The sequence below is a fragment of the Culicoides brevitarsis genome, chromosome 3 (assembly GCF_036172545.1).
Source record: "Culicoides brevitarsis isolate CSIRO-B50_1 chromosome 3, AGI_CSIRO_Cbre_v1, whole genome shotgun sequence".
Classification (NCBI taxonomy): Eukaryota; Metazoa; Arthropoda; class Insecta; order Diptera; family Ceratopogonidae; genus Culicoides; species Culicoides brevitarsis.
This window is the reverse complement of record NC_087087.1, coordinates 33,756,535-33,828,623: the sequence shown is the minus strand read 5'-3', so window position 1 is coordinate 33,828,623 and position 72,089 is coordinate 33,756,535. Positions and strand designations below refer to the sequence as shown.

Sequence of the window (72,089 nt, the reverse complement as noted above, 5' to 3'; positions counted from 1 at the left end):
TTAAGTTGTGCGAAATTAGTTACCTATTGCGAGAAGGCGCACATCACGGTTTTCCACTTAAAACAAACAATTGTGCTTTTCCCATCGTCTATTGCTTCGTCTTCGTTTCGTTCTCTTGCGATGTGATTGTGTGCGGCAAAACAAAAGAATTGCCACAATTCTCATTTTATCCTTTGTCTGTGGATTGAAAAGGGGTTGAATTAATCCTTTTGGAGGTTAATATAAGACCTTGAGATGTTAATTTAGACCCCAAAGGAGTTAATTTAATACCTTGAGATGTTCATTTAGACCCCAAAGGAGTTAATTTAATACCTTGAGATGTTCATTTAGACCCCAAAGGAGTTAATTTAATACCTTGAGATGTTTTTTAGACCCCAAAGGAGTTAATTTAATACCTTGAGATGTTCATTTAGACCCCAAAGGAGTTAATTTAATACCTTGAGATGTTCATTTAGACCCCAAAGGAGTTAATTTAATACCTTGAGATGTTCATTTAGACCCCAAAGATATTAATTTAATACCTTGAGATGTTCATTAAGACCCCAAAGGAGTTAATTTAGACCCCGAAGTGAGTTAATTTAATACCTTGAGATATTGATTTAGACCCCAAAGGAGTTAATTTAATACCTTGAGATGTTAATTTAATACTTTTTCAATCCATAGAGTTCGAAATATAAAAAATACGCTTTTACGGGAGCAAAAACGCAAAAATAATAGCGAGCTAAAAAGAAAGCAGCAAAGAAGGTGCGGTTTAGAAGATCACAAGATTAATCTATCTCCATATAAAACTAACTGCCTCGCATTCGTCCCTCTAATGGTCAACGAACCGGCAATTCAATTCAATACATTAAATGAAAACACTTGAGCATTGAACCGAATTCACATCGAATTTAATATATAAATTCTGTTTCCGATCCATTAAATGCCAAAAATATCCAAACATATTATTATTATTAATATGCAATGAATATGTGAAAGGTGCTAAATTAGTTATGTTGAAAAATAATTTTTTAATTGTTTTGCAAAACAAATTAAATATGATAAAATAATAATAATAAAATTGTCGAGCAGCACCTTCCAAAAATTTAAAAAAAAAGTTGAAATGGTAATTTGTAAATTAAATAAAGCAATCTACATAATTGTTATTTATTGATTGTTGCCAATTATTGCCAACTCCCAATGGGTAAACCAAATTTTCCGAAATTAAATAACTTTAAGTGTCTTTTAATTTACGGTTCGTGTGTATGTCACATCATCAAATATGTGACCAAATTATGATTTAATTAGAAAGAAAGTTGATGTCCTTAAATAAAATTATTTTCAAAGTGCTTTTAATGCGAATCAAAACAAAATTTTGTTCAATGCTAATGATGTTATTTTCATAAAATTTAAATTTTTGATGCGTTTCAGAGAGAGATAATTCTTATTTTTGGGAATGAAATGTTCAACGTACCGTGTAGCAAAATATTATGCAAGGTCATAAAATTTAAGAAAAATTTCATGAAGCGCATTTTTTGATTTTTATTTTAATTTTTAATTAATTAAATTATTTTTTTTTAAATTTTTTTTTTTTTAATTATTTTTAAAAATTTTTTTTTAATTTTAAAATTTTGTTTTAATTTTTATTTAATAAAAAAATAAATAATTTACAATAATAAAATAAATAATTTAAAAAAAAAATTTTACAAAATTTATTTTAATTAAAACTTTATTTAAGTTTATCAATTTTTTTTAGCAAAATTGAGTAAAATTTATTTTTATTTTAATTTTAATTTAAAAATTTTAAATGTTAAATAATGTTGTAATTTAAAAAAAAAATATTTAATTATAATTTTTAAAATTTTTAATTTTTTTTAAAATTTAAAAATTTTTTTTAAATTATTTAATTAATTTTTTTTAAAAAAATAAAATTAAATTTAAAAAAATAATAATTTAATTTTATTATTATTTAATTTTAATTAATTTTATTTATTATTTTTTTCTTAAATTTAATTATAAAAATCGAATTATTATTATTTTATTTTTTTTGTCGATGAAACTCAATAAATTTTATTTATTTTTTGTTAAAATTGACCATTTTCTTGAGTAAACAAAGAAAGTCAAGTGAAACTTAAACTTCGACCTTTATCTTTGGCAACTCTTGACCTTTAAATCTTATAAAAACAGACAGACACTCAATAAATTCAAAAAATATTTCCTTTTTCTCAAAAAAAAAAAAAAAAAAAATGCTGAACAAATAGATAAAAAGACCGATTATCATATCATCCCCTGTAAATATTTTATGCTAATGTGTGTGATCCCCAAAAGTTGTCTACAAAAGTCGAAACAAAGTTGAAAAATATGATACGATGACACAAAACGCACACACACACGCTTCTTGAATAATCAACAACAAAAAAAGGAAAAAAAAAGAAAAAGAGTAAAAATTCAATTAGATAAAAATGTTAAGTGAGCCACTCACTACTATTTTCGGTCATTCTCTCGTTTTAGTTTTTTGGACACATTGTGATGTTTATTATTTTAACACATCACGTGCGTACTAAAAACCAGAGAAATTCATCCAAAAGAAAATTTTGAACACTTGTCTTCTGCATGAAAGCACAAAGTTGACAAACTCTGCTTTAGAAAATTTTACAAAGGTTCTCCGCTTGACGTTCGTCTTTCCTCATACATGAATGATATGAGTGCAAAACACTTTGACTACGGTCGAGGAATAGTAATGAGGAGTCGAAAAAGGTTCTTGTTGTTGTTACAGCTTAAAAGGGATAAACGTTGAATTATGTCGTTCTTGAGCGAACGTCTGGTAGTTTTTGAAACTTCAACCAACAAAAAATTCATAAAACGTAAACAAATAATTCATATTTTTAAAAAATAAATAACTAACACTTTTTTAAATTTACTTGCGTTGGCATGACGTCAGAAGTTTATAAATTCATTTCCTTTATATCAAACAATGATTGATTTTGAAAACTGAAACGACTTTGAAAGAGTATCAAAAATATTTTAACGTTCAGTCGATTAATAAATATATCAAGCGTCCTTCGGATTTTATTTTTGCCCTAACTCACATACGTCATATCAACGAAAAAATGAGATTTAATAGTTTTTGTACTGAAGTAAGCCTCTAACTTTAGCGCATTTTCGAAGTTTTTCATACTCCTCATTTCCAAATTTTTACAAATTCTTACTCCTCATTTCCAAATTTTTACAATTTCTTACTCCTCATTTCCAAATTCTTACTCCTCATATCCAAATTTTTACAATTTCTTACTCCTCATTTACAAATTTTTACAATTTCTTACTCCTCATTTTCAAATTTTTACAATTTCTTACTCCTCATTTCCAAATTTTTACAATTTCTTACTCCTCATTTCCAAATTTTCACAATTTCTTACTCCTCATTTCCGAATTTTGACAAATTCTTACTCCTCATGAAAAATTTAAAGAACAACATCGTAAATAAATGTTCAACAAAGTTATTTTTCTCATTTTTCCTTCGAAATGCAGTACAAAAACGGCATTTTCATGAAAATATCGAAAGAGAGAGAGAGCAAAAAAAAAACTTTGTAATAAATTAAGTTTTGGCAGGCGCCTTTCATAATCCTTTGTTCTCATTTTTGTCAGTTCATGATAAAAGGAGAGAGACTCCATAGAGCAACAATAATAAATGTGATCGTTCTAAACTGCCTTCGGGGACGAGAATAAATAAACGACGAGTATTATGTGTCATCTAAGTATTCTTTCGTTATTTTTTTTTTCTCGTTCGCTCAAAATCTGTAATGCATCCTACGATGTCCAACATAAATTCTTTCAACACAAAGTCAGATATAATAACGTCGTCGTACATCATCATGCAAAAAAAAAAGTACAAGCGGGCGGCAAAAAAAATGTTAAACCATATGTTTTCTTCATAAAAAGTCATTATATTGTAGCATTAAAAAGGAAATACTTTCTGAAAAGACATAAAAGGGAGAAGAGACGTTAAGTTAGTTTTTTTTGTTGTTCTTCAAACACACACACATACGACTAAAAATGTACAAAGAATTTTTCCTCAAGATTATTTTTTCTTTTCTTCTTCTGAACGTACAAAAAAAACACTTTGAGGTATCTTCTATTGTATTCGGCAAGAAGAGGGGTAAGACACAATACACAGGATGTACTTCATGTGTACAAAACCAAAATATTAGGTGTCATGCGATTGGCTGTCATCGCGAGTGAGTGTCTCCTCCGCACAAAAATTCAAACAATTGAGTTAAGTTCATTCAAGGAACAAATTTCGATTAAAAGGTTTTTTTATAGTTTGAAATAAAAAAAAAATTCTGAGAAGCCTAATAAAAAAATTACATCATGAATGAAAAAAAAAATAAATAAAAATCTGAAATATTTTTGTTCATAAAATTTTATATTTTACTACAATTCAGGTTGACCTGAGTTTATTCCGAGAAAATTTAAATCTGAAAGTATTATTTAACAAACAAAGGATAAAAACATCAAATGAAAATGTTTTTAAAGCATTTTAATGAGTTTCATCGGAATTTAGTCAATTAAGTTGCATTTCAATGAACTTGGTTTTCGTGAATTTATATGGATCAAATTTTGTGACAAGTCATAATTAATTTTAAAAAATAAATATTTACAGTGAAAAATTTACGAATATAAAATAAGGTAAATTTTAATATTTTAAATAAAAATAATAAATTAATTTTAAATTAAAAATAATTAATTTTTGCTTTCAAATTTAATTTTTTTTAATTATTAAAAATTATTTATTTAATTTAAAAAAAATAAATTTATTATAAAATTTACTAAAAATAAATAAAAAATTAAAAATATTAAATTTTTTCTAAATAATTTAATTTAAATTACTTATTAAAAATTATATTTTTTCACTTTTTTTTAATTTTATTTTTATTTATTTTTTAAAAAAAAATTAATTAAATTTCATAAAATTAAATAAAATAATATTTGTAACAATTTTAATAATTTAACAGAAAATTAATTAAATAATTATTAAATAAAAAAAATATTTTTTTTTATTTAAAATTTTCATTGAAAAATTAAAAAAAAAATTTTAATTAATAATAATTTATAATTTTAATCAATTTAATTTAATTAATAATTTTATTTTAATTTAAAATCATAAAAAATTAATTTTCATTTTTAAATGAAATTTTATATAAAAAATTAAAATAATTAATAAAATATCTTGAAACCATGCATTCTAAATAAATCTAAAAATATAACTTGTGCAACCAATACCATGCCAATTTATTTATTTATAGCACCGAAAATTACTGTCAAAGTTCATTTATCCTCAATAAACGGATTAACTCGTTGACCGCGATCAGGTGATTCAATTAAACACATTTATAATAATATTATCTCTTTGGCTCGTGTCACAATTTAATTGAGGATCGTAAAGCCGGCACTTGCTTCGACAGGGGAAATTTCCGCACATGCGCTTTTTTGCTATTAACGACCGTTTTTTTTATTTCTCCTTCAAAAATTTAATTCAAAGAAAAAAAGAACTATTTGATCAATTTATGAATGTTGATTTAAATTTTTTTATTAATTTTATTGAATGAAAATTTAATTTAACGAGAAATTCAAATTTAATGAGAAATCCAATACAACCAATTATTAAGAAATTTTCCTTTGTGATATCGAATTTCCTCGATATTCATTTCAGTGCAACGCATATATGACGAACTCTAATCAGCTAATAGCTTTTAAATGGGAAATCTGTGCTCGATACAGCCATGTGTTCAGTGATACGCCAATTAATATTAGATTTGTTATTTCTTTTGCAACATTTTAATTGTTTAATGTCTTTTTGCTTTAATTGAAGATGTGTACAAAGCAAAATTGCCTTGTTGTCGTTTTCAGAGACAAATATATAAATTTAATCTTGTATGATGATTTTTTTCAGGTTTCCGGAGAATGGAACAAGACAATGCGGCGAGCGATGCTCCATGCTGAAAGAGAGGTAAAAACAAATCGAATGAGAAATAATAGAACGAAACGAACAAGCATGCCATATGTTACAACAAAACTATATATGTTAAAAATTCTTTTATAATACTAACTCTCGAGTGTTTGATGATGATGATGATGATTTTCTACTGTTCTAATTTGTGGGAAAATTCAAAACTTGCAAATGAAAAAAATTGCGAGAAATTATCATGATTTTGAAATTTTTGGGTTGGACCCGTAAACTCGTTCTACCAATGAAAGATTTTTTCGGTTCCCAAAAGTATGCAATGAAGCTTACAAATCATTTTCTTAATTTTTTATGAACTTAATTAAAATTTTAATTTAATTTAATTTTAATTTAATTAATTATTTATTAAATTAATTATTAAATTTTATTTATTTTTTTTTATTTAATAAAAATTAAATTTTTTAATAATTTTTTTTTTAATAAAAATCCCAAAAATTGTGCATTATAAAGTACATTATAAAGAATTAATTGAAATTTTATTTAAATTTTAAATTAATAATTAAAAAATTTAATTTAATTAAATTAAATTTTAAATTAATTAATTAATTAAATTTTAATTTAATTTTTTTTTTTAATTAAAAAAAATTTTTATTAAATTTTAATTAATTTTTTTTTATTTGTTTAATTAAATTAAATTGAATTTTTATAAAATTTTAATTTATTTTTTTAATAAGAAAAAAAATTAAATTAATTATTTTTTAATAAAAAAAAATTAAATTTATTTTTCTATTAAAAAATTTTTATTTTTCGTTCAAAAAAAAATTTTAGTTGCGATATTAAAATTTTCACAGTTAACTACTACCTACTGTTGTTTGATGATGAAAAAGATACAAAAATCTGTGTGTATATTTCTAACTTTCGGCTTTAGATTAGTCCTCATGATGATAATAAGCAAAATTTTCCAAACAGTGCCTTGAAAATTTTTACTTTTTTTTTTGGCAAGTATCAAAATTAATACGAAAAGTTGCAAATTTCTGCATACATTCCAAAAAACTAACTGTTCCGTCGTCGCAACATGTGCTTTAAATTGCACAAATAATACGTCATATTTCATTTTTATGGATTTTTCACAAGCTAATTAATTAATGGACAATAAAACATTTGTATTTATGCGGCAATATGAGTCGGCAACATTCGCGCGCGCGACTCTGCATGCATTTTTTTTTTTGCATAAAATGGGAACAAAAGGATTTTTAAAGCTCGACATGGGAGTAGTTAACAGATATATAAAGGGCTTTTGAAAATTTGTAATACAATTTTATTGTTTAATTGCGAGCGATTGTGCTTCATTTGACTCGCACGTGAGATTTTTGCAGCAAGGAATTAGCTCTTATGTGTTAGTAGGTTCAAAAAAATGAAAAAAAAAATTGGTTGACCGAATTTTTTCATTTAAATCATTTTTTGAGGGTTTTCCGGCTTGTAATTTCACATCGTTTGTCCAATTTGCTCATTCATGGCTTCACAGAAACATTTTTAATTAAGAAAACCAAAATCCTTTGTTCCATTGTTTTATTGCTCGTCTGTAGTTGCATCTCCCACACACTCATAAAATAGACGAAAAATTAAAATTTCTGCAAAAAAAAAAAAATTATTATGGACATTCAAGTGCCTTTTCTACTTCAAAAACATCGATACACGTCAAAAATTAACTTTTTCACATCAGACGGAAACACTTAAACACGATAATCATGATCAAGAAGGAGATTTACGGTTTTCTATCAATTGTTTTTTTTATCTCATTAATCGTTCATAGAAAATTTTTCTTTTTTTTTTTTTGCAGCAGAAATTGATACAGCACATTTTCGAGGCAATAAATTTATCAAAGAAAGTATGGAAAATGTAATTTTTTGATGATTAGACTGTTTGTGGCCTATGAAGTTAGAAAGAAAGATTCTATCGCGCGTCGTAAGTCGGTAACATACGAAAGTTACGCGAATATGGAATTGCCTAATGTCTTTTTGATGGCAATATAATATTTTTATTGTGACTGAAAAGAGTGAAATGTGCCAAAAGACAAAAGAAATGTGTGGTTCGCATTCGGAAAAAAAGAAGAAAGATGACTGGTTTCTATTATGTAATTTTGTAGTCTGAATTGAGATTTTTGGTTGATTTTATCGATTTTAGTGAAAAAGTTTAATTTTTTTTTAAAATCAAAAACTTGCAATTTTTATAATTTTGAAAAAAAAAATTAACAAAATAATTTTTAAATTCATTTTATTTATTTTTTTTATTTTAATTAATTTTTAATTAGGTAATCGAAAAAAAATTAAATTAAAAATTTTGAAATTTAAATCGAATTAATTTTTAGTTATTTTTAAAAATTATTAAAAATATAATGAAAAAAAAAATGTTTTTTAGTTTAATGATTAATTTAATTTTTTAAATATTTAAGAATATTTTTAAATTGCTTAATTTAATTTAATTTTAAATTATTTTTATGACCTCAGAATTTTTTTAAAAAATAAAATAATTTATAAATTCTTAAAAATTAAATCTATTAAAATATTTAAAAATTTTAGAAAAATAATGGAAAAAAATTTATTTTGTAATAACTAATTTTTTTTAATTTAAAAAAAAATAAAATAAAATAATTAAAAAATTAATTATTAAATGAATAAAAAAATTAATTTTTTTTTTATTATTTATTAATTCAATATTTTTGATATTTTTCAAAGAATTAAAAAAAATTAAATTTTAATCCAAAATCTTTATTTTTTTTTAGAAATGGAAATTTTCCGTAAAAACATCTCAAATATCAAATCTCCCAAAAAAAAACCATGGCTCATCAATCCTTTAGCAAGCCAAAATTTTTCGGGCGACATATGAGCTAAAAAGAGATAATTTGCTACACTTTGTCGACACAAATCTACAAGACGAAACATAATTGAATCACGTTAAATGATCCGTTAATTATAAGATTCTTTGGGAAAATAATTACTACGAACGAAGACGACGCAGCAACGACGACGACGACACATCGATTGGAGAAATGTAATTACTTAAAAGTTGTTTCACAGACACTGATTTCCGATCCGAAAGACACGCCAGATCAAGATAATTGCTTTTCATACAAAATGAGAATAAAAAAGGAGATATTTAAATTTTCGCTCCAAATTGACGTGCGATTCCAGGTAAGTTCTGACAAAATTTCACATCGTAGTGCCGAGGCATTCACTTTAACTTTATTTCACGGTTTGTGATTATATCTAATAAAATCTCTCTTGGGAAAAAAAGAATACTTTCATTTATTTTTCTCTTTAAATCTGGATGATGTGGATGTGTGTGACGCCAGAATGTTTAACTACAACGAACGACGACGACGACGACGAACAAGGGTGGAAAACACACAAAAAATAAATAACACATGTCTGTCTTGTTTTTGTCTCTCTCCGTTCGTTTGTTTGTCGGTTTGACAGTATGACCCAAAAGAATTTTTTTCTTAATTGATGTATTTTGCACAAATTTTTAATTTGTTTGGCTCGAGTGACTTATCAACTTCCAATCAATCTGAAAAAGTCTCTGAACGACGCGAAGCCCGACAAAATTGCAATAAAAGCTCACGCAGTGGGAGGATTAAAATTTTAATATATTTTCCGTACCGAAAGTTTTTTCTCTCTGATTCGCAACTGAAACCATGCATTTGTGCAAAATTATTCCGGGAGACGATGACGACTGACAAAATATAGTCTGTGATAATCGCTTCAACATTGTAATTGGTTTGTGGGAAGCAATTTTTTTAATATTTTACGACTGCATAGAAAAAAGGACAATTTGCTCATAAATCCTTAAGTCCTTGAGAAGCCGTACCACAAAATTTTGTGCAATTTATTTTCCGATAACAACTTTTTTTTGTGCTGTTCCAATTTTTGGGACTAAAAAGAGGCAAAATTAAACAAACAAACAAAAACTACTGTGTGTCACTTACTGAACACACATTATTGGTTATTATACCGAAACAACAATTTTCGTCGTGTTTTAAATGTTTTACTAATTTGTTTATATAGGTTGATTGTTTGTTGTGTCATCCCCACGTATTATGCTTGTTGTTTCAGCTATAACATGCAAAAAGTGATGAACACGTGTAAATAACTGAAAATTTTATTAATTTCTTGAACTACTCTGGGCAAACAACGCACTAAATAAATATTGATCAACTTTTGCGTGTTCTGAAAAAAAATTTAAATAAATTTTCGATGAAAAAAAAATGTAATTAAATTTTTAAAGGGATTTAAATGTTCAATTAATTTTTTGTATTAAATTTTTTAAAGTAATAAAAAAAGGAATTTTTAAATTTCGTAAAAAAAAATGAATAAAATAATAAAAAAAATTAAAATTAATTTTTAATATTTTGTGCTCATTATAAATTTTTTTATTTTTGATTATTTTCTTATAATTTTATAAAATAATTTAAAAAAAAAGTTAATTTAAATTTTAAAAAAATATTAGTTAATTTAATTTATTTTTAATTTATAATTCATTATTTAATTTAATTTAATTTTTTTTTCAAATTTTTTAAAATTTAGGATTTGAATTTAAATATTTTTATTTTATTTTTTTTATTTTTACTAAAAAAATATTAATTTAAAAAATTTTTTTTTTTTTGTTATTTTTTAAAAAAAATATTAAATTTAAAAAAAAAATTAATGGTTTAGATTTTAATAATTCGTATATTATTTTTAATTTTTTCAATTCAAATTAAAAAATTAATTTTTTCATTATTTTTCTATTTTTTTTTAAAATAATTCAATTTAAAAAAAAAAACAAAAAAAAAATTAATCTTGACTTTTTAATCATTTTTAGGCAAGAAGATAAATTTAAAGCAACTTGTTGACAAAAACACAGCCTTGACCAAGGTTCAAACAAAGTTCAAAAGGTTTCAAGACCAAAAATCAATAAGAAATTCACACAGTCACTCCTCGCCTGAAAAATTCCTGTAAGTATGAATATCTAAATTATTATCATTAATTATATTTGTCAGCATTTGCCTCACATAATTTCCGCAAAAAAAAGCGAAAACCGAACCGAAAGTCTTAATAATTAACGCAACACACAAAAATTAGAAAGGAGACTCTTTCCCGCTGTCCCGCAGTACAAAACTGACGTAACACAATACTTTTTTAATTATTATTAAATTGGCACACCCATAAAAAATATTTTCTTAATGTGTCTACCACTAAATACGAGCAAGGTAGGGAGTCGTCGTCGTCTAAAATTATACAATATTTTCACCACTCCCTGGCTAAAGTAACACTTTTATTTTCCATAATAACACTAAATGATGAACAAACATTGTGTCGAAGCTGAAAAAAAAGAAAAACAAACTCATTATAATTTCTAATAAACAACAAGCGTAAAAAATCGATAAATTTTGCTACAATTTCTCGTCGATGATCGATGTCGCAGGAAAAACTTTGACAAGCTGTTTGTTGGGTTGAACTGACATTTTTGACTTTAAAATAAAATAAGAGCTTGAGTTATTTTGGGTTCGTCATTTATGGGAGTTTGGCAAAAGTTTCGAACGTTTTTAATGGAGCAGTTAATTTGAAAAGTAAATATGATGTAAATTTTAAAATTTGTCAAAATTAAATTAATATCGAAATTTTATTTTTTCTACAATATTTTCATCAAAAAATTAAAAAAAAAATAAAAATTAAATAAAAAAAATTAATATTTAAAAATATCAAAAAATTTTAATTTAATTTTAATATTAAAATTAAGAGAAAAAAAAATTATTTTATTTTAATTTAAATTAAATTTAATTTAATTTCTATTTTAATTAAAATTTATACAAATAAATATTTAAAAATTAAAAAAAAAGAACATTAAAAATTAAATAATTTATTTTTCGTTGAAATTTCTTTTTTTTTAAGAATTTTTTTTTTACAAAAATAAGAATAGAAATTAAAAAAATATAAAATCAATAAATAACTTAAAAATAAATTTTAAAATTAATTGTAGAGATTGTTTAAAAATAAAAAATAATTAATTTTATTAAAATAAAATGTATTTAAATTTACAAAAAATATTAAAACTATAAAATTAAAAAAATTTGATTTAATTAAATTTAAACTTTATTTTATTTTCATTTTTTTATTTTATTTTAAAACTAATACAAATAAGCATTTAAAAATTCAAAAAAATTATAAAAGTTATAATTAAGTAGTCAAAAAAAAAATTTTTTTTTTGAAGTATTTTATGAATAAAAAATTTAAATAATAAATTTAAAATAAATTTAATACAATTTCATAGAAAAAAGAAATATTTAATTATAAAAATTTTATTTAATTTAAAATTTATTTTTTTTAAATTTTGAGAATTGAAATAAATGTAAGAAAAACAATAAGAAAAACAAAAAAAATAATTTAATTAGATAAATTTTAAAAAAATAATTAAATAAAAAAAAGAATAAGTTCAAAAATATTATTTACTTCAATTTAAATTAAATTAGAATTATTTTAATTTTTTAAAATTTAATTTCATATTTTTCTTATGTTTATCTCAACTAAAAATAATAAAAATAATTAAAAAAATTAAAATTGAAGTAAACAATTTTTTTTATTTTTTAATTTATTCTTTTTTTATTTTTTTATAATTTTTTTTTAAATATTTATTTTTTTTTTATTTTTCTAATTATTTCTCATTTTACATTAGAATTTTAAAAAATTTGACCACTTCTCATCAAATAATTATGAAACTTAATACCTACCATCCATAACTGCAAACGTTTGTTATCTTATACTATCCATTAAATATCTGCTAACGAATTTGTTTTTCCTCTTTTCCCTCCATTTTCATCGCTTTCTTTGTGTACTCACCTCTTGCGTTCAATAAAATCATAAAGCACACCTTATCATTTTTTCATCGATAATTTTTTTTTTCGCTATTCAATCATGATTTTTGCCTCGTAATCGCTATTACGCTTATTAAGAGAATTTGTTTGGCGAACGTAATGCTTTGGCAATGATTAAAGTCTAATCGGATGTGAATCGCAAAAAAATAAACCCAACTTTTGTAATAATTCTAATGATTAACTAACAACTTTCTTGGCTTTAATTTCAGATTCAAATCAGTTGACGACGAAAAGTGGAAAAAAACAAAGATGTGCCAACATTACAATAAAAGTAAAGGAGAAAAGATTAAATACAATCGTAAAAAGGGTCAGCTAACATTGTTACAGACAAAAATCGTACCTCAGACAACAACAACAACAACAAAAAAGGCCAAAAAGGGGATGATATAAAAATGAGCATTTACACTTTATTATACATCGAGTCATTGAGAATTGAGGAAAGGCAAAGAAGACGTAATCGCAACGATTTTGCTGAATCGTGTTAAATTGAATTAATGGAATCATGACGCAAAACGCACGGTGACGAAACGAAAAGTCTGCCAAAAATGGCGCTAATTAAATCCTTAACTGTAATTATCAACCGTAATATCATCCATTCATCGAGCAGCGGTTCTTGCATTTTATTAGTTTTCGCCGAAAAGGAAAATTTTTACCTTACTCTTTCACTTTTTGCGAGAAATCTGACCGAAAACGAAGATGAAAAGTGAAAAACAGTGACAACAATCCGGTAATTAATTTAAAGTGAATTAAAAAGAAAGTTTGTTTGCAGATACGCCACGCATTTACCGCAAACATCCTCCTAAAAAAAGATAACTTGATAAGTTATAGAACGGTACAGGGTGACTTTTTTACTCACCTGAAGGTATGCAATGAATTTAATTTAAAAAAATATTTTTTAAAAAACTCCTTTGGTTATGCAATCAACATTAAACCAATTTTTCTTCATTTTTCATGATTTCTCGTGATATTTTTCATTTTTTTTCTTTGCAGAAACCTTCTCAGAGCTGTAACTGATTAATTACACAAAACCGCAAAGAGATTCTCGAAGCAAAGTTTGAGTTATTGCGTTTCAAAGTTTTCAACGAGACACCCTGTTTTACCTGTGTTACGTTACGAAAAGGTGCCAAACACAACACATAACACAGACATCGTTATTACTTTGATCTATTCACTTCTTACAAATTAAATTTGTTTCAAAGAAAATATTTTAAGCAATTAGCTAATTACTCAACTGTAAACTAATTATTGAGAAAAGTTTCATTTATATTATCATTTTCATCATCATCATCAACGTTGCTTGATGGAGTAAAAAATTATTCATTAACTTTTTTTATTTCTCGATTTTATAGCTTGAGAGAGAGAGGCGAGATAGACACCAAAACCAACCAGGTATCGATTCAGAGAGATAAATTAAAGGGATATTTGAATACTCTAATCAATGAGTTTGGATGGTAATGACGATGAAGAGGAACACACGAGATATTGGGTTTCAATGAAATTTGAATTTTGTCTTTAAATGACATTCAATGTGAAGATTTTTAATAAAGATTTTAGGTGAGTTATATAAAAAAAAAATTTCAAATTATTTTTGACTTTGAAAAATTTAAGGATTGAATCATAATTTTATTCTCGATTTTATTATTAAATTAAAAAAATTAATTAAATTAAATTAATTATTGTTAAAAAAATTTATTATTTGTTTTTTTTATAGAGAGTTTTTTTTTTCAAAAAATTTTTAAAATAATAAATATTTTTTTAATTTGGATGGATTGAATAAATTTTGAATAAAAATGACAATTTCTTACACAATTTATATATATTTTTTTTTAATTTGATAATTTATAAAAAAATACACTCAAATATTTTTTTTTTAATAAAAATTAAATAAAAAAATTAAAATTTATTTATTAAAAAAAATAAAATTAATTTTACGAAAAAATATAATTTTTTTAAATTTTCAAACGATAAAATTTTCATTTTTACAAAAGATGTAAAACTATGTCAAAGGAATTTTTTTTTTTCAGTTTCAATTCTTTGGTAGTTTTGAGTTATAAAATGATTTGATAAATTTTAAATTTCTATTGGAGCAAGATTTACAAAAGATGCTCTTGATTTAGTTTTTAAGAAAAACTATGTCAAAGAAAAAAATTTTTTTCAGTTTCAATTTTTTGGCAGTTTTGAGTTATAAAATGATTAAAAATGATAAATTAGAGCCCTCTGACAAATTTTTATCCATTTGGAGCAAGATTTGACAAAAATAGCTTTGACACAGTTTTTTTGCTCTTGATTTAGTTTTTAAGACAAAACTATGTTAAAGAAAAAATTTTTTTTCAGTTTCAATTTTTTGGCAGTTTTGAGTTATAAAATGATTAAAAATGATAAATTAGAGCCCTCTGACAAGTTTCAATCCATTTGGAGCAAGATTTGACAAAAATAGCTTTGACACAGTTTTTGACACAGTTTTTTTGCTCTTGATTTAGTTTTTAAGACAAAACTATGTCAAAGAAAAAATTTTTTTCAGTTTCAATTTTTTGGCAGTTTTGAGTTATAAAATGATTAAAAATGATAAATTAGAGCCCTCTGACAAATTTCAATCCATTTGGAGCAAGATTTGACAAAAATAGCTTTGACACAGTTTTTGACACAGTTTTTTTGCTCTTGATTTAGTTTTTAAAACAAAACTATGTCAAAGAAAAAATTTTTTTTCAGTTTCAATTTTTTGGCAGTTTTGAGTTATAAAATGATTAAAAATGATAAATTAGAGCCCTCTGACAAATTTCAATCCATTTGGAGCAAGATTTGACAAAAATAGCTTTGACACAGTTTTTGACACAGTTTTTTTGCTCTTGATTTAGTTTTTAAAACAAAACTATGTCAAAGAAAAAATTTTTTTCAGTTTCAATTTTTTGGCAGTTTTGAGTTATAAAATGATTAAAAATGATAAATTAGAGCCCTCTGACAAATTTCAATCCATTTGGAGCAAGATTTGACAAAAATAGCTTTGACACAGTTTTTGACACAGTTTTTTTGCTCTTGATTTAGTTTTCAAAACAAAACTATGTCAAAGAAAAAATTTTTTTTTCAGTTTCAATTTTTTGGCAGTTTTGAGTTATAAAATGATTAAAAATGATAAATTAGAGCCCTCTGACAAATTTCAATCCATTTGGAGCAAGATTTGACAAAAATAGCTTTGACACAGTTTTTGACACAGTTTTTTTGCTCTTGATTTAGTTTTTAAAACAAAACTATGTCAAAGAAAAATTTTTTTTCAGTTTCAATTTTTTGGCAGTTTTGAGTTATAAAATGATTAAAAATGATAAATTTTCTGACAAATTTCTAATTTGGAGCAAGATTTTAATTTTTTGAACAGTTTTTGACACAGATAAAATTTTCATTTTTTTACAAAAGCTCTTGATTTAGTTTTTAAAACAAAACTATGTCAAAGAAAAAATTTTTTTTCAGTTTCAATTTTTTGGCAGTTTTGAGTTATAAAATGATTAAAAATGATAAATTAGAGCCCTCTGACAAATTTCTATCCATTTGGAGCAAGATTTGACAAAAATAGCTTTGACACAGTTTTTGACACAGTTTTTTTGCTCTTGATTTAGTTTTTAAAACAAAACTATGTCAAAGAAAAAATTTTTTTTCAGTTTCAATTTTTTGGCAGTTTTGAGTTATAAAATGATTAAAAATGATAAATTAGAGCCCTCTGACAAAAATTTGGAGCAAGATTTGACAATAAATTAGAGCCTTCTGACAAATTTCTATCCATTTGGAGCAAGATTTGTTTTTGACACAGTTTTTTTGCTCTTGATTTAGTTTTTAAAACAAAACTATGTCAAAGAAAAAATTTTTTTTCAGTTTCAATTTTTTGGCAGTTTTGAGTTATAAAATGATTAAAAATGATAAATTAGAGCCCTCTGACAAATTTCAATTCATTTGGAGCAAGATTTGACAAAAATTGCTTTGACACAGTTTTTGACACAGTTTTTTTGCTCTTGATTTAGTTTTTAAAACAAAACTATGTCAAAGAAAAAATTTTTTTTTCAGTTTCAATTTTTTGGCAGTTTTGAGTTATAAAATGATTAAAAATGATAAATTAGAGCCCTCTGACAAATTTCAATCCATTTGGAGCAAGATTTGACAAAAATTGCTTTGACACAGTTTTTTTTCTCTTGATTTAGTTTTTAAAACAAAACTATGTCAAAGAAAAATTTTTTTTTCAGTTTCAATTTTTTGGCAGTTTTGAGTTATAAAATGATTAAAAATGATAAATTAGAGCCCTCTGATAAATTTCTAACAAAGATAGAAAAATATTCAAATTTAGTCAAAAGTTGCTGAAAAACATGTCAAAATATATGAATATTTTTTTTTTTTAAATATTTTTTCTTTAAAAGTTTTTTTATTTATTATTTTTTTTTTAATAATTTTTAATACTGACAAATTTAAAATATTTGAAAAATCCTTCAAACTCTTAAAAAAATCACTCAAACCTCGAAAGTAAAACTTTTCATTCCATACTTTCTGACTTTCTTTCACTTTCTACTGATCTCTCAGTAACTTGTTCAACTTTTTCCTCCGTTTTTTCCTCTTTAACCTTTTCTTCTTTATCATCACTCATCGTCAAATCCGTTACTTCATCATTATTAACTTCCATCGCTTGTTCCTCCTTCTTAACTTCACCCTTTTTTACCGTTTCCATGACTTCCGGTTCAATTTTCGCCGCTGTCGGTTCAGGCGGCAACGATGTATTTTGTTCGATCAGCTCTCGCATCATCGGATTTTCTTCTTTTTTCATTTCAGCATTCACAATTGGCTGAACCGGCGCTTCTGGAACAACTTTTTTCACATTCAGCAACTCCCGAATCCAGTTCCAAAAGTCTTCTTTGTTCTCACTTTGCGGAATTCGAGCCATCATGGAGGTTTTCAACGCATCAAAGTAGGAAATTTTGTCTTTAAAGATCAAATTTAGGTCGAGCAACGCCCGGAATGAACGATAATAATTGACAATTCGTTCAGCTTGTTGTTGAAATTCCGCAGGGAGAGTTTGTTCAACGATCGGGGTGTAATGCATCATCATGGGACGTCCATATTCGAGGGCTTTCTGTTCGGAGGGCGGAACAACCCAAAAGGGCATCATGTTGGAATCGAGTGCAAGTGACTTTTTGTCGTATGGAGAGCTAATAATTGCGAGACAAGGAGAGTATGTTGCTTCACTATTGCCTCTTAAAGCGACCTGATAGTCTAATTGGTTGTCAATGTCACGTAAAGTAGGATGCGCTTCGAATGTTGGATGCGAGTGATACCATCCGACGAGCTTAACGTTGTCTTTTATCATTTGTTTTTGGATATTTATCTCGCAAGCAGTCGCATTTTCCGAATCTTGAGGGACATTCAAGCACGGATAAGTGAATTTAACAGTCATTGTGTTACTTCCAGAGTCCCAATCGCCTCCAAGATACCCGCAAACCTCATTTAAGGACAAGTGACAATGAAAATCGATCATCAAAAGTGCCGAATTATTGATCGAAACCATAAAAGGTTGAATTTTCCCAACTCCCCATGGCACACATTCGATCAAAGTATTCAAATCGTGCTCGATATTCCTGTTCGAGATCACATTATGCTGAAAAACCTTCTTATTGACGTCAACAACGGGCTTTGTATCTTCGTCATCGGTCTCTGTGGAGTCTCGTTTACGCTGACACCGCTTCAGCCAAATCGCCTTGTACGCATCCAACTTCCTTCCTTTGTATTTGACGGTATTCCAACCACATCCGCTTTTTTTGTCGGAAATCATCTTCTTGCACGATAAAGCCCACGCTGAGGGAGTGAAAAAAGTCGAGCCAAAATGCTTGATTTTTCCATCAGGCAAGAGATCGGCGGTGAATTTTTGACCCAAATAATCGATGGAGATCAAATCTTTGCCTGGCTCGAGAATTCCGGCGCTTAATAACATTTGTAGAGTTACTGTTCTTTTTGTGTGGTCTGAAAAAAAATGAAAAAAAAATTAAATTTCGGCGAATTTTTGGGATGTGAAAACTTACATTTGGTTGTTTCGTCAATGAAAGCTTCGTCATCGGCTTCACTGTCGCGTTCAAATTGCTCGCTTGTGACACTTGTCATGATTTTTTGCTTTTTTATGGGGTTAAAATTTGAAAATTTACAAGAAAATTAAAAATTTTTATTTTTTTTGATTAAATTTTTTTTTTGTTTACGTTTTTCCATGGGGTCTTGAGGTTAAGCCATTAAATCACTTTCATTCGTCTCAAAATTAGTTCCAATTTTTGACGCACATCCGTTTTGGTGGCTCCAACCAGGATATTGACAACGTGCCTGTAGCGCCATCTGACGACTTATCACTTTCATTCGTCTCACAAAAAATCAACAAATTGTAAACAAAAACACATGAGCTCCTTCATTTCTCCTTTTAAAAAAATCATTTAAATGCTGAAAAATGTCTCGAATTATCGTAAAAAATCTTCCAAAACGGGTAAGAATTTAAAATTTCCTTAAAATCGCCACAAAATTCAATTAATTCCTTTTAAATCCACAGATTGACGAGCAAAAACTCCGTGAACACTTTAACCAAAAAGGAAATGTGACGGATATCCAGCTGAAATACACAAAAGAAGGCAAATTCCGGCAATTTGGCTTTGTTGGCTTCGAAACTGACGAACAAGCGCAGGAAGCAATTAAATTCTACGACAAAACTTTTATCGCAACGAGTCGAATCGCGGTTGAATTGTGCAAGGAATTGACCCAACCTGTCGATGAAAAGTCAAAAAATGACGAAAACGATGAAAAAAATCAAAAAAACAAAGGAAATGCTTTTGTAAAGGACCTAATTGACCAACACAAGAACGATCCGCTGTTCAAAGAGTTCATCGAAACACACGGAAAAAAAGCTCTTTGGCAAGATGGGGTCGAAACAGAAGCAGAACCAACTTCAGAACACAAGAAAATTGAATCCCCCGAAGAAAAAGAGGACCAAAAATTGGCAAATAAGGAGATAAGTGACAAGGATTACATGAAATCCTTGATGAAAAAAGGCGATTCAAAGGGAAAAAAACCGATGGTTGAGCTTTTTACGGTAAAATTACGAAATTTACCGAAAAACACGAAGCGACAAGACGTACAAAAATTCTTCAAACCCTTGAAACCCGCTTCCGTTCGCATTCCCGGACTAAAATTAAGGTTCGCCTACGCTGGATTCAAAACAAAAACGGAGCTCAATAAGGCCCTTGCCAAGCACAAATCCTTTTTCAACGGAAAACAAATCGAAGTTTACGATTTTACGGCGAAAAGTCAGTTGCCCGAAGAGACGGGAGCAAAAAATAACGCCAAAGCTGCCAAATGGGAAGGACAAAAACTCTCGTTGGAGGGCGAAGAAAGCGTTTGCGAGTCAGGAAAATTATTTTTCCGTAATTTAGCTTATACCGTTGGCGAAAATGATTTACAAAAAGTTTTCGAACCCTTTGGACCAATTGCTGACATAAACGTTCCCATTGACGCGACAACGAGAAAAATTAAGGGATTTGGCACTGTGACGTTTGTGATGCCGGAACATGCAGTTAAGGCCTACAGTAAATTGAATGGCTCGATGTTCCATGGGAGGATGTTTCATTTGTTGCCCGGAAAAATGGATGAAAAAGACAAAGAAGGAGATGAGGATGACACGAATTTTAAGAAGAAGAAGGAGGAAAAGTTGAAAAAGACTGCGGGATCGTCACATAATTGGAATACGCTCTTTTTGGGACCGAATGCTGTGGCGGATGTGCTTGCGAGGGATTATCAAATGACGAAAGAAGGGGTGAGTTGTGAAATTTATGATGAAATTTTATAAAATTTTTTAAAAATTGAGAAAATTTAAAATTTTTGGTATAATTTTGAATTATTTTTTTTTTTTAAAAAATTAAAATTTTGGCTAAAATTATTTAAAAATTTTTAATTTTTTATGATTTTTCATCTAAAAAAATTTAATTAGAATTTATAGCGAAGAAAATTACGAATTTTCATTAAAATTTTTAATTAATTTTTATTAAAACATTAAATTTTGGTTAAATTAATAAAAATTTTTTATTTTTTTTATGATTTTTTATTTAAAAAAAATTAAATTAGAATTTATAGCGAAGAAAATTACGAATTTTCATTAAAATTTTTAATTAATTTTTATTAAAAAATTAAATTTTGGTTAAATTAATTAAAATTTTTTATTTTTTTTATGATTTTTTATTTAAAAAAAAATTAAAATTAATTTTTTAAAAATTAAAAATTAATTTTTTAATTTTTTAAAAATTATTTATTTTATTAAAAATGAAAAATTTTAGGAAAATTTTGTCAAAATTGTTGAATTTTTTTTTGTGAAAAAATATAAATTTTTTTGAATTTTCAAAAATTAATCCACAAAATTAAGCAAAATGAAAAAAAAATTATGAAAAAAATTATTCAATATGAAATTTTTCGACTTTTTAACTTAAATTTTAATTTCTTTAAATATTTTTTTTTAAAAATCATTTTAGATCTTGGATACCCATGCAGGAGGTTCAAGCGCCGCAGTTCGACTCGCCTTAGGAGAAACCGAAATAGTGCAAAAAATGAAAAACTTCCTTGAGGAAAATGGCGTCTCACTAAAAGCCTTCGAAGGAGTACCCAAAGAACGCTCAAAAACTGTTCTTTTAGCGAAAAATTTACCCGCTTCCACGTCAGAAGGAGATCTCAAACCAATGTTTGCCAAATTTGGACCTTTGGGGCGTTTCGTTTTCCCGCCTTCAGGCGTGACTTGTGAGTTTTTTCATCATTTTTCGTTAAATTTTCAATTAAAAATTCATTTTTAGGTCTCATCGAGTACTTGGATCCATCAGAAGCGAAAAAAGCATTTAAAGGCTTGGCTTATAAAATGTTCAAAGGACAACCTTTGTACTTGGAATGGGCTCCTGAACAGACATTTACGGGTGAAAAACCATCAAAACCTGCTTCGGATGAATCTAAAACTGAAAAATCCGAAGAAAAAGAAGAAAAACAAGAAATTGTCAAAGAAGAAGTGAAACAAATTTCAACGAATGACGATCCTCCGGAAGAAGGCACGACACTTTTCATCAAAAATTTGAACTTTAAAACGGTTGAAGCGACAGTTTATCGTCATTTTGAGAAAATTGGAGACATTCACACGGTTCAAGTTGTGATGAAACCCGATCCGAAGAACGTCAAGGCCAAAGTTTCCGCTGGTTATGGATTTATTCAGTTCAAAAAACGAGCTTCACTTGAAAAGGCGTTGAAAAATTTGCAATTTTCTGAGATCGAAGGCAATAAAATTGAGTTGAAACGCAGTGATCGAACCTTGAAGTGAGTTTTTTCTTTTAATTTTGCTTCTTTAACTAAATTTTTTTTATTTTAGGGGTGCGGAAACTGCTCGAAAATCGACATCAACAAGCAATAGTAAACAAACTGGCACGAAATTGCTCATTCGAAATATTCCGTTTCAAGCTAAAGAGTCTGAATTGCAGGATATTTTCAAGTAATTTAATTTTTTTGTCAAAAATTTCTTAAAAAAACTTTAAAAAAATTTTTTTTTTGTAATTTTTAGGGTATTTGGTGAACTAAAAGCCCTTCGTTTGCCGAAGAAAATGAACGCCGACACACATCGAGGTTTCGGATTTGCTGAATATTACACGAAAGAAGAGGCAAAACGTGCTTTTGACGCGTTATCAAGCAGTACCCATCTTTACGGGCGTCGTTTGGTGCTTGAATGGGCGATGGAAGAAGGCGTTGAGGACATTCGGAAACGAACAGCGGATCATTTTGCGGGCGACGATCGAAAACCCAAGAGAAAAGGCAACGCTGTCTTCAATATGGATGAACAGGATGTCGCAGGAGCAGCTGGCGATGATGATGATTAAAAATAAAAATATTTTATTTTATTTACAAAATTTGAGAGGGAATGTTATTCAAGTTCTTTGTACGCTTTTTCGACATCTTTGACGGTAATTAGCTCGTTTGTGATGTTTGGCATGTTGGCGTAAATTAATTCTTCTTTTGTGAGAGCTCCATGAAGTTTTTTGTATTGATGGTTTTCCTTGTTTAAGGCTTCCAGTAAGTATTTGTTCTAAAAAAAATTAAAAAAATTAAATTTTGATAAAAAAAAAATATTTTAAAAATTATTTTTTATTCGAAAAATATTTTTTTAATTGAAAAATAATTTTAAAATTTATTCATTGAAATTTATTTTAATTTTTTCATACAAAAATATTTAAAAAAAAAAATTTTTAATGAAAAAATAAAAAAAAAATTTTTTAAATAAATCAAAATATTTAAAAAAAATTATTTTTTTAATGAAAAAAATTTTTTAAAAATTAAATTTTTATTTAAAAAATATTTTTAAAAAAATTTCTTTAATGAAAAAAAATTAAAATAAATCAAAAAATTTAAAATTCATTAAAAAATATTTTTTAATCGAATATTATTTAAAAACTAATGTTTGTTGGGTTTAAAAAACCCACTATGCAACATTTTTTTAATGAAAATAATATTTTTAAAAAAATATTTTTTAAAAATTATTTTTTTTTAAATCATAAAAAATTATTTTTTCTTTAATAAAAAATTATTAATTTTTTAAAAAATATAAAAATTTAATTTTTTTTAGCAAAAATTGAAGAAAAATTAAACCTTACCCTCATATAAGTCTTCACAAGCTCCTCAAACTGCGCCTGCTGTGTCTCAAGAGTCTCTTTATCGACACTTTGCACTCCAGCAGCATCCAAAAACGGAACTGTATCCGGAATTTCAATCGTTTTATCGAACTTTTCATTCATCGAAGTCACAAAAGGCTCAATTTGTTTAACGACAGTTGGCGAAACTTCTTTAGTAACTTTATCTACATCGATTTCTTTATTCAGTGACTTGCTAATGAACTCTGCGGATTCCCTCAGAACACTTTCAATCTTCATTTTTACAATTTCTTTGTCTAAAAATGATAAAAAATCAAAAAATTTCTCGAAAAACGAAGGAAATTCAGACTTACATTGATTTTGAAAGACATTCGACGAGAATCCAAAGTAGTGAAGTTGAGTTTCTTCCTTTTCTCGATCCATTTTTTTGCTTTTCGAGACTTAAAAATTGAATTTTAAGCAATTTTAAGACAATTTTAGTGATTTTTTGTTGTTTTGGCGGTTCGTTAATGGCTCAAGACACAAACAGGAGTCGTTTCCCATGTCACAAACGAGATTTTTATGACAACAGTACAGAACTCGTACAGCCAACGACACGTACGAGAACACGTGTGATTGTTTTCGTTACATGAAATTCAATTTTCAGTCGGAAAAATCGGAAAAATGGCTGAAGATACGCCCAAACAGTACACAATTCAAGCGAGATTAGTCTCTGACACGGGAGAGCAGACTGGCGATCCATTAGATTTGCCCATTGGCATCACCACGAATCAATTGGAGTTGATTTGTAATGCCTTGTTGAAGAATGTGAGTCGATTTTTGACAAAATTTTTCATAATTTAATTAATTTTTTTTATTTTTTGTAGGAAGAACACACTCCATACCTGTTTTTCGTCAACGAAGAAGAGATAAAAGAGTCTTTGGAACACACTCTCGACTCCAAAAAGATCGATTTCGAGAATATTTTGGACATTGTCTACCAACCGCAAGCTGTTTTCAAAGTTCGTCCCGTTAAACGATGCACGAGCTCCATCCCAGGCCACGCCGAAGCGATTGTTTCTCTGAGTTTCAGTCCCGACGGCAAAAATCTCGCATCCGGATCAGGCGACACAACACTCCGAATGTGGGATTTGCAAACGGAAACGCCTCGCGCGACGTGTACGGGCCACAAACAGTGGGTTTTATGCGTTGCTTGGGCTCCCGATTCCTCAAAAGTCGCAAGTTCCTGTAAAGCGGGCGAAACTCGTATTTGGTCAACGGAAACGGGACAACAAATCGGCAAACCTCTCACAGGGCATAAAAAATGGATCACAGCTTTGAGTTGGGAACCGTATCACGCGAATCCCGAATGTCGGCATTTGGCGAGTTCAGGACACGATGGAGACGTGAGAATTTGGGATACGGTGATTGGAAGATGTAATCTTGTCTTGGCGGGACACACAGGACCTGTTACTTGCGTAAAATGGGGAGGCGCAGGATTAATTTATACTTCGTCACATGATCGCACAGTAAAAATGTGGAGAGCGTCGGATGGCGTGATGTGCAGAACGTTTTCGGGACACGCTCATTGGGTTAATTCGATAGCACTGAATACGGATTATGTGCTGAGAACGGGACCGAATCATCCAATTATTGATAGAAAGGATGCTGGAAAGGAGTTGAGCAGTAAGTGATATGAATTTTAAAAATTTTCTTTGATTTTTTTCATAAATGTTCAAAATTTTTTAAAAAAAATTTTAAAAATTTTCGTAAAAATATTCTTAAAAATTTTAAAATTAATTTTATTTTCTTACAAAATATTTTTTTAATAATTTTTAAAAAAAATTTTATTCTTAAAAATATTCTAAAAATTTTAAAAAATTTTTTTTTTAAAAATTTAATTTTTCGTGAAAATTTATCTGAAAATTTAAAAATTATTTTTTTTTTTACAAAAAATATTTTTTTTAATAATTTTAAAAAACATTTTTAATTAATTTTTGAAAATTTTTCTCAAAATTTTCTTTTTTTATTAAAAAAAAAATTACGGAATATTTTATAAAATTTTTTAAATAATTATTTTTTATAAAAATATTCTTAAAATTCAAAAATTTACTTTTTATGATTTTTTAAAAATGTTTTTGATAATTTTTCGAAAAAATGTTCTTAAAATTAAAAAAAAAATTTTTTTCATTAAAAAAACTTTTACGAAATATTTTTAAAAATTTTTGAATTTTTTAATAACTGTTTGAATTTTTAAAAATTTACTTTTTTTCATAAAAAATTTTTTTTACGAAATTTGTTAAAAATTCTTACCTTTTATTTTTTTTTTCAACAGAAGACGTATTACAAAAACGCGCTCTTGAGCGATACCAAAAGGTCTGCCCCGATAACATTGAAGCCTTTGTCTCGTGCTCCGATGATTTCACCCTCTACTTATGGAAATCCGATCAAAAAGCCTGCGTTAAACGCATGACGGGACATCAAAATGTCGTGAACGACGTCAAATATTCGCCAGATACGAAATTTATTGCATCCGCATCGTTCGACAAGTCGATAAGATTATGGAAATCGCACGATGGAAGTTTTTATTGCGTGTTACGAGGTCATGTTCAAGCCGTTTACACAGTTGCATGGTCAGCGGATTCCAGATTGTTAGTTAGCGGGAGCAAAGATTCAACGTTAAAAGGTAATTTTTTCGGATTTTACTTGAATTTGATCATTTTTAAAAAAAAAATTTTTTTTTTTCAGTTTGGAGTGTGAAGACGAAAAAATTGATGGAAGAACTTCCAGGACATGCTGATGAAGTGTTTGCTGTTGATTGGGCGCCAGATGGATCTCGCGTCGCTTCCGGAGGAAAAGATAAATGTTTGAAATTGTGGAGTTATTAAGATTTTTTTAAGGACATAATTTTATAACAATTTAAAAATAAAGTGAAAAAATCAACAAATTTTTGTATTTGTCTTTTATTAATTTTTTACCTTGAGCCATTTTGAAAGAAAATTCACCAAAATCGTATTTTTTTTTTCGTTTTTTTTATTAATAACTATTTAAATTAATTATAAAAAAAATATTTAGGTAAAGTTAATTTTTCCTTCAAAAATAATTTTTTAAAAATTTATTGGATTTTAAAAAATTATGAAAAATATTTTGAATTTTTTAAAAAAATTTTTAAGTTTCTTTAAAAATTTGTTTAAAAAAAAATTAATAAAATAAAAAAAATTGAATAAATAATAATAATTTTTATATTGCAGAAAAAAAAACTTAATTGATGTAAAAAATCTAAAATTGATTTTAAAATAATTTTTTTTAAACTTTCCAATTAAAAAATTTTTCTTGAAATTATTTTAATTATTTTTTAAAATTTTTTGCACCAAAAATTTTAAACAAAACTAAAACTTTTAAAAATAAAAATTAAAAATTAAATTTCAAAATTAATTTAAAAAAATTTTTTTTGAAGTCATTTTCTTTTCTATAATTTTCTTGCATCTTAATAATAATTTAAAATATTTTTTTTTAAATTTAAAATTAAAAAAAAATATATAAATTAAATATAAATAGAAATTTTTAAAAATTATTTTGAATTAAATAATTTCTAAAAAATATTTTTTTTAAATTTTTTTAAAACCAAATTAATTTTATTTTAAATAAAAAAAATATTTTTTTTTGCCTGATAAAAATAATTTAAAATTTTGTTGTAAAAAATTTAAAAAAAACTTACCTTAAAATAATTTTTAAAAAATCTTTCAATTCAAGAATTTCAGCAAAAAAAAAAAATAAATCACCGCAAAATCTCAAGAAATAAACAAGATATTCAACATTCAGTCATGTTTACGCCTCTTTCACATCAAAATACGCCTTTTTCAAATTTCCCCCACAATTGCAACGGGGAAAATTTTCGTGCGTTTTCGTGTCTGTCACTTCCAATTGTTTCTCCATGCATCCAAAAATCGTAAATAAAACATTCCTGTGCAACATTTAAATTTTTGTTGTGATTAAACGTGCATTTGAGAATTCACTTTTCAACCCGCGACTAATCTTTTGTAACCTTCATGTCAAAGTTCAAATGCATTTGCAGTCAATTCCGTAAAAAAAGATGTTAAAATCTGACATTTTCGATCCCCAACAGAAAAAAAAATGCTGAAACCATAAACTATAATCACACTTCACTTATTCATGCTCTTTTTCCATTTCTACAGCGAGTAGCGATGAATAACAAAAGGAATAGGAAAATAATAATAAACTGGTTGGTTTCAAGCACATAATTGTCAAGAGACCAATTTCATACTTTGAGTACACATTTGAAACGAAACGAAAAAAAAATCCATCCATGCCAACGTAAATACAAAACTAACAGGAAACATGAAGGGAAAAAAGTGAAAATAGACCGAATTGAAAGACATTGTATCGATTGCCTCCCAATAACAATACAATACAATTTACAAACATCTCTTTCGGGACTTTTGTGTGAAAATTTTTTTTTTTTTTTTTCCATTTCATTTTTTTTTCTTTTTCAACTTTTAAAAAAATTCTAAAAAAAATTGGATTTTTCAGTCTCTGAAGGGATAAATTGTTTGTAAGGTTACGATTATCACAGATTTTGTGACAAGGGGAATCTATTTGATTGCAATGTTTGCTCATGATTTTTTTTGCCAGTTTTTGCGATTTTTTATAGACATTTGTTTACAATTCTTGTTGGTCTTTTGCTGTATCGTTATTCCCGAAAAAAAAAACGAAAAAAAAGAGAATTGTGGAATGTTATAAGTGAAAATGATAGGTCACGTGTAACACCTTCTCGTTATGTTCGTTGTACTGTTTAGATACAGGAGATTTTTAGACACTTACTTGTGTGTGAGTTTAAAGTTGAACAATCATGACTTTTATGGATTTTTTTATGAGATGGGAAAAGATTGGGTTTTAAAGAACTGAGAAAAGTTTAATTTTAAGAAAAAAAAAGAAATTTTTTTAAAAATATTTGTTAGAGTTGAGAAAAATTATGAAAATAATTTTTGAAAAATTAAAAAATATTAAATTAAAAAAAAAATAAATAAATAATTAATTTAATTTAAAAATTTAATACTCAATAAAAACTCAATATTTTAAGAAAATTATAAAATAATTATTAATTTTTTTTTAGAAATTAAAAATAATTTAAAAAATTAAATTTAATTTTTAATTTAAAAAAATAAAAAAATTAAATTTAAGAAAAAATTTTTTAAAGTTTTTTTTAAAAATAATTTAATTTTTAAAAATTAAAAAAAAAAAATTAATAAAAATTAATTAAACAATATTTTTAAAAAAAAAATTAAGCAAAATATTAAATTTAAAAAATTAAATAATTAAAAATGATATAAAATAATTAATTTAATTTAAAAATTTAATAAAATTAAATTTTAAGAAAATTATCAAATAATTATTTATTTTTTTATTTTTATTATTAATAATTTTTTAGAAAATTAAATTTACTAAAGTAAAATATTTCTCAGCTCGATTAATTTAAAAAAAAATAAAGTCATACTAAAAATTTTTATTGAAAAATATTTAATTTAAAAACATTATAAATAAATTTTTAAATTTAATTTAAAAAATAAATTTGAGTCTCAAAATATTTTTTTATTAATTTTTTTTATATCATTTTTCAATTAAAAATATAGTTTTACTTTTTTAATATAAATTAAAAAAATTTTTTTTAAGAATTTCACAAAAAATAATTTTCTGCTTTATTTATTTATTATTATTTTTTGACGTGCCCCAGACGAATAAATAATAAAATTCTGACACTTTTTTCTATCAAAATTAGTTTAAATTATTATTTTTTTAAAGAAAATTGACTGAATAAAATTATTGAACAAATGCATTAACATGAAAATTTAATCTAGATGTCAAAATTTTATTTATCAAATTTTTCATGGACAGAAAAATATTTCTTAAAATTGATTAAAAAATGATACAAAAAATAATAAACGACGTCAAATTGTAAAGAGACACAAATTCTCACTTTTTTAATCAATTTCCAGAATTTCTTTAAAAAATTTTTTTTCGTGACATTTCACATAATTCTGTCACATTTTGACATAAATTCCTTCTTTTCCATAAATTTTTCTAAAATAAAATTCCCCAATAATCTTTTCACATCTTTTAACTGATTCAATAACTGTCAACAACTATCCAGCAGCCTCAAAAGAAATTCCTCCGTATCAGAACTTTGGCAACAGGAAATTAACTGCCAACATTCAACAGAAATATGTGCGACAATACAAATCATAAACATTTCGAGAGCAAAATTTCAATTCGGCAAAAAGTCACAATTTTTATTGCGTTTTGCGTGTTTTGTGCTCTTTAAAATTTTTTTTTTTCGAGGGAAGTAATTTAGGAAGGAAGCGATTACGGTAAACTGCTTCATTCTGCTTTTCTTTTGCTGCGAATTTTAAAGAGAAAGGTAATTCCGGCAAGAATTGTTTGAGAGAAAATACAAAAGAAGCTCGAACGAAGACAAACGTCTTTGATGACATTTTTTGCCTTTTTCCTTATGGGAAATTATGGAAATTCCCCATGCATTCACGCAATCTTAAACTTTTTGCATATTTCAAGTTGTCGAGCCCGAGCCTTTCTCGCGTCAAAGTTCCAATAATAATATATCAATTCAGCTTCGGTTTTCTAAAAAAAAATAAAAAAAATAAGAAAACATGAAAATAAAACAAAAAAAAAAATAAAACCAGAAAAGAATAAATGAATAGGACGCTCCCACGAGAGAACTTAAGCAATTATTTTCTTATATTCCAATTCCGTTTTTATTCGAAGGGAGGAAGATGAGTGTGAAAATGCTCTTGTACAACTTTTATAGGTCTCTTAACGGTTGTTTCGACGACGGCAACGACGAGTGTAAAATCTCGTTCTCGCACTTAAAAATTAACTGATCCAACAGATTTTTTAATGTACACGAAATTTACTGATACAGACTTCCGTTTTTCTTTTGCAACAGACAAAATTTTAAGCGAAAAATCGATTTATGTGTAATTTTTGTAGCAAAGTCGCACGCGAGAGGAAAAACAAAAGAGGAAAGAGCTTTTAATGTTGATAGTTGCCAGAACATGCAATTAAGAGCAATTTAGTTTAGTTTTAGTCTGTCTTGCTTACTTGATGTCATTTTGTTGAGTTTGCCATGAAATTAAGAAGAAATTATATGAAATTGATGAGTTATGAGTTTTTTTTTTTTTGCTTTTTTAGGATTTCAGATTTTTAGTTTATTTTATTTATTTAAAAAAAATTACTTGATGAAAAAATATTTAAAAAAAATAATTTTAATTAATTTTTAATTTATAAAAAAGTTTTTTTGTTTTAAAAAAATTAAATGTAAAAAATTAACCCATTTTATTTAAATATTTAATTTAGTCATTTTTTTAATTTTCAAAAAATTTTCAACAAATTTTGGAGTTTTTTCGTATTTAAAATATTTTTATTTTTTTTTAAATTAATGTAGCGAAAATGCCTTAAATAATTTTAGATCAATTTAGAAATAAAAAAAAAATTAATAATAAAAAATTAAAAAAAAAATTTAATATAATTAATTAAAATAAATTAATATAAAAAATATTAAAAAAATAATTTACTAATAAATTTAAAATATTCACAATAATTTTTCTTATCTCGAAAAATTAAGAAAAATTATTTTTTTTTATTTTTTAAATTAAAGTTAAATTTAAAAAATTAATTTTAATTAATTCTTTAATTTATAGAATATTTTTTTTTCTTTTAAAAAAATTTAAAAAATAATTTTTATTTTTTAAATATAAAAAAAGTTAAATCCATTTTAATCAAATATTTAATAATTTTTTTTGTTTTATAATTTTTAGATATTTTAGAATTTTTTCGTATTTTTAATTTTTTAAAAATTAATTTAGATAATTTAGAATGACTTTAGATTAGTTTACAAATAAAAATATTTTAAAAAAATAATAAAAAATTAAAAAAAATATATTAAAAAAATAAAAAAAAAAAATTAAAAAAATAATAAATAAAATAAAATAAAAATAATTATTAAATATTTTAAATAGTTTACCAATAAATTTTAAAAATTCACTTTAATTTTTCTTAGCTCGAAAAAATGATAAAAGAATTAAGAAAACCGTTTAAAATTTTTTTTTTAAATTAATTTTTTTTTACGAAATTAATTTTAAAAAATTCTTCAAATTTTTTTTTATTTTATTTTTTATTTTTTTTAATCTCTTTTTCAGTAATTTTATTAAAATTTCCTCTCTTTTCACGAAAATTTTCATTTCAAACTAAAATTTACTTCCCAAACACAAAAACAACCCGACTCCATTATCTGTGTGGTGATGCTTTAAATTTTACAGAGTATCGAGATAATTAATAAATAAAAGGCTCAAACCGAAACAACCAAACAACAGCAACGCAACACACAACAGCAACCCCAGCTTTGTGCATTGTGCAAAATGAGATAAAAGCTTAATGGTTTTTCAACATTAGTTTTTAATTATGTAAATGTCACTCGAATTTTCGTTGCAAATTTCTTTGAAACTAAAAATTATTATTTCCACGCCGCGAAGACGAACAACTTTAATCTGATCCGAATTCAGGTTAATTAGACGCCAAAACATTTTCCGTGCAATAAATTCGATTTGTGTCACTTAAAGAACAACAAAAAATGTCTTTTCTCCATTAAAGCACTAATTTTCTTCATTATTTCGCTGGAATGTGGCGCAAAAGAGGCAGGGAAGAAATTTAATAAATATTTTCGTTGCTGTCGTCGTTGTCGGCGGCGTCTTCGTCTAAGAATTGTTGTTTTTATCTCATTCGGTTTAGCGAGCAAACATACTCCGACACAATGCGAAATGAGCGGAGAAAGGAACAGAAAAAAAAACATTCTGTAGCTTTTATAAACAAAATTACATATTAGAAACGTGATATATCTTTAAATCGTAATGCAAACATAAAATGGAAGCTAACATCACATTCTTGCCTTCTTTTTGGGTGCCCAATGGGATGAAATTACTTTTTTTTTAAAAGGTTTTGAAATTTTCAAAGAAAAATTTTACAAAAATTTACTTTTTTTTAAAAAATAATTTTTTTTAAAATAATTTTCATAATTTTGTAGATTTTTTTAAATAAAAAAAAATTGGTAAAATTTTCTTTAAGAATTAAAAAATAAATTTATTTTTTTTAAACGAAAATTTTTATACATTTTTTGTAAACTTTTTTTAAAAGTTTTTCTAAATTTTCAAAAAATAAATCCAAAATTAAAAATAAATTAATTTTAAATAAAAATTTAACATAATTAATTTTTTTTTTTAATACAAATTCATTTTAAATAAAGAAAATAATTTAAACAAAAAAATAATTTATAAATAACATTTTTTATTTTTGCAAAAATTATAATTTTTTAATTTTTTTAATTTAATTTTTTATTAACGTTTGGAGTTTTCATAGTTTGCTCCGAGTCGACTCTAATAATTATTAGAGTAGAGTTGAGTCTGCTCTATTGAACTCCAAATTTTAAAAAATTTTTTACGATTCTTTCTCATGCTGACTTAAAATCGTGATAAATTTTGCAAGTTAATTTTCGAGCAATTTTAAGCTTGAAATTATATGACTTGAAATTATTTTAAGCTTGCTGAATTGAAATCGTGATAAATTTTGCAAGTCAAATAAAATTTTTCACGATTCTTTCTCATGCTGACTTAAAATCGTGATAAATTTTGCAAGTTAATTTTCGAGCAATTTTAAGCTTGAAACTGAATAAAAAGTCATTCTGAAGATGATTTCCATTCATATTTTCTCAATTTTCGAACAAATAAAATTTTTCACGATTCTTCCTCATGCTGAATTGAAATCGTGATAAATTTTGCAAGTTAATTTTCGATTCTTTCTCATGCTGAGCAATTTTAAGCAATTTGAAACTGAAACTGAAAAAAGTCATTCTGAAGATGATTTCCATTCATATTTTCTCAATTTTCGAACAAATAAAATTTTTCACGATTCTTCCTCATGCTGAATTAAAATCGTGATAAATTTTGCAAGTGCAAGTTAATTTTCGAGCAATTTTAAGCTTGAAACTGAATAAAAAGTCATTCTGAAGATGATTTCCATTCATATTTTCTCAATTTTCGAACAAATAAAATTTTTCACGATTCTTCCTCATGCTGAATTGAAATCGTGATAAATTTTGCAAGTCAAATAAAAAAATCTGACTTAAAATCGTGATAAATTTTGCAAGTTAATTTTCGAGCAATTTTAAGCTTGAAACTGAATAAAAAGTCATTCTGAAGATGATTTCCATTCATATTTTCTCAATTTTCGAACAAATAAAATTTTTCACGATTCTTCCTCATGCTGAATTAAAATCGTGATAAATTTTGCAAGTCAAATAAAATTTTTCACGATTCTTTCTCATGCTGACTTAAAATCGTGATAAATTTTGCAAGTTAATTTTCGAGCAATTTTAAGCTTGAAACTGAATAAAAAGTCATTCTGAAGATGATTTCCATTCATATTTTCTCAATTTTCGAACAAATAAATTCTTCCTTTTTGCAAGTTAATTCTTTAAGCTTGAAACTGAATAAAAAGTCATTCTGAAGATGATTTCCATTCATATTTTCTCAATTTTCGAACAAATAAAATTTTTCACGATTCTTCCTCATGCTGACTTAAAATCGTGATAAATTTTGCAAGTTAATTTTCGAGCAATTTTAAGCTTGAAACTGAATAAAAAGTCATTCTGAAGATGATTTCCATTCATATTTTCTCAATTTTCGAACAAATAAAATTTTTCACGAATTCTTCCTCATGCTGAAATTCGTGATAAATTTTGCAAGTTAATTTTCGAGCAATTTTAAGCTTGAAACTGAATAAAAAGTCATTCTGAAGATGATTTCCATTCATATTTTCTCAATTTTCGAACAAATAAAATTTTTCACGATTCTTCCTCATGCTGACTTAAAATCGTGATAAATTTTGCAAGTTAAATTGAAACTGAATAAAAAGTCATTTTGAAGATGATTTCCATTCATATTTTCTCAATTTTCGAACAAATAAAATTTTTCACGATTCTTTCTCATGCTGACTTAAAATCGTGATAAATTTTGCAAGTTAATTTTCGAGCAATTTTAAGCTTGAAACTGAATAAAAAGTCATTCTGAAGATGATTTCCATTCATATTTTCTCAATTTTCGAACAAATAAAATTTTTCACGATTCTTCCTCATGCTTCACGATTCTTTCTCATGCTGACTTAAAATCGTGATAAATTTTGCAAGTTAATTTTCGAGCAATTTTAAGCTTGAAACTGAATAAAAAGTCATTCTGAAGATGATTTCCATTCATATTTTCTCAATTTTCGAACAAATAAAATTTTTCACGATTCTTCCTCATGCTGAATTCAAATATTGATAAATTTTGCAAGTTAATTTTCGAGCAATTTTAAGCTTGAAACTGAATTAAAAGTCATTCTGAAGATGATTTCCATTCATATTTTCTCAATTTTCGAACAAATAAAATTTTTCACGATTCTTCCTCATGCTGAATTGAAATCGTGATAAATTTTGCAAGTCAAATAAAATTTTTCACGATTCTTCCTCATGCTGACTTAAAATCGTGATAAATTTTGCAAGTTAATTTTCGAGCAATTTTAAGCTTGAAACTGAATAAAAAGTCATTCTGAAGATGATTTACATTCATATTTTCTCAATTTTCGAACAAATAAAATTTGATAGAGTTTTGATAGAGTCGACTCGGAGTCGACTACAAAAAAATTGGAGTTTAGCACGGAGTTGGTCGACTTTATTTTGAAAACTTCGGACGTTATTTTTTATATTAATTTCATTAAAAAAATATAAAAATTTGAAAAAAAAATCCCTTGAAATTTCATGTAAAATATTTAAAAAATTATTTTTTGAATAAAATTACTTTTATTAATTTAAATAAAATATTTTTTAATTAAAATAAAAAAAAAATAATTTTTAATTTTTTTAAAAAATTAAAATAAAACATTTTAAAAAATTTATTTAATTTTAATTAATTATTTACAAAAATATTTTTACCGTTTTTAATTATAAATAAATTTTAATATAAATAATTTACAAATTAAATATTTTTTTTATAATATTTTTTTTTAATTTTTAAAAAATAAAAAAATTAAATTAAATTAAATAAAATTTGAAATTTATTTTAAAAAATAAAAAATAAATAAATTTTTAATTTAAAAAAGTTAAATTTTCTTATAATTTTTTTTAAAAAATCCTCAAAAAAAATAATTTCTTACCATCGGGTATATCACTCGCCATTCATTGCTTCACACACAGAAAAGCAAAGGAGGATAAGGCTCGTTTTAATTTGATGATGTGAATCGGTGTGTTGATTCAAGTATTGGTCGTTCCGATGTTTTAAAACGATTTTTTATGTTTTGTTAATTTTTTAAGCCTCCCCGACCGACAGTGTGTGTGAAGAAAAATCCGGAGGAGATAGACACAAAAATGATGTTATTGATGATGATGTGTTAAAATGTTAAAATCACCAAGTCATTCATTCATTCAACATCTGTTACTACACTACGTTGCTCTCGGGACACCGAGGGTGTATGTCACAAAAATTATTTTTCAACACTGTCTCACTTTTTGGTTTTATGATAAATTAATATTTTCCGATTTTTTTTTTTATCTTTTTGGGGTTTTTCATGCTGCTTCACTTTTTAATACGAAATTAATAATGATGACGGTCTGTTGCAAATTTACAAACAAATACTCTCATTTTGGGTTTTTTCTCTGCTGTCTCCAAGTTCCGTTGCTCGATTCGAAAAAAAAAATTGAAAAAGAAAAACTTTTACAAGCAAATCAAAATAAAAATAAAAAACCAATATATTTGCATCAGTAACTTGAAATAATTTTCAAATCAAAGTTTTTATATTGATACCAGAAGTTTTTTTTTCTACGATTCATGATGTTAGCAAAAGTGCGTAGTAGTAGATAAGGCCTGCAGCAAAGCAATATCATCATTTTCCTTTTTATTTGTACAAGTTGGACTTGTTACAGGTAAAGAAGACACAAATTGATTGAATTTGTTTATTTATTTGATCTTGATGGAAAAAAAAGTTTGAAAAAGTAATAAAAATTAACTGATTTGTTTTTTTTTTTTATTAAGTAAGTACAGGACAACAAAAAAATCGAAAGTTTTTCTCACTTTGATAAAAAAAAATAAAATAAAAAAAGTATTTTTTAGACGATTTTATTGAAGGAAAAAATTCAGAATAAAAAATTTAAAAAAAAATATATTTTAATATTTTTTATTTTTTTAAATTTATTTTATTAAAAATAAATTTTCTTTTTAATTTTTTTTAATTAATAAATTTTTAATAAAAATTTAATAAATTTTTGAAATTTTTAAATATTTTTCTAAATTTTAAATTAAATTAAAAAATAATTTTTATGTCAAATTCATAAAAAAAATTGAAAAAAATTAAATTTCACAAGATTATTAAAAAAATAAAACTTTCCAAAATTAAACTTTTTAAATGAAAAACAAAAAAATTAAGAGCCTTCAAATATATTATTGAGTAATAAATTTTCATTAGTTCAAAAAAAAGTAATAATAACTTTTAATTCATTTATATTAATTAGCTTTAAAAAATAATTTTATTTAATAAAAAAAATTGAAAAATTATAAAATATTTTTGTTAAAAATTATTTAAAAAGAAATTATTTTTGTTTAATTTGCTTTTTTTAATTAAATTTTTTTAAAAAATCTAAAAAAATAAAAAAAAAAATAAAAAAAAAAAAAAAAAATATAAAAAAAAAATTTAATTTAAAAAAAATTATTTTCACAAAAAAAAAAATTAAAATTAAAAAAATTTTTTTTCAATAAAAAAAAATAAATTTTTCAATAAAAAAAAATTAAATTAAAAAAATTAAATATTTTTCAATTAAAAAAAAATTTTTTAAAAATAATTTAAACTAATTGTTTTAATAATTTTAAAACTCTAAAAAAATAAATAAATTTCATACAATAAATTTTAATAAAAAAAAATCCGTTCAAATCTCTGAAAGTCCATTAAAACACACAAAATTAAAGTAACAAAACCTCCATTCCATTCACCAAAACGAAAAATTAGTTTGTTGAATTTCTGTTTTGTTCCCGTTAAATATGCTTCAATGCAGGACAAAAAAAGAAAAAAAGAAACAAAACGGTAAAAATTTGTAATTTTTTCGATTAGTGTAATGTACAAAAATTTATAGCTGAACACATGGATGTTTGCGCTTCCATGCCACTGCGTTAACGTTTTCTGCACCAAAACGATAGATAATGGCATGGAATAGTATTTATAAATGCAAAATATTTCTGCTTCCTCTCCACTGACGTGTATGAATTTTTTTTTCTGCTGCCATGAATGTTATTTTGTGTACCTTGATATTTCATCCTTATTTATTTTTGCTCTGCATGCAAATCCATGCACAAAAAGTTCCAACAGACGAACAGAGAAAAAAAAACACACACATTTAACCTTTTGCTGTTTACAGTCGGCCTAGCTCACAATGAATGAATGAATAAAATGTTTTAAAGTAATGAAAATTTTGAACTTTACGCAATGTTTACATAAACTAGTTCGTATCTTTTGGTTTGCATCTCGAATTTCTCCCTTTTTAGTCGTCTTATTGCCAGTTACTTGTACGTTTAATTCGCAAACAATCTGGCAAAATTAATTTAAATGCCTCTTTTATGCGAACGAACCGAAATGACTTGAAGGAGATTTTCCTCCCGTTTTTTTTTTTAATTAATGCATCAAAAGTCACCAAATCATCAATGTATATGTTTATTTATGTACATTTGAAAGTTTTTTCCTCGTCATACAGTTTCTTGGTAGTAATGGATGTATTTACAAATATAATTAAAATTACGTATTTCTGGACAAAAAAAATTATTTTTTTTTAATTAAATTATTATTTTTTTTCCTGTTCAGTAAAGTGATATGATAGATTTTTTCTTCAATTATTATTATTTTTAGTAATTAATGTTTATTTTTTTTTATTTCTATATAATAATACTTCCTTCATTATTAGTGCTCCTTCTCCGTATAATAGTAACAGTAAACGAGAAGGCAAGCCTTGTATTAATTTTATTATTATTATTTTAAATTCAGATTACACTAATTTTTATCTATACAAATAATAATCAAGGATTAACAGCGTTTTTAACATATATTTTTTTATTTTTATAATAATTTTTAATAATAAATTAAATAATTTTTGCAACATTAGGTGGTCAATTTTTAGCACTTGGTTTAATTTTCTAAAGCGAAAAAATTAATTAATTAAAAAAATAATAAATATTTAAAAAAAATCGTTTTAAGACCATTTAACAACTTTTTTTTTCATGTATTTAATATTATTTTATCGTATCTATATGATTGTAATATTTTGCATTTTTTTAGATATTTAAATAAAAAAAATTAACAAAAAATAATTAAATGACGATTTAACAGGGAACAACTAGCATACTAAGTATAAGAGTTAATATTGTAATTTTTAATGTTTGTGCGGCATTGTTGTCAGCATTACTTGTTTGAAGTCCTTTAATTATTCGGTTACCGTTCTTATGATAGAATGTTTCGCTATTTTCATCGCCTTTGTTCACGGATTCGTTTTCCTTTTATTTATTTATTTTTTTTTTTTTGTGAAAAATAAAAAAAATATTAAATAATGAAAAAATTGATGAATGAGTAAAAAAAATATTTACCTCGTTACTCATATTTTCCTCGTGAATAGAATTGTGTTTGTTGAGCAATTTTGTTTTCTTTTGTAATTCCATTTCTAAAAAAAATTAATAAAAAAAATGTGGGAAAATTAATTTTTACGGTAAATAATGTTAAACAAAAAAAATGTTATTTATAATAACTCATCACATTTTATCTATGCAAATATTTAAATGTGTTATTATAATTTTTTTCGAGTGTTAAAGTAAATAAGTAGCACATGATACGTTTTTTGATATGATATGATACTTGTCCATTTTTTTGTTCTATTTAAAAAATTATGATTTTTAATGGCTTTTTATTGGTCTATCCGATTTTTATTATTATTTTTATTTCTCGTTTTAAATGAAAAAAAAAATTAAAATAAATAAAAATTTAATTAAAAGTTTTAATTTTAAAAAATTCAATTTAAAAAAGTTTAATTTAAAAAAAATTTAAAATAATATTTATATTTAATTTTTTGATTAAATTAAAAATGATAAAAATTATTCTTCAAATTTAAATTCATTTTTTTAAATTTAAATTGAAATATATATTCAATTTAAAAAAAAAATATAATGAAAAAAAAATTTAATAAAATTAAAAATTATAATTTTTGAAGTTTTCAATTTTTATAATAATTTTTATATTTAAAAAAATGTAAAAAAAAAAAATTAAAATGAAAAAAATAAAAGTTAAAAAAAAATAATTATTTTTTTTTAATTAATTTTTAGAAATTTTAAAGTTATTTTAAATTTTAAAAATTTTATTAAAATTTAAAATTTTTAAAATTTATTTCAAGTTTTAAGCTTTTTGAGAAAAAAACATCAAGAAAAAAATATTTAAAGAATAAAATAAAAATTGTTGAAGTTTTCAACATATTTATTATATAATTTTTTTATTTAAAAAAATAATATAAAAAATTTTAAAAAATTATTCTTGAAAATTAAAAAATATTTTAATTTCGTATTTCAAAAATTTAATTAATTCAAAACATTAAAAAAATTAAAAAAAAATAATAATTTTAAAATTTGAAACAAAATTTTTAAATTAAAAAGAAACAAAATAAATATGTAAAAAAAATTCAAAAATAAAAAAAAAATTTTTGATAGGTAATTTCAGACATTTTTAATAAAAATTAAATATAATGTAAAAAATTATCAAAAAGCGCTCAAATGTTCAAAATTCATTAACGCATCGAGTTCCCTTAAATACTTTAACACACATTGCAAATTATAAATGTTACAAGGATTAATAACATTCGTGAAAAATAAATACAAAGCGTAATTTTTTACGTCGAACAAACAAACAAACGAAAAAAAAATAATTTTTTGACACATACCATACAAGCGAATTGTTCCTTCGGCATCCCCGATACTATTTTTCGAAATACATTTATATCCGCCCATGTCAGTTTTCTGTAAGCTCCGTATGATGAGAGTCATCTGCACAGCGTACATCGAGTTATTATCGGTCTCTTTCATTAAATATCGATCATTCGTTATTATCATTTCACCTACGACGATAATGAATTAAAAATAAATAATTTATAATTGCTGCACTGGGTGCAGATGAAACATTTCGTTGAATTAATTTTTTTTATCTCCGCTTGTGTGTTAATTGTTATTCTGATATGACTATTTGCTATCAACACACAAACATTATGAAATATTAAAAAAAAAAAATTTCGGCGAAAAATCACGAATTGCCCTCATGGGACGTCGTTGCTCACCGTTTTCTCGTGTCCAATAATTAATTGCTTTCGGCGAAGCTTCTACGTTACAAACTAGCGTTACATCGGTATTCAGCGGGGCGCCTACAAGCTGATTCGGCACTTGAATCAACGGATGAACTTGATGATGGGAGAAAAAAAAAGAAGAAAAAAATGAAAAAAGCACTTTTCAAAAAATTTAATTTAATCTTATCGCATATTTTAGTCGGAAATATGGCACACAAGGTAATTGTTAACGTTGCGAACAAACATTACTCCTACTTCACATGAGAGATGAGCGAGCATCGAGGGTTCCGTAAAACGATAACAAATATTATAATTTATTCAACAACTCTCTCGCAGTACCGTGTCGATGATTGAAACAATTGCATCCTTGACGTTTAAGGATATTTACACACACAAAGTTTGGAGTGATGCTCGATCGTTCCATGTGAAATGTTTGACAAAAAATTAAGTTTGTTCGGGGAATTAAGTGTTTTTTACTTCTAAACGACAGAAAATCAATGGAACTTACAATGAACCTGTAATTTAATTGCTTTGCTGACACTCGGAGGAACCTGAAAAAAAATAATTTTTTATAAATTTTTTACAATTTTGACTTAAAGTTAAACTTAAGAAATTAACGAAACTTAATATTGAGCTCGATTAAAATAATATAAAAATTTTGACTTAAGCTTAAGTTTGAAAATTAATCTTAAGTTAATAAATTTTTGATTAAATTTTTCAATTTTAATTTTTTTTTAATTTAAAAATTATTTTTTTTAAGTTGACTTAATATGACTTAAGAATTAAGTTTTTAACTTTTACTTAAGAATTTTTTTTCTTTTTTTTTCTTTAACTTTTATGTTAACCTTAAAGTTGCAAAAAAAATTAGAAAAATTAAAAAAAAAATTATTTTTTTCCTTAAAATGATCAAAAACTTTACTTTTCAACTTAAGCTTAAGTCAAGAAATTTTTTTTTCTTAAGTTCAAAATTAAGACTTTACGTTTTAATTCGTAATTTTTTGTATGAACTTAAGAATTAAGTTTTTGTTTTTGACTTAAGATTATTTTTCTTATGAATTAAAAAAAATTAAAAATTCTTTAAGTCAACTTAAGAAAATTAATTTGCAAAAAAAATAGAAATTTTTTTCAAAAATTTACATTTTAACCTTAAAATTGTCAAAAAATTTTCTTTTTATTTCTTAACTTAAGCTTAAGTCAAAATATTTTCTTGTTCAAATTCAAAATTAAGACTTTACGTATAAATTTTTAACTTTTTTGTATGAACTTAAGGTTGTTAAGTCAATTTAAGTCGTGTTAAGTCAATAAATTAAAAAATTTTTAAGTGAAATTTGTTCATTAAATAACAAATTTTTAGTTTTAAAAATTTCTTGTTAATTTTTTTGAACAAATTTTAATAATTAATTGACTTAACACGACTTAAGCTGACTTAACATAATTAAATTTGTTCTTTAAGTCAAAAATTGATCCTAAAATCGAATAAATTGACTTACGCCATTACTTGCGATGCACAAATATCCTCCCATTTCTGACCTCGTAACTTTCGACAAAGTCAACATTTCACCCTCAACAGTCAAAACTACAAAAAAATAAATTTTAATTTAAAGAAAACACTTGAAAAATCTCAAAAACTTACCCTTGCTTTTGCCATGCTGACCATTCCTTGCGATAATTTCTCGACCATCTTGTCGTTTCCACACAACTTTGGGCTTCGGGAATCCGCGCGCCTTGCACACCAACTTCGCCGTACCGCCTTCCGGGACCATCATGTCGCCCGATGTCTCTTCATAGATGATGTCAGGCGGAATAACAACCTCTAAAAATGCTGTTTGCATTTTCATGGGATCGGTATTTACCTAGATACGACGGAGAATGTTCGGACAACATGATGACGATGATGATGGGATTCGGAGAAAAAAGAGAAAAAAGGGGAAACGTTGTAAATGATAACAATATTAAAGGTAAACAAAGATCATTCGTTTATGTTTAGGTAGAGAAGTTATTACGGAGAAAGGCAAAAAAAAGGTCAAAAGTGATAATGGAAAACTGAGAAAGAGGGAAAAGTTGTTTGTTGTCTTGTCAACTTTGGAGCATTTTTTGAAGCAAAAAGTGAGGGATTTTTCTTGTTTTAAAGAAATTTATAGAAAAATTGATTTGAGTTTAAGATAAGATTTTTTTTAAGAAAAATATTTTTAAATATTAATTTTTTTAATCTAAAAAAAATGTTTTTTAAGAAATGTTAAAAAATTCAACAAAAAATTTTGTTTAAAAAAAAAAATAATTTTTTTTTAAATTTAAAAAAAAAAAAAAATAATTTAAAAAATTTAAAAAAAATAATTTAAAAATTTTATACAAAAATAATTTATTTTTTAATTTTTTTGAGTCTCATAAAAAATGTCAAAAAAATAAAAAAAAAACAATTTTCAAATTTTATGCAAAAATAAATTATTTTTAATTTTTTGAGTCTCATAAAAAATGTCAAAAAATTAAAAAAAATAAATTTAAAAATTTTATGAAAAAAAAATTTTTTTTACTTTTGAAGTGTCTTAAAAAATTTAAAAAAAAATTAAATAAATTAAAAAAATTCAATAAAAATTTTTTTTTAGAAAAAAAATTTTATGAAAAAAAATACTTTTAAATTTTTTGAATCTCATAAAAAAAAAATTAAATTAAAATTTTGAAAAAAAAAAATTTTTTTTTATTTTGAAAATTAAAAAATTTGATAAAAATTTAAAAATTTAAATTTTTAAAAAAACTTCTTTTAAAAAATTAAAAATAAATTTTTTTTAATAAAAAATTAAAGAATTTTCTGAAGTCTTAAAAAATTTTTATCGAAAAACTAAAAATTTTGATATCTCGAGAAAAAATTATTTTAAAATTTGAAATTTTATGTTCAATTAACTTAAAAAATTAACGAAATTCCAACTTCTTCCCTTTAATTCAAAATTCAGGAAAAATTTTAAAACCATCCTCCATATCAAACCCCTTCAGACAGACAATTTCAATCAAAACTCATCTCATTTTTTGCCAATCATCCGTCACTTGACCACTAAAAAATATTGATTTACCTGACACATGTACTGCCCTCGATCTTCCATCTTGACATTTTTGATAACCTACAAAGGGAACATTTAAGATTTCGTCCCTTTCAACGGAAATTATCTCACAAAAGTTGATTGAAAAACTTACCAAGGTCCATGTGTTGTAATCGTTGTGCGTAACCGACAACCGACCGTTGTTAGTAATGACATGCTCATGAATTGCTAAAATGGCTTTCGCATCAGCCTTGATCCACGCTACCTAAATTTTCATTTTTTTTTTTTGCAAAAAAGTCAATTTTAGCAATTAGTTGAAAAGATTTCAGACGATATCGATAAAAAATATAATAATGATTTTTTTTCTTTTTTTTAATGTTTTTAGTGCTACATTTTGACAAGCATGCAATTTTTTTTTGTTTCATGCAATGACATAAAATAATTAACAAGTGCCTTGATTTTTTCTTTTAAGAAAATCTAAACTAGGTGCATTTTTTTGAATTTTTTTGAACAAAACTAGCAAGTAACAACACTACAAGTAACATTGGTGCCATTTTTATGTACAATTGAGCTTCGATAAAATTTCGATCCAAAACATGTCAAAATTTTACGTCGGCCTCGTGCAGCGTGGTGCAGATAAAAAACAATTTCAGGTGCATTGTGGTGCATATAAATAGTTATAGTTTCATAGAAGATGGTGCAAGTGCAAGTGCATGTTGCAAGGAAGGTTGTGCAATTTCGTTCATCATACAAAAAAATTATGGAAGGTGCTTACGGTGCCAGTTGTGCTATAACAAGGATTAATAAGAAAAACCAAGAAAAAGGGTAATTTTGCGTTCCTTCGTTCTATCAAAAACAGTGAACATGTACAAAAAAATTCTGATTTTTTTTTTGGGACTATAGAAAAATTATATAAATGGTGCCGTCGGTGCTCTGTGCTTTTATATCGAAAAATAAAAATCATATATGTGTCTATTGCAGCATGACCACAATAATCAATGAATATTGTTTTTTACTCACTGGCGTTACGGATACGTACCCTGGCTTGAGCCGAATCACCACTCACCCGATAACCCCCTAAATTGTTTACCACACATGTGAATGTTGCGTCACGCCCTTGCGAGATTGTTATGTTTTCCAGAGGAAACACAAAATCTGGCTCGAATGCAGCAGCTACGGAAAAAATATTAGTTTCTGTTACATTTTTTCTTTTTTTCGCCCAGAGATCAATTATCGTTAGTGAAAATCATGCGGCAACATATGCGAAATCAATTTATTAAATGGAGAAAAATTTCTTCATCTCTGATGTTTTATTAAATAAATCAAGCTGGACTCACCATACTGATGAACAAATAATAGATACGTGAATATCACCAATGAGTAGTTGAAGGCGAACAATTTATGTTGTATTTTGTGTACGGTTTGAATTAAAAATTCGGTCCATAATTGACTAAAATCCTGGATATTTCTTTTCATTTTCTTCGTTCTAGATGCCGGTTTGCTTGTAGCATGGTTGTTTATTATAAATGCCACACTAAATAAGGTTTTTTTAAAAAAAAGATAAAATTCTTGTAATTTTTTGTGGAATTTTATTTTTATATTTTTTTTTTGTCATTTTTAGATCAATTGTTTTAAAGGAGATTAACGAAATTTTTTTTATTTTTTTTTTAAAGAATGATTTTTTTTACAAATTCTTAAAATTTCATAAGAAACAAAATTTTTCTATTTTTTAATTTTTTTTTCTTTTCTTTCTTTCAAAATTTCTTAAATTTTTTTTTTTCAATGTTTTCAATAATTTCTATATGTATTAATTTTTTTTAAAGAGAAGAATTTTATTTTATGAATAATTATCATTTATATCGAATGCTTAAATTTTTTCAAAATTCATTAGTTTAAAAATTGAAAAATTTAAAAAGAAAAAAAATCATTTAACAAAATTACAAAAAAAATTAAAATAAAAATTATATTTTTAATTTTCTAAAATTTTTTCTTTATAATCATTAAATTAAATTAAATTGTAATTAATTAAATTAAAGTAATTAATTTGAAGAATTTTAATAAATTTAATAATTATTATAATTAAAAAAAAATAATTTAATAATGAAGAAAAGAATTTTATTTTATAAAAAATATCATTTAAAAGTCAAATGCTTAATTTTTTGTAAAATTACAGCAAATTTCTGCAGAAATTATTAATTTAATAATATTTAATTTACAAATAATTGAAAACTTAAAATGAGATAAAATTGAAAAAAAAATTAAAATTAAAGAAATTTTGATCTTTAGTAAATTTTAATCTTAAATTTTAAAATAAAAATGTTTTTTAATCCATTGAATAAATAAATAAAATAAGAAATCATATTAAAAATTTAAGTATTTTGAAAATTTGAAATTTTATTTTTAGAGAAAAAAAAATAATTAAATTTTTACTAAAACAAATTTAAATTTTAATTAATTAAATATTTTTTTAATTCTAAATTATTTTTCAATTTTTACTAAAATTAATAAATTAAAATTAATTTTTTAAAATGATTTTTTAATATCAATGAAAATCGTTTTTAATTATGATTTTTAAACTGTTTTTTTTTATTTAATTTATTTCTGTAATTTTGTTCTTATTTTTTTATTTCTTTTTCAATCTATATTTTAATTTTTTAATAAAATAATAAGTAAATAAATTAATAATATCTGAAAAAAATCATAAAAAAATGTAAAACCAAAGAAAATTTTTAAGATATTTTTTTTTGCTTTGTTTAATTAAAAAAGAATAAAATAAATATTTGAACGTTTTAGCGAAAACAAAGCTCAATTTTAGCATCTTTCAAAATTTATTTCCAAATAAAAATCGCTATTTACATTTATTTACTCAAAATATAAATCATGACAGCATCCCGAGAATTATGACAAAAAATAAGTCAATATCCCCAAATTTATTATGGTTTAAAAAGTTTCCTTCGCAACACCTTCCTTCTTCTTACTTTTTGACCCAAAAATAACAACTTTCGGCAACGCAGGCAACAAAAGTAGCAGCGGAAAGGATAATAAGTCTCACAAACAAAAACTTGCACAATCATAAGCATATTATGTATTTTTCACATCGTTCCTTTCTTTCGTTTTTCTTTTTTAAACGGGAAAGATTAAATTTCAGGTTTGCACACACTTCCATTCATATAAACACTTTGTTATCAATGTCACGTATTTTCCCCCTTCATTTCAGAAACTCTCTATTTACACATTTTTGATATTTTATGCCGAGAGTCGACTGTCGTCACGAGAACATTAAATTTAAAAAGGAAAGCGTGAAAAGGGCAATAGATATAAATGTTGAAAGGTGAATTTGCCGCTGTCTGTAGTCTATTTTTTTTTACCATAACAATGCGGGAAACAATATACCGAGTGCAGTGACGGAACAAATTTCATAAAATTTTTTTTAAAAATTAAAAAAAAACTATTGAAAAACTTTCAATTAATCCAAACCAAAAATTTAAAGCCTAAAATTAAAAAAAATAAATCTATGATGAAATTTTTTTTTTAATTTTTATCAATTTTTTACTCAAAAATAATTTTAATAAAAATTTTAATGAATTAAATTTTTATTAAAATTTTAATTAAATAAAAATAAATTTTATTTTAAAACAAAATAATAATAAAAATTATAAAATATTCAAAATATTAAAAATTTAAGCAAAATATGTAAAAAATCAAAAAAAATTAAAAAAAAAATAAAAATCCGCGATTTGAAAAAAAATTTTTTTTTTAATTTTTCATAAAATAAAATTATTAATTTTTCACTTAAAAAAAAAATTCATGAAAATTTTAAGTGAATAATAACTGAATAATTTTTTTAAATTCTTGTTAAAATATTCATTAAAATATTTATTTAAAAAAATAATTTTATTTTGTACAAAATTTTTAATTTAATTATTAATTTTTATTTTTTTAATTTTATATAAAAAGTTTAAAAATAAAAAAAAATTATTAAAAAAAAATTAAATAAATTTATTTTGAAATTAATTTTTAATTAATTTTTTTTAAAGGAGATTTTCGTAATTTTTCCGCTACTGACTTTTCGCAGTATATTTGTATAGGAAATGCTTTTATTACTGCCTCTCTGTTTTGAATAATATTTTCGGAGCGCGCAAAATAAATAGAACAGGTGGAATGTTAATGTTTGTCGTGCGTTCCACAGAGAATTATTACGCGAGAGCGAAACTGTGTAACGAGCAGTCATTTATTGCCGTTTTCCTTGTTATCTTATCACATCCGATTAATTGAAATGCCGTAGACGGAATTCGTGTAGTAAATCAAGTGTTTTGCTTAATTTTGTCTTTAACACGTTTCTGAAGTGCAAATCAATAGAGAACCGTCTCGCTCTCGATTTTTTTCTGCACAAACAGCACAAACATTTTTTCCCGTAAAAATGAATAATGATATGAAAACAAGCGTGGTCCAGAATAATAAGTGCCTTCCGAGATAGCTGAAAAAAACGAAGAAATGGACCCGACACACGATGACAAACTATATTTTGGGAAAAAAGATTTATCTTTAATTTGAGACGTGATTGAACACGTAGATACTCCGAATTTTTGTTTTTTTCCTCTTTTTTCAATTTTCACGACTTTGAGTCAATTTTAAATTATTTAGTTTCTGTTTGAAGTTTGAGCACCGCACTCAGAAACTCACTTTGACACAACTTTTATTTTAAAAAGTCACAAACTGTTTATTTTATTCATGATGACTGTTGTATGCAAAACTTATCTTTAGATGAAAATCAAATGTCATTTCCGTCTGTGAACTGCAAGAGATTTAAAAGCAAATATACTTGGTATTATTTTAAGTTTCAAGACAAACTTTCCATAAATTATCGTCAAACTGTGAAATCAATATTTGATTATTTGTGCTTGAAATTGAAGGAATTTGCTCTCGGTACGATTTTAAAGCATCAAAAGTAAAGAGAGACTAATGAAAGTGTCGATTGACGGCGGCCAAATGAGACAAATATTTTATTAGTTTAGTTGTTTTTGGAAATTCAATTAAAAATTAAGACAATTTTGGGAAAAGTGGTTTACTTGAAGATTTTCACATTAAAGGATATTTTGCTGAAAATAAAATAAATAAAATATTTTTAATTTTTAATAAATAATAAATTATTTTAATTACATAAATAATCTGAAAAAAATAAAATTTTTAAAAAATAATTAAAATTAAATTATATAAAAATAAAAATTTAAGAAAAAAAAATTAAATCCAAAATTTTTCATATTTTATTTAAAAAAATTAAAATAATTAATTAAATTTAAATTTTTATTTTAAAATTGAAAATTAATTTAAATCAATAATAAAAATAATTTAATGAGGTAAATTTAATAATTTGAAAAACGTTGCAAAAATTAAAATTTTAAGCAAAAAAAATTAGAATGAAAAAAGTATCAAAAAAAAATTTTTTTTTTGAACTCTTAATATTTAATTTAAAAAAAAATAATAATTAAAATTTAATATTAAAAATTTTTTCCTTTAAATTAAATATTTTTTTTTTTACATAAAAATAATCATTAATAAAATTTTAAAAAATTTAAAAAATTTTTTTAAATAAAAAAAATAGGTAAAAAAATCAATTTTTTTTCATTTTTTTTTTTAAAAAAATAATTTAATTATTAAATTTTTTAAATTTGTTAATTTTAATTTTAAATAATTAAAAAAAAAATTTAAAATTTAAATTAATTTATTAAAATTATTTTTTTATTCTTTTTAAAATTAAAAATTAATTAACAGTTAAAAAAAATTAAATAAAATTTAAAAAGCGTTCGATTTTCAACAAGAAAAAAAATTTTATAAATATTTTTTTTTATGAAAAAAAATTTTTTTTTTACAATTTTTTAAAATTTTTTTAAGAATATTTTTTTATTGAGATTTATTTTTTTTTTGTCTCACGAAAAAATTTTCAATAATTTCAATTTTTCACAAATTTTCCTAAAATTGAAATTTTCACTTTAAAATTCGTCAATATTGATTCAAGCTGTCAATTGATACCAAAAACCCCATTAAAAAAATATAAATTTCTTGATCTCATTTCAACTTCCTTTTTATTTTAAAAAATTATAAAATTTTGAGTTGAATAAAAAATGAGCTTAAATCCCTTTTCGTAGATACAGACAAAAATCGGCTTATTACTGCTTCCTTATCTGCAGCAACATCGTCTACCTGTTGTTGCTTTTACTCAGTAAAGTCTCTTTGATTAATTTGAATTGACAGGCATGAATATTTAAACAAGAAGACTTTTAGTTCCGTATTTTTTTTCAGTGAGGCGCATTCAATGTCAAGAAATTCTTTAAGAAAATTTTCAGTTAAAATTTTTTCTTTTGTTTGTTCGAGTTTGAGCTAATTACATGTCACGGATGTCTTGTCACCGCCAAAAAAATGCACATTTTGCTCTTTTTTCTCCAGTAATGTGGCTATTCAGTTGAAAATAATTTAAATTGGATGAAGAAAAATTTGAATATACGAAATTTTTAATAAAAAAAAAATCTGTTCGTGTATGACAGATACAGGCAGTAATTTTTTTTCTTCTAAAAAATCGACTTACGAAGGAGGAGGGTTAAAAACATAATATAATAAGAATAATGTCAACCACAGAATTTATCCATGGGACTTGTTATAGATCTCTTTTCTATGCAAATAAATGAAAAATCGAAAGAAATCAACAATACTTTACAAGTTTTTTTGTGTGTCAACAAAACATAGGCAAAAGTTGACAACGACGACATGTTCCGCAAAGTTCAATACCTTTTTTTCTTGTCGAGGAAATATTTATTTTAAAAATGTCTGTAATTAAAGTTTGGGAAAAAGTCAAAAGTTTGCGAACCTTTTAGTTTACATCAGGCGTTAAGAGGAATTTATGTACGGCACGATTTTGTGTCGAAATGCGACAAAAGTGACATCGATGTTAATGTGACTGGAAAATTAAGTGAAGAACCTTCAATGATGAAAATTTGTCCTTTTTCGTATAAAAATTGAGGAATTTATTGAATTTTTTCCCGAAAATGAAACAAAGAGATGGAATTTAAGATTAAAATCAATTCTTAAAGATAAATTTTTGTTTGAAATATTTTAAAATAAAAAATAAAAGAATTTTTCCTTAATAATTTATTAATTTTTTTTATTTTATTTTTTCATTAATATTTTTAACTAAAAATTTTAAAATTTTATTTTTTTTTATTTTAGAATTAATTTTTAAACAAAATTTTTATTTTATTTTTTATTAAAAAATATTTTAAAGTTAAAATTTACATGAAAAAATATTTTAAAAAAATTTTAATAATAATTTTTTAAAAAATAAAAATTAAAAATTTTAATAAAAAATTAATAAAAAATTTTAAGATATAAATATAAATTTTTTTTTTGAAATAAAAAAAATAAAATTTTATAAAAAAAAAATTTCAGAAATAATTTTTTATAAAAAAATATTTTATGGTCGAAATTTATTTTATTTATTTATTCGAATTTAAATATTTAAAAAAATATAAAAAAAAATTAATTATTAAAAAAAATTAAAAATAAAATAAACCTAATTTAAAAATAAAAAATTTAAAAAAAAATTTTTTTTTTGTTACTTTTGACACAGATAAATTTAAAAATTTTAATTTTCAAACAATTCAAACAAATAATATTTTAAAAAAAATGAAATATTTAAAATTTTAAATAAAATATAAAATAATAAAAATTAATTTTAAGAAAATTTAGCTAATAAAAAGTAATTAATTATCAATTAATTAATAAAAATTTAAAAAAATAATAATTTAAAAATTTTTAAGTTAATTTAAAAAATTCTTTTTTGTTATAGATAAATATTAAAATTATTTTTTTTTATAAAAAAAAATATTAAAAATTTTTTTTGAAGGTCATACAAAAATAAATTCAACTTTTTCATCAAAAGTCAAAGTCATTTAATCTTGAAAATGACGAATTCTCGTCAGCTGTTGTTTCGCAGTCAATTTCTCCGTTCAAAACGACAATTTTATTGCTTGTTAACTTAACATTTTTCCGTTATTTTTCGCATCATCAACTAATTAATCATCAGCAACAACGCAACAAAATCACATAAAAAAACAAGAAAAAAACGCAAATTTCATAGCAAAAAAATTTGTTTTTGTTACACACTCGACTCTGGATCCTTATTGAATTACAAACTTTTTCATCGGTACTTGCCATGTATGATTGCCATAACTCATGTATATTATGTGTTTACATTGCTCAACAAACTACCGAAATATTATATCTATTTTTTCACTGCCGCTCTGCACAACTACACATGTTTCAGTTCACAAAATTGGTGATTGTTTATGTTTAGTCAATAATGTAAATAAATTATTATGAGGCTAAGCGTTCTCCGCTATTTACTCATGATATCCTCAATAATAATAACAGCAGCCCACATACGACGACGACGACGTAATTGTTTCATATTGTTTAATGTATGCAAATGAGGATCATGTAAAAGTAATTAAACGAACAATATCGAAATTCGGGAATATTTAACTTATTTAGCAAATATGCAATCAAATCTGCCCATTATCTCCCTACCGCGATTATAATATTTTGTTTAATATTTATTTTAATATTTTTTTTTAAAGTAAATAGCTAACAGGAAATCAATTAATGATTGATGAAATTGTTACAAATTATTCTGCTGGTCAAAAGGTTGCAGATTGGCAGGAAATTTTTCATTTGCATAAACTTGAAATTTTGTCATGTCATGCAAATTGAAGAATTTGTTTTATTAATTTTGTCAGTTTGTGACCTTTAAGATATTAATACTCTGAACTTTATTTTTATAGTTTTTGATTAAAATTTTTTTAAAGAAATATTGTTGTTATAATGTAATTTTATTAATTTTATTTTAATTGTTTATTATTTTAAGTTGATTCAAAAGTGTTCAAAAAAAAATTTTATTTTTTCAAATTTATATTTTTAGATAAAAAATTTTTTTTAAAATTAAGAATTTTAAATTAAAAAATTAATTAATTAATAAAAAAAATAAAATTAAATAAAAAAAATTAATTAATAAAATAAATTAATAAAAAGATAAATAAATAAATAAAATAATTCAAAATTCTTAAAATTTATTTTTTTAAATATTTTTAATTTATTATTGTTATATTTAATTAAAAATTTAATAAAGTATTAAAACAATTGAAAGTTTAGAAAAATATTTTATTTTGTTCAATAAAAAAAAATTAAAACAAAATAAAAAAAAATCAAAAATTATAGAAAAATATTATAATTTAAATTTATTAAACAAAAATTAATTTTTAATGATATATTTTTATTTATAAAAAATTAAAAATAATTAATAAATTGACAAAAAAATGAATTAAAAAAAATCATTAGGTATTATTAAAATTATTTTAAAACTTATTAAAAAATTGAAAATAAAACTTAAAATATTTGAATTTGAAAATTTAATGAAAAATTATAATTTTAATCAAGATAAAATTAATTAAAGTGTATTAAAAAAAATAATTTATTATTGAAATTTATAAAAAAAAATAAATAAAAATGATCAAAAATGAAAATTAAAATTTATTTAACATAAAATAATTTAAATTTTATTGATGAAAATTTAAAAATAATAAATTCATTTAAAATAAAAAAATGAAATTAAAAAAAAAATTAAAATTTATTGAAAAATATGAAAAATAAAAAAAATATTAATTAATACCTATTTATTTAATTAAATTTACAAATATTAAAAGATTAAAAAATAAATTAGGTATTATTATAAAAATTATTCTAAAAAATATAAAAATTAAAACTTATTGAAGAAAAATTAATTAATTTACAAAAAATATTATTAATGAAAAATTTAAAACAAAAAATTATTTTAAAAAATAAAAAAATAAATATTTAAAAAATTCCTCAAAATTATCTAACCTCCAGACATTAAAAAATTAAACAAAAATCAACTTTAAATTTTAAACATTGCTTAATTCTTTGAAATAAAACTTCTCTCCGAAAAGTGACCATAATTGAGTGGCTCTAAAATTTTGTTATATAATTTGTAAAGTTTTTAATTGACAGTCTTTTATTTTTTTTTCTATTTATATGTCTCGACTCTTTGTTTGCTCTTCACTTAGCCCAAAAACGGTAATTTGATTAAAATTTTAAATGAGTGTCAAAAATTTGTTAAATAAACACTTTTTTTTATTTATTTTATCACTTATGAAATTTTTTCAATTTTTGGTGTAAATCTCACACTAAATATTTTAATGATCTTTTAATGACAACTTTCACTGCGTGGCAATAATAATTATATTTGATTGATTACTAACCAATTTTCAATTTTTTCTTTCTTGCGCTCAATAATTAATTTGACACTGTTTCGTTTGATTGATCTTGTCAATTTCTATAAATCATTCTGGTTCTGCTTCATTAATCCAACTATTAGTTCTTTTGCTATCCCAGAAGATTTTGAGGACTTAACCGGTTGAACGTTGAACTAAAACTGCAATCACATAGTTCATGTTCTTTTATTGTTGGGGCGCAATTCGACTTTCCATGTTTAGTTTTCCGTTCGAAAAGTGGGGAAATCGCTTCCAATGGAAAGTCGGCAGTTGGAAGGAAGGGAAATGAAGGCAAAAAAGACGAAAAAAACGACGTGAAGAAGATAAAGAAGAAAATTTATAAAAGGCGTTTCGGGGAACATAAACAATGGAATGGCGATAGTTTAGAATAAAATTTATAGAAGACACAAGCTGAGTACAAAAATCAAATATGTGTAGAGCACACACTCGAAAAAGAGACAGCATCAAACAATAAAAAATGTGTCTTGCGAAAAAAATATTTGTTTTTGGCAGTGCATGCCACTCTCTTTTTTTATATTTTTCGTCGTCGTTCCGTAAGGAATGCAATATTTCATTATGTGCGACACAGATACGGGAAAGGGCGGGTTTGACAGGATAACATTAAACTGTTGTTGGTATTTATATTGTCTGCATTTTTATTCAATTTTTTCTTCTGCTGCCTTCCTTCCTTATTTATTTATTATAAAAAATATATTAAGCAAATCAAGTTGATTTAAAAGAGCAAAAGCGTTGTCGAACAAGGAAATGCCGTGTTTATTTGTGTAAGAGATTGTCTCTCTTAACTTTTCGTCTCGTTTGACTCGAAACATGTGTTCTGCTCCATCATTCGATCGGCATTTATTCTCGTCGATAAGATTAGCAGAGTATTGATATCGAGTTTATTTTTGGATTAACGCCTCGGGGAATAATATTGAAGAATTTCAATCATAAAGTGAATTTCATTCGAGTTTGAGGAAATTTCAGGAACTATCATCATATAAAAGTATTTTAAAAATTTAAATGTTTTGATGAGATTTTTTTCTATGAAAATTAAAAAGAAAGAAATTGATTGAATTTTTATTTACAAGAATTAAATAAAAAATTTAATTAAATTAAAATAAAAAAAAATTATTTATTTATTTTAATTTAAGAAATTTTATATGAGTTTTTGTTATTTTTGTGACAAAAAAATTTCAATAATTTTAAAATTATTTTTTTTTTTTTTGAAAATTTATTTATTTTTTTTTATGATTTTTATTTTTTTCTACTTTTTTAATTTTTTCATTTAATATTTAATTTATTAAAAATTATTTTTTTTATATTTTAATTTAAAAATTTATTTAATAATTTTATTTTTATTAACTTTAAATTATTTTTTTAACTTTTTTATTTAATTAATTAATTATTAACCCAAAATTTGATATTTGAAACAAAAATAAGGGTAAAATAAATGTAAAAATTTTTTACATTTTAAATTTTTTATGAAAATGTAAATTTTTTTATCAATTTAGAAATATAAATATCGTTAAAAAAAATTGTTCGAAATTTTAAAAATTTTAAATAATTTAAATAAATAAATACATTTAAGTTAAACAATTTTATTTTAAATATTTTTAAATTTTTTTATAATTTTTTTTTTAATTTATATTTTTTTTATATAAATTTTTTTATTTGTTTTATGTCTAAATCATCTTTTATTAACAATTTTTAAAAATTTATTTTTTAATTATTTTTTTTAATTTTTTATTTTTAATTGTTTAAAATTTAATTTTTAATTATTTTAAAATTTTATTTAAATGTTATAATTGTTAATAAAAAACGATTAATTTTAAAATAATTTTTAATTTTTTTATTAATTGGATATTTGAAAAAAAAATAAGAAATTGAGTTTGAATGATTTTTACTCAATGTATGCATTTTTTAAAATTATTATAAAACTATAAAATAAAATTTCCATTAGAAGTAATTTATTTTTTTTTACTTTTTATTTTTTTATAAAAAAAATTAAATATTTAATGAATATTGTTAATTTTTTTCTCAATTTAAAAAAATATTAATTAATTTATTTTTTTTTAAATTTTTTTTAATTTTTTTTAATTTTTAAAAATTTTTGACACATTTAAAGATTCAAAATTTTTTAAAGATTATTTTTTAAATTATTTTTTTTTTTGTTGATAAGAATTAATAAAAATTAATAAAAAAAATTCAAAATAAAATAAATAAATAAAAAAATAGGATTAATTTTCAAATTTTCAAAGAAATTTAATAAAAAATTAAATTTTCTTTCAAAAAATACTTTAATAACTGAAATTCCTGAAAAAAATATTTTTTTTTATAATTTTTCTTTAAATTCCATTTAAATCAAAGTCAAAACAAACCACATTTTTACACTTTCTGACATCGTAAATTCAATTGCATCTCGTCACTTTTGTACAACTTACCTCAAACACTGAACCTGCCACTAAAACAGACAAAAATCCATTTAAACTAAGACCAAAAAACATAACCTAATGCACCACTTACGCATGTCAGCTTTCATTCGACGTCACTTTAAAGAAAAAAGTAAAATAAAAAGTCACTTGTACTAACGTTAAATTCATCACACGTCTTTTGGCATCACGTACACTCCTTGCTTTTTGCCTGCATGCCGCCAACTCCTCGAAAAAAGTGTGTTTACATTCTCATCCAACAATGTTCACTTTTTGATTATTCCACATGAAAATTTTTGTTGTTGTTTGATGATAGAGTAGCATTAGTCAAACATCTTCAAAAAAAAAATTGTTCGAGCAAGTTGATGTGGATCAAGCGATTTATTTGTAAGTTATCATATCATTTTCGCAAAACTTTTTTAATATTCCGTTATCCGTAACATCAAACAGACAAACTTTTTCGATACATTTTAAACAAGAAAAAAAAAAATAGGAAAAAAACTTTTTTTAATTCTATTTATTTTTTATCCTCTTTTGTTGTTGCACCAACATACTTACCTCGGCTCTGTCTACAAATTCGCTACATAATATGCATAAAATTTGTGTACACACGAAAAAAGACGTCTAACTGGAATTGAATTTATTTTATTTTTCCGAGACTTTTCTTCTTTTATTTCTATTTTTCTACACAAAAAAAACGGATTCAAGAGAAAAAAGTATCGAACTTTGGTGTTAAACAGCTTTTCATTGCGTGCTTTTTGCTTTTTCTTCACTTTTTTCAATTACCTGCGCCATTCATCATTCAGCACGGAGGATATCATCAAATAAGTTACGAGTTTGTTAAACAAATTTTATGACAAAAGGCGATAATATTCAAAAGTTTTTGTCAGCCGGCAACACACAGAACGGAGTATATTAAAAATAACAAAAGATAACCACGATAAAATGTTTTTAAACAAAATTAATGATTTTAACACACAAGCAGCACAACAACAACACTGACACAATGGGCCATCCATCAATTTCCCTTTAAAATTAAAACAATTTCAGATGCTCATATATCACACGGAGAAAACGTAAAACGTAAATGAATAACTCTCGCAATTGTAGCATGTACGGAGGTTTTTGCGTAAAAACAGTTTTTGTTTGCTTTCGAGAGTGAGTGAGAACAATGTTTTTCCGGAATTGGTGGCAAGGAAACAAGAAATTTTTCTCGTGTATCACTTTTTGCATTGTTGTTGCTGTTTCGTGTGACAGGTACGTGTTTCGCGATGATTTTTTTTAAATTTTTTCAACTTCAGTTCCTGAGAAAAAATTTTTCAGATTTTAACATTTTTTTTCCATAATTTAAAATTTAATTTGAATTTTTTGCAAAAAAAAAATATTTAATTTAAAATTTTATTTATTTGAATTAAAAATTATTTATTATTTTTTTTCTAAATCAGTTTTTAAAAATTTTTTATTTAAAAAAATTTTTTAAAATTAAAAAAAAATAATTTTTAATAATTTTGAATTAATTTTTAATAAAAATTTAATATTTTTTCCTAATTAATTTTACAATAATTTATACTTAAAATAAAGTTTTTTTAATTTAATTTAATTAAAAAATTTCATAAATTAATAATTAATAAAATTTATTTTAATTTTTTTTTCATTAAATTAAATAATAAATAAAATTTATTTAAAAATATAATTATAAAATTTTCAAATTAATTTTTTTAAAATTTTTTTCGTTTTATTTAATTTAACTTTTTATTTTTACCTAAATATTATTTATTTTTTTTTACTTTTTAGTATTTTAACTTTTGTCAAGATAATATAAACTATTTAGATTTTTCAATTTAAAATATATTTTTTTCTTTTAATATTAACTTTTAATAGGTAATTAACTTAAAATTTGAAAAAAAAATATTTTTTTTTAAATTATTTTTTTTTTCATTTAATTTTAATTTTTTTATTTACTTTTTTTTAATTTAATAATGTTCGCTTAAACTAAATTTTAAAAAAATAAAACATTTAAAATAAAAATTATTTAAAAATTATTTTTTAATTAATTTATTAATAAAAATTAAAATAAAAAAATTTTTCAAATTTATTTTCATTTAATTTAATTTATTTTAGGTATTTTTTAATTTTTTATTTTTTTAAAATATACTTTCCTTAACTTTTGAAACAAAATAAAATAAGCTTTTATTATTTTTGATTTTTTTTTAAATATTAGTTTTCATATCAAATTTTTATTTTGTTAAAAATTTAAAAAAAAAATAAAATTTAAAAAAATAAAATTTATTTTACATTTTTGATACGAAAGATTAAAAAAAAATTTTTTTTTGCCTTTAAATTTTTAAAAACCATGAGATACATAAAAATTTCACAACACGCCGCTCCAAAATATATTTACCCTTAAAATATGTTTAACATGTACTCATCGTCGCCGCTTTACCACAGCTATACAAGTAATTAATGTTCACGAAAAATCTTTGAATTGGTATCGGCTTAACGGGGAAATAACGGCGCGCTTTTATTGCTTTTTAAAGAACATTTTTCGCAAGAACTTTGTAATTTTTTAAAAAACAAAAAAATGGACCCAAAGCATTTTATTTAAAAACTTATATGAAAAAATAATAATAAAAAAGGAGCAAACAAACGAAAAATTTCAAATATTCACTGAATTTTGCGTTAGCCTGCAACTATGCCTCTTTTGTGTGTCTATATGTAAAAGTTGAACGAGCACACACTTTTTTTTTCAAATACTTCGCGTTATTTGTATGCGTCTTTGGTTAGAAGAGGCACCGCTGACTAAAAAATGCAAACTTTTATTAAATTCCTTTCAATAATTCTTGAGTACCTACGTCTATTGCGCGCTTCTGTATTTTTTTTTTCATGCTAAAAAAAATAAAAATAACAAAAAAGAGGGTCAGAATCCTTCTTGCGTTATAAACAAATAATAAATACCTTAACAGATTATGGATTAAACACGAAAACTTTTTAAATCCGATTTTCTTCTAAAAAAAAAAAAAATAAAAAGTTTCCGTGTTATAAAATTTAAATAATAATAATGAGCAGCTAACAACTGTCAAATTATGGCATCTTGATTTATTTTCCAAGTTCCTTAAAGATTTTTCTTGGTCAATATTTTTTTATGGAGAGTCAATGAACAGAATTCGCTGTGGTTGTTCCTTATTTTCCGTTTTTTTTTTTGACAGCATACTTGCCATAAAATGTACGTAGATGTTGTTTTATTAAATAAACTGCTGCAAACAGCCATAATAATAATTAAAATGGAGATAATATTTACCAAAGTAATAAATTTCTCTCTTGGCTTGTGGTTTGTGCTAAATGTACCTCTTTAAATATTTCATCGTTCACCCTTCTTCTCTGCTGCAAAAACTTTTTAAATTTACAATTTTAAACATTTTTTGTTTATTTACAGTGGAATTAATTTCAAATGTTCGGCAATATTGTGGTTTCCGATGGAAAATTGTTATTATAAGGATTCTGTTGACGGTTAATAATTTAAATTATAAAAAAAAATTCCATGGATTAATGAAAAATTACTGTCATAAACAAAGGACATTTTATGGTCATCATGCAAATTATTTTTTGTTATTCAACTTAATGGACTGCAACGAAAGCAACAGGAATTCAGGTAAGAGAAATCTGTTTAAGACTCAGCTCGTCACTTTTATTAACCCCAAAGTAGCGTTTGTGCTTAAATTGTATTAGAGGTAAAATTTGCACTCGTACAAAAGCCAACAACGACGAAAACGACGACGACGACCAGAGTTTGAGAGGATGCGCATTTTCAAGTCATGTTTGACCTGTCATGAACAAAACTGTTCGGTACACACGATATTTTCACATTGTTGAAAATACAGTCACAAAATTTGAATGTTTAAAACAGATAGACTGCACGGCGCACTCTTCAGCAGCACTGAAAATTATATAGATTATGTCAACCTCCTTCTCCATGTTATGCTTTTGCATTCCGCAAAACTTTGGTAGAAAAATACACAATAGAATATACAAATGTATCATTCACATTTGTCTACTGTGATGGGAGCATGGCGGCGAAAATTGGCGGGAAAATTACGGGTAAGTTGTTAATTTTTAAATTTTAATTAATTTTTTTCAATTTTAGGTACATCCTCCTTGAAGACTTGTTGAAGACTCTTCACACTACCCGATATCAGCATTTCATCGAAAAATAAATGGCATGAGATTTTTTGATGGTTTTGTGTTAGTTAAACCTAAAGTAGTCCAAAAAACCTAAATTTAAAATTCTGGAACGAGCTTTTGAGATTTTAGACATTTTGTAGTGCATTTGGGTATATCAAAGTACCTCTCTGACATACCCGAACTCACTAAAGATACATAGAAACACTTTAGCTCATTCTAGAATTTTAAATTTAGGTTTTTTGGACTAATTTAGGCTTAACTAACACAAAACCATCTCATGCCATTTATTTGAAATGCTGATATCGGGTGATGTGTCTTGATACCTTAGATGTGAAGCAAAGAATTTATTATGATGTTCTGGTCTTTGTTTACAAAATGAAGAATCAAATGTTGCCGGATTATCTGTCAAGAAACCTGAAATATGTGAGAGACGTTCAACCATATTTACTGAGAAGCGAAAACGAACTTAAGTTGCCCCCAATGAGATCAGTATTCGCACAGAATTGTTTATTTTACAAGGGAGTAAATTTGTTGAATGACATGATGCGTTACGGATTCAATATCGACGTGAACTATGTGAATTTCAAAAAAGCCACGCGCGAATTTGTGAAAATTAGATTTTGATCTCACTGAGACACAGAGAACCAACATCATCAAATAGAACCCTCTCAATGAGTATATCATAAGTTAGAGTAATAACAGCATTCTTAACAGTCCATGCTAAAGTATCTGATGATACATGTAGACTCAGCTTTAACGATGAAGAATCGTCAGCACATATTCTATGCTATTGCCCTGGTTTAGAAGAAAAAGACGAGCCATTTTCAATAGAACTGATGGTCAAATCAATCCGACATACCCTTCATAAGAGAAGAGTATAACCTTTAAAGATTTCTACTTGACAATCCACAATAAGGCCAAAATCGAATGGGTTGAGTTGAAGATAAACTTGAAATCATCATAGGATGAACCAACATAACAAGAACTTTCAGAACCAAGACTAAATTACTTCATATTACGCCTTGTCTGAGCATTAAGGCGGTCCACGAATTGTCGCCCCTTCACAAGATCTTCTCCTGACTGCCCCTACGCCTCTCTGATGATGTTGGCTTCTGAGAGTGTGGAGCTTCGCCAGGTGTTCTTCGGACGACCTCGTCTGCGCCTTCATTGCGGGATATAAACAAGGGCCCTGTTGCATACTTCCTCGGGATCCTTGCGAAGGGTATGCCCGATCCAACCGAATTCCAACTGACTTCATATAATGGATCAATAATTGATATCCAGAGACAAAGCTATAAATTGAAGTATAAAATTTTTCTATATACAGTTTACAAAAAAGCTTTAATTCAAGCTCCATAGACAAATATGAAATCCAAACCAAGCACAATTAACAAATTTGATTCCTCTTAACTATCGAAACGTTGATGAAATCATGTCACTTCTTACGAATTCTGATCAAAAAATTAAACAATTCGCGTAACGTTCATACCTTTCATCGCCGCCAGATGCCTTTCACCAGCCAGTATGTAAATGCGTGTTTTCATCCTCTCCATTGTATGTGATGACAGCAATAAAATGGATTTGATAGCGTGTTATGTACAATTGTATCATCACAGAGCGAGAGTAAGGTTGAAAATACACATTCATGCAAAAGACACAAAATTGAGTGCAGTACAGCGCTACATGCGGAGCAACGTATATAAATCAAGATTCCTTTCCAAAACATTAAACAACGTTATTTAAAACAATATGCGAGTCCTGTACATTGTTTCATGCATCCTTCCGCTATGACCGTGTTTATACAATACTCTCTCGGTCTGCTTCGTACATTTTTTTTTGTGAAATCATTTTGGCATAGTTAATGGCACAGTAATTAGTCTAAATGAAGATCGCCTTGCGTGTCTGTCGATCATTCACGTCGGATATGAAAAAAGGATTTTAAGACAATTTTTTCAGAGCAGAAAAAAATACAAGTCATGTTCAATTTACAATCTCAATTTTTCATGAGCTGCTGTTGTATCTCGTCGTGCTCATTGCTTTAATAACACAATTCAAAGTTTTTCAATACTAATTTATTTTAACATGGCGTGATTTTCACTGATTCTGATCTATTTTGATATTTATCTCTTGAAGAGATTTCCGAGAACATTTTGCCATTCATTTAACTTCCTTCCACACGTTTTTTTTCTCGCAGACGAAAAGAAATGCGATAGAAAAGTATTTTATTTACAGTTTAGTGACGATGATGAGATGAGATTCCCTCCAATCCATGAAAATAAAAATAAAAGAAAAACTTTTTGCAAGCGCTCGGTGAAAAATTTAAAAGTTAATAAAATACGTATAAAAGCGCAACAATGCGTAAACAATTTAAATAAACGATTTATCGACATCAAACTTTATAAGCATCATCAAAATACCAAAGCTTACACATAACATTTACTTGAGTTGAGTTGAAGACAAGCATAATACGCTGCTGGATCGGAATAAAACAAAACTTTATTATGTTGGGATTTTTTGTGTTGTTTCGTCTTTTCTTGTTTTTTAAAGTACTTTTTGTTTGATGGTGTTCGTCGTTGGCGTTGCGTTTTATGATTTAATAACTACTTGATCCAATTTGATGGTTGTAAATTATTTGAAGGAAATATTTTCAATTGGGATTTTTATTTGTAAACTATTTTAATCAATCCGTGGATGGTTTTGAATTAATTTGAAAATTTTTATTTTTCGTTTAATTTTTTTGATGAAATAAATTTTAAACTTTTTGTTTCAATTCGACCTTTAGGGACAAAAAAGTAAAAATTAAAAGAAAAATTTAAAAAAAATTAAATTAAAAAAAAAAATAAAATTTTAAAAATTAATTAAAAAAAAAAAAATTAAATTTAATAAAAAATTTTTAATGGAAAAAATTAAAAATTTAAAAAATTAAAATTCATAAAAATTAAAGAAAATTAAAAATTAATAAAAATTAAAGAAATTAATTAAAAAAATTAATAAAATTTAAAAAATTAATAAAAATAAAAAATTAATAAAATTTAAAAAATTGAAATTAAAAAAAATTAAAAATTAATAAAATTTAAAAAATTGAAATTAATAAAAATAAAAAATTTAAAAAAAAAATTAAAATTAATAAAATTTAATAAATTAAAAATTAAAAAAATTAAAGAAAAATTAAAATTAATAAAATTTAAAAAATTAAAATTAATAAAAATTAAAGAAAATTAAAAATTAATAAAATTTAAAAAATTAAAATTAATAAAAATTAAAGAAAATTAAAATTAATAAAAATTAAAAATTAATAACATTTAAAAAATTAAAATTAACAAAAATTAAAATTAAAAAATTTAAAAAATTAAAAAAAAAATTTAAAAAAACAAAAAATAAAAAAAAATAAAATTCATAAAAATTTTAAAACATGGGTAAGATTAAGAAAAACTTACTTACTTCAACTTGATAATTTTCTTCTTCAAAAAAAAAAATGTGTCTCATCTTTAAACTTTTCTCAAGTTTCCCCCTCTTCTCGTTTCCATCTTAATGTTTTAATCACTTTTGACGATAAACGTTCCCGTTGATTAATTTTGGGTTCATTAAACTTCATGACAGAGAAGAGCAAGAGAAAAAGAGTTCCTTTACACAAACCCCCCATTGAAAATAATTAAAAATATCTTTAAAAACAATAACTGTCTGCCATCTATCTAGAGACTAGATAAATTTAGCATTCACACATGGTTTGGAGGAAACTTTTGCTCCGATAGCAGAAAACACAAGAGAGAGACATAAAAATCTATTAACTTATTATTAAAGACATACCTTCCAGAATTTAATTTAGATACTCATTATGTCGAACTTCTCTCTGCCGTTCGCTTTTCTTTTAAAATAACACTTTTAAGTTTTTTTTAGAGTGACACGAATTACGTGAACTGCCTCAGAATTGCGAGGAAAATGAACGGGGTGAAAATGTCGCGCCTAACTTCGAACGTGAGTGCCATTCATTCATTATTATCGTGCATGTAAAATTTAATAATATGAAAATTCGCGAGGTAAAGGATGTCGTTATAATAATAAATAAAGATAGAAGACTTGCTCTTTTGGTCTTCATTTAATTATTGCGAGACGACGACGACGGCAACTGTTCAATAAAATAATGGAAATAATAAAATGATAATATGAGGAAAATGAGGTGAGGAACGGAGACGTGACGATATTTTTTGTTTTGGCACAGTTGTGTTTTTATGGATATTTTTGTCTTTATAACGTGTCGTGTGTATAATCGCATTATTTTGTACTTTGTAACTAACAACAAACGTTCAACATTGGCTTCACAAAACACTTATCGAACGTGTTGTTGTAACAATGTCTGCTTACAATAGAAGAAAAAACGAGATTTGTCCTGATTTGAGAGACTAACAAGATCGCATTTCGATTAAAAAGTTTGATTTTTGAAGTTTTTTCACTTTTTGGTACTCCTCATTTACAATTTAGTACTCCTCATTTCTTTTTTGCTCGGAAATTTGTCTTCTTGGCTCGAGTTTCAATAAATTTTATAATCAAAAGTTCAGTTTTCACAATTTTGTACTCCTCAAGTTTTTTTCAGCCTTAAATTTTGTCCTCTTGAATTATTTTTCATAAAAAATTTCATATCAAAATTAAAATTTTCACAATTTTGTGCTCCTCATTTCACAATTTAGTACTCCTCAAGTCTTTTTGGTTCAAAAAATTGCCCTTTTGACTCGAGTTTCAAGAATTTTTCCTTAAATTTGACCTTTTAATACTCCTCAATTCACAATTTGACTCTCCTCAAGTCTTTTCGACTCAATTTTCATGAATTTTCCTTAACAAAATTTAATTTTTTTCTCAATTTTGTACTCCTCAATGTAAAATTATCATTTTTCTATATAATTTTGAGTTTTTTGACAAAAATTCTTAAAAAAATTGCCTTCGAATTTCAACAAGGACATCAAATTTCGAAAAACATCACAATTTTTCTTCGAAATTCCATTAGAAAAATTTTGTGTATTACAGAAAAGCTTACAAGAAAAATACTTTTGCTACTTCTTCCCAAGTTTACGTGTGTCGAGAATGTTGTTCGAAGTAATAATAACGACATTCTCAGCAACATCGAACGGGAAAAAGTAACGGAGAAAACTTATTAACAACAGTCTGTTACCCTTCAATATTGTTGTTCTTTCATTTATTTGCAGCAAATTCTCTGACAACCCAAAAAAAAGCCAGCCGACGACAACGACGACGACAAAACCAACACAACCATAAGAGATTCTTTTGTTCACACCTTCTCGATTTGTGTGTTTCCGTTAATTAAGAATCATATTTTTCTCAAGTGCGACAATTCGTCTTGCAACGAAAAAAAAGCAGTAAAATGTCATGAATGTTAAATTGCAGAGTATCACTCTTCTTCTTAGAGAGACACACAAAGGAAGAAATATTTTACACTTTATGTCTTTTTGGTGAAGTGAGTGAATGAGAGGAGTCAGAGAAGGGTAAGTTCAAGTGTTATATGTGAATAAAAAGAATGAATGTGTAAGTAGGAAAAGATACAAGGCGATAATTTGAATAATTTATACTTTTTTTTTACCTTCTAGTGTTCTTTTTTTATCCAAAGTACTTACGGAAAAATGCTGTTGGAAGGTAATTTTGTTCGATGTCAGCAATTATTTCTTTTTTTTTAGATTTTTGTTTAAAATAATTCAAAAAATTAATTAAATTAAAAAAAATAATTTTTGAAAAATTTAATAATTTAAAAATAAAAAAAAATATTTCAATAAAATTTAATAATTTTTTTTTAAATTCAAAAAAAAAATTTTTTAATTAAAAATTAATTTTTTTTTTTAAAAATTCAAAAAAAAAAATTATTTTTTTTAAATTATGGGATTTTTAAAAGTTTTTGGATTTATTTTAAATTAGATTAAATTAAAATAAATTTAGTTTTATTTTTAAATTAATTAATAATAAAATTAATAATTTAATTTTTATTATTTTTTTTAAATTGATTTTTAATTTAAAAATTGTACGAAAAAGTTTTAAAATTTTACCAAATACTAATTTTTTTCTGTAAAGGCTTTTTATGAGTTTATTTTATTTTTTTTTTAATTACAAAAACTATTTGAAGAAAAAAAAGTTAAAAAAAAATTTAATTTTTATTATTTTTAAAAAAATGCGATATTTTAAATAAATAAAAAAAAATTTTTTGAATTTAAAAAAAAATATAAATTTTAAATATTTTTTAATTTAAATTTTAATTTTTTTTTTTATTATTTTTAAATATTAAATTTAATTTTTTTTACAAAAATTCAACAAACAAGAAATTTCTCTTTCTGAACACGAAACCGCCCTTCTTTCCAACGCTAAAACAATGAAACGGCATAATAAAAAACGAATTACTGTGAAGGTGTCTTATTCGCGCGCTTCTAACTCTCTGTACAAAAAAAAACACAAAAAGTGAAACAATATCATCCAACCAACATGCATGCACGAAAAAGCGAATACGACATTAACTTTAATAAAATATCTCTTGCAAGCATTTGATATTATCTGGTAATTTGATTTTCTCACTTAAGAAATTGTATTTCATCATAATAATAAATTCTTTAACGGTAATGTATTCATTTTTTATTTTATTTGTTTTTTCTTTCTTTTTTCCTGCCTCAACCATTTCCAAGATTATTATTTTTCTTTTTTTTTTTGTTTCGCTTTTTTTTTTCATGTTAAGCAGGAAAAACAAGACAAGAATGGATATCCGAAAAGTTTAAAATTGATTAGTGGGACTTATTTTCTTCGTGTACCTCGAAAGTTATAAACGTGAGTAAAACCAGAAACAAACTTCTTTTGTAAAGAATGTTATAGTTTTCCTTCGTTTCACACAGAGAGAAAGAGAGGATCGAAGGAAAAACATTTTTTTAATAATAAAAAGTTGTCAAAACTAATTTTATAAGGAATAGCTTTTATCATCTCAAAAGTTATACTAAATTAAAGTGACATAAAAAAGTTTGATTAATAATACATTTTCCCTTTTCCATCTTTACAGCCTTCAAATCAGTGCCCGATATATTAATTCTTATTTTCAAACGAAAATAAGACTCTTGAAGTTTAAAATTAATTTTAATTATTTTAAATTATTTAATTTTATTTAATTTATTTTTTTTTTTTATTAATTTTTTTTTTATTTTTTAATTTAATTTTTTTTTTATTTATTATTTTATTTTTAATTAATTTATTTTAATTTTAATTATAATTTATTTTAATTAATTTTTTATTTATTTATTTTTTTATTTAATTTTATTTTTTATTTATAATTTTAATTTATTTAATTTTTTTATTTAATTTTATTTTTTTAATTTATTTTTTTTTAAATTTTTTTTTATTTATTTTAATTTAAATTTTTATTTAATTAATTTTTTTTTAATTATTTATTTATTTTTTTTCAGCTTCAATAAATTTCGAAAAAAAAATTAATTCCGCCCCTGCTTCGAATCCTTGTTTTATACCTTTTTACATTTTATATAACATGTAAAATTATTTCAAATGAATAATAATAGCTTCACATACAAGAAAGATGAAGAAGAAAAAAAATGAAGGCAAAAAAGAGACATAAAGGAAAAGGGAAAATCAGGTAAGCCAATTTTTCCTTCACAGAGACGTTTCGATATTTTTATTGAATATTTCCGAATGAAACTACATTTATAAAGGAGAATCTAAATATTGTAATGGATAATCTTTGACACACATCAAAAGTCATTTTTGTTCTTCTTCTTCTTCGAAAAATTTGTGTGTGCAGCCCAAACTTTGCAAACACACAAAAAAAAACATCAAAGTTGAAAAGGAAAAAGATAAAATGCTTTTAAAACGTTACAAAAATATATTTTATTCACATTTTGTCTGAATGATATCTTTTGATATTCTACTCCCATTTTCCCAAGAAAATGTTTTTTAATTCTTGAATTTTAATTTTTTTTTGTATCGAAAATCGTGGTCAAACTTCTCAAAAAAAAAAAGTCCTTCAGCAGATAAATAATGTGCCGAACGGAAATTGACCTCTGGGGTGCGATAAAAGTTTATTTATTGGGCAAGACCTCAAAAAAAAATTAAATTTACTTTTATTGCCTCCGCGCGCCAAACTCTCAACAACAAATTTAAATTTTGCGTGATTTTAATCAAAGAGCAGCTTTCTTCTTTAATCAAATTGATATTAAAACAAATAAAATTTAATTAACATACTGGCGGTAGATCATTGATTTTTGTCGTGTGTACGGCGGCGGCGTGCGGTGCGTCATTGATTATTATTATTGTCAGTCAGGATGTAGCCGATGTTTGACTGTGTGTTTGAAAATATCACAAAACTTGTGGTGTCACAGTTTAAATTAAATGCAATTAAATTAAAATACAGTGACATATATCACTAAATGTGGTCAATAAACCTTTCTGTGTGTGTGTTTGCGATTTTGCGTTCGTTCGATGATGATGTCCTGTAGGCCAAAAAGTTATGTTCGGAACAGACGTCGGGAAATTTTGATGAACACACGGATTAAAATGGGGAGAAAGTGATGTCTATGCGGAATTTTCAAGGTTTTTAAGTAAATCAAAAGATAAAATCTATTAGAAAATTGGAATATTTACTTCATTTTATTATGGACTTTACGTTTTCATGCATTGAGAAGTTGATTTTGTTCAGAAAATGAATTGAATTAATTTTTATTTTGAAAATTATTCAAAGAATTGAAGATTTTTTTAATAATTCTCAGATTATTAAGAGAAATATTTTTTTTTCACTTTTAATTCAATAATAATTTATAATAAATAAAATAATAATAAAAAATTATTATAAAAATTAAAAATTAAGAAAATTTTTAATAATTAATATTAATAATTAATTAATAATTAATATTAATATTTTCATTTAATTTTTAAAAAAATTATTAAAAATAAATAATTTTCTGGATTTTATGAATTTTTTTTCGAATTTTTTTTTCTTCGAATTTTATGAAATTAAAAAAAATAATTTGAATACATACCTATTTAATATTTTTAAATAAATTTAAATATTTATAAAAAATGTTTTTTTTTGTGAAAAAATATATTTAAATAATTTTAAAAAAAATAAAAAATTATTAAAAAAAATTATAAATAAATAAAAAAAATAATAAAAATTTATTATTAAATTTAAAAAATTAAAAATAAAGAAAAGTATTAAAAATTTATATTAATTTATTTTATTTATAAATTATTTTATTTTAATTAAATTAGAAAATAATATTTATTAAAAATAAATTAATTAATAAATAATAAATTAAATTTTTATTTTTTCTAATTTTTATTCGAATTTTTAAAATTAACTAAAACGTTAACTTACAAATAATTTTTAATTACTTTTTACAAAAATATTTGAAATAAAATTATTTTTTATTTGTGTCAAAATATAATTAAAATAAATTTAAAAAAAAATATCAAACTAAAATAATTAAAATTTTTAATAATTATGTTAAAAAATATTAAAAAAATATATCAAAAATATTAATAATTAAATTTAATAAAAAATATAAAATAAAAATAAATAATTTTTTACCTTTTTTTTCTTCTTTTTATTTTATTAATCAAAAATGCATCTAAAACTCACACAAGACAAAAATCATCAATAACCGAATATCCTTTAACCGATATTCTTTTTAAGCAAAAAAAAAATCTTATGATAAGTGACTCGTAAATAATGAATGACCAATACTTTTATTATTTTAAAAGATTTTTTGTTGATATTAATTTTATTTTTTTTTGTTCCTCAAAGTTCAGTGACTCATGAAATTGATCCGAAAAAGCACTTTTCAATAATATTTTTCGTTTATTTCATAATTTTTTCAATATTACACAAGAAAAAACTTAAATAAATTGAGTATTTAACTATGTTATGATATGGCAAAAAACGGTCGATCTAGCACCTTATGTCGTCGTCAATAAAGTCAACTAAAGACATTTTGTTTGTTGGAAACTTAAGAATATTTTTTTTTTTTTTTTTTTTAATTTAATAAATAATTATTTAATTAATATTAAAAGAGCACGATAAATATTTGAGCAAAAAATAATAATTAATAATTAAAAAAAATAATTTTTTATACGGATACTGGTTTTTTTTTCTAAAATAAAAAAAAATAATAAGAAAATGTTCGTTCTTGGAACAAACTTGATTAATTATTAAAAATTATTCCCTAATTATCTGCCTTTGGTTTTAGTGCTTCAATACTTTGTGTGGAATTGAAAACAATCTTGACGTCATCCGAGGTGTCAGCGCGTTGGTCAACAGCAGGTTCGTGAACGGCAGCGGGAGCCGCATTTTGTGACGGTTGTTCGACAGCACTAATGATCGATTGCAACAGTCCATTGTTCACAAGTTGGTCATGTTGAACGGGAATTCCGGTGCCTGTACTCGCAATTGATTGTTGAAATTGAACATCGTAAGCCGTGCCGCCGACATTATGCGTGGGAACCTCGACTGTGTGCGATTTTTGCGCTGAAATGACATTCAATCCATCCAAACCGGGCAATTGTTCGTGCTTGACTTCATGCGTGACGGTAGTAGAAGCACTTCCCGACGCTGGAGGTCCATAACTCGAAATATCTTGTCCGTGCGCTGAAACGGGAGCTGTTGACTTTTCTTCAACTGTCAGCAAATTATTTGAAGCAGCAACTTCATAACCGCCGATTTGGTTGAAAGAATGATCAGAAACGGCGAGATTCGGTCCATGTTGGCAGGAATGATGATGAGTGATAGCAACTTGATTCGATTCGTGGGCGACTTGTTGATTTTGATCAAAATAACCTTGCGTGAGGAAAGGAGTGTGTTGTTTCAAAGGCAACGAATGCAAATTACTGATGGGCAACGGAGATGGCGGCGGAGGTAAGTAAATGTTATTTTGTGGATGCAATTTTACGCCGTAATTGTCTAAATGTTGAACATTGTGACCAATTGATTCGATAAGTCCTTGAGGAACAGGCTCGCGGAACGACAATGGATATTTTGGGGGAGTTCCTGGAATTGGCCAAGGTTTCAAGTTACCTGAAAAAATATTTTATTTTATTGAAAAAATTTTTCTTAAGAATTTTTATAAAAATTTTTTACCGCTAACAGTTCCGTAACGAATT

General features: G+C 24.4%; 5 protein-coding genes across 5 annotated transcripts; 2 read left to right on the top strand and 3 right to left on the bottom strand.

Moving 5' to 3' along the window:
- Positions 1-17,290: 17,290 nt before the first annotated feature.
- On the bottom strand, positions 17,291-19,060 carry LOC134834647 (MPN domain-containing protein CG4751). Its single transcript, XM_063849382.1, has 2 exons — positions 18,899-19,060; positions 17,291-18,839 (listed from the first exon to the last, which is right to left on the bottom strand). The coding sequence occupies exons 1-2, from the start codon at positions 18,975-18,977 to the stop codon at positions 17,362-17,364; spliced, it is 1,557 nt and encodes a 518-aa protein (XP_063705452.1). The 5' UTR covers positions 18,978-19,060; the 3' UTR covers positions 17,291-17,361.
- A 168-nt stretch (positions 19,061-19,228) lies between these two features.
- Positions 19,229-22,785, top strand: LOC134834926 (probable RNA-binding protein 19). Its single transcript, XM_063849732.1, has 6 exons — positions 19,229-19,344; positions 19,408-20,664; positions 21,374-21,635; positions 21,689-22,196; positions 22,249-22,368; positions 22,438-22,785. The coding sequence occupies exons 1-6, from the start codon at positions 19,309-19,311 to the stop codon at positions 22,748-22,750; spliced, it is 2,496 nt and encodes an 831-aa protein (XP_063705802.1). The 5' UTR covers positions 19,229-19,308; the 3' UTR covers positions 22,751-22,785.
- LOC134834928 (uncharacterized) lies at positions 22,747-24,032 on the bottom strand. The gene is made up of 3 exons (XM_063849733.1): positions 23,872-24,032; positions 23,522-23,814; positions 22,747-22,956 (listed from the first exon to the last, which is right to left on the bottom strand). Exons 1-3 carry the CDS (start codon positions 23,939-23,941, stop codon positions 22,795-22,797), a joined length of 525 nt encoding a protein of 174 aa, XP_063705803.1. The 5' UTR covers positions 23,942-24,032; the 3' UTR covers positions 22,747-22,794.
- A 68-nt stretch (positions 24,033-24,100) lies between these two features.
- On the top strand, positions 24,101-26,442 carry LOC134833457 (protein Notchless). Its single transcript, XM_063847773.1, has 4 exons — positions 24,101-24,325; positions 24,385-25,183; positions 25,833-26,183; positions 26,246-26,442. Exons 1-4 carry the CDS (start codon positions 24,182-24,184, stop codon positions 26,383-26,385), a joined length of 1,434 nt encoding a protein of 477 aa, XP_063703843.1. The 5' UTR covers positions 24,101-24,181; the 3' UTR covers positions 26,386-26,442.
- Positions 26,443-38,856: 12,414 nt separating this feature from the next.
- On the bottom strand, positions 38,857-54,469 carry LOC134834789 (protein amalgam). The gene is made up of 12 exons (XM_063849567.1): positions 54,328-54,469; positions 45,337-45,533; positions 45,039-45,172; positions 44,154-44,264; positions 44,033-44,080; positions 42,601-42,820; positions 42,458-42,543; positions 41,476-41,518; positions 40,962-41,081; positions 40,572-40,745; positions 39,235-39,308; positions 38,857-39,144 (listed from the first exon to the last, which is right to left on the bottom strand). Exons 2-12 carry the CDS (start codon positions 45,473-45,475, stop codon positions 38,974-38,976), a joined length of 1,320 nt encoding a protein of 439 aa, XP_063705637.1. The 5' UTR covers positions 45,476-45,533; positions 54,328-54,469; the 3' UTR covers positions 38,857-38,973.
- Between the last annotated feature and the right edge of the window lie 17,620 nt (positions 54,470-72,089).

Excerpts from the sequence above, each read along its gene's own strand:
- LOC134834647 (XM_063849382.1), bottom strand. The coding sequence starts at position 18,977 with ATGACAAGTGTCACAAGCGAGCAATTTGAACGCGACAGTGAAGCCGAT. Across the intron at positions 18,840-18,898 it reads CATTGACGAAACAACCAAAT|ACCACACAAAAAGAACAGTA; the intron begins GTAAGTTTTCAC and ends ATTTTTTTTCAG.
- LOC134834926 (XM_063849732.1), top strand. The coding sequence starts at position 19,309 with ATGTCTCGAATTATCGTAAAAAATCTTCCAAAACGG. Across the intron at positions 19,345-19,407 it reads TAAAAAATCTTCCAAAACGG|ATTGACGAGCAAAAACTCCG; the intron begins GTAAGAATTTAA and ends TTAAATCCACAG. Across the intron at positions 21,636-21,688 it reads CCCGCCTTCAGGCGTGACTT|GTCTCATCGAGTACTTGGAT; the intron begins GTGAGTTTTTTC and ends ATTCATTTTTAG.
- LOC134834928 (XM_063849733.1), bottom strand. The coding sequence starts at position 23,941 with ATGGATCGAGAAAAGGAAGAAACTCAACTTCACTACTTTGGATTCTCG. Across the intron at positions 23,815-23,871 it reads GAATGTCTTTCAAAATCAAT|ACAAAGAAATTGTAAAAATG; the intron begins GTAAGTCTGAAT and ends TATCATTTTTAG. Across the intron at positions 22,957-23,521 it reads TTGTGAAGACTTATATGAGG|AACAAATACTTACTGGAAGC; the intron begins GTAAGGTTTAAT and ends AATTTTTTTTAG.
- LOC134833457 (XM_063847773.1), top strand. The coding sequence starts at position 24,182 with ATGGCTGAAGATACGCCCAAACAGTACACAATTCAAGCGAGATTAGTC. Across the intron at positions 24,326-24,384 it reads GTAATGCCTTGTTGAAGAAT|GAAGAACACACTCCATACCT; the intron begins GTGAGTCGATTT and ends TATTTTTTGTAG. Across the intron at positions 25,184-25,832 it reads TGCTGGAAAGGAGTTGAGCA|AAGACGTATTACAAAAACGC; the intron begins GTAAGTGATATG and ends TTTTTTCAACAG.
- LOC134834789 (XM_063849567.1), bottom strand. The coding sequence starts at position 45,475 with ATGAAAAGAAATATCCAGGATTTTAGTCAATTATGGACCGAATTTTTA. Across the intron at positions 44,265-45,038 it reads GTGATTCGGCTCAAGCCAGG|GTAGCGTGGATCAAGGCTGA; the intron begins GTACGTATCCGT and ends ATGAAAATTTAG. Across the intron at positions 42,544-42,600 it reads TCAGCATGGCAAAAGCAAGG|TTTTGACTGTTGAGGGTGAA; the intron begins GTAAGTTTTTGA and ends ATTTTTTTGTAG.